Source organism: Oxyura jamaicensis, chromosome 1 (genome assembly GCF_011077185.1).
Source record: "Oxyura jamaicensis isolate SHBP4307 breed ruddy duck chromosome 1, BPBGC_Ojam_1.0, whole genome shotgun sequence".
Classification (NCBI taxonomy): Eukaryota; Metazoa; Chordata; class Aves; order Anseriformes; family Anatidae; genus Oxyura; species Oxyura jamaicensis.
The window spans coordinates 83,549,140-83,619,269 of record NC_048893.1 but is presented as its reverse complement, the minus strand read 5'-3'; the positions used below and the strand labels follow the sequence as shown (position 1 = coordinate 83,619,269).

Sequence of the window (70,130 nt, the reverse complement as noted above, 5' to 3'; positions counted from 1 at the left end):
ATCGTGTCGGGGCTGTGCCATACAGCATCCACCACCTTGCCAGGCAGAGCATGGTTCTCCATCAAAACTCTTGCAGAAAGCAGGTCTTCCTCCTTTCCCATGTGCAGTGGTCTGCCTCAAACAGGGCATCGTTTGCACAAGTGTTTCCCTGCAGCCTGCCTACCACGACCCAAGGATGGCACCGAGCAAACCGCTCCTTTGTCTGAAATATCTCCTCCGTGTTTTGTTTCACAGTCAGCGCGGCATCTCATTAAAGTGCTCAGCCTGGCAGCTGGGACCGTTTGTTATCGCGTGATATGAAGGCTCATAATCAGATTAAACCTCGGGATCGTATTGTGGAGGGAGAGATTAGGCTGGAGAATAAAGCACGAGTTTAATTTTGTGTGACAGTGCAGTCACCTCTCCTTGGGGTCGAGAGGAGCAGAGGAAGCCACTGCGGAGGGTCTGTGCCCCTGGCTCCTGGCTCAGTTCTCATCAGAAAGGTTTTAGGACCTGCTTTGAAGCACGGGGTGGCCCTGCAGCCACCAGCTCTTCACGGGGCTGGCTCGCTCTGCTTGTCGTCCCAAATGGGGACTGGCTCACATGGGGAGGAAATCCCAGGGGGTGTAGGTGGTGCACTGGCTACTTAATTCTTATCTCAGTGCTGGAGTTAAAGCCAATAAGGGGGCAAAATCTGTACAGTGAACTGCTTTTTCTCAGGGAAACTCTGGTCTCAGGGGAGGTGCAGGCACCCACATCATCACATGCATGTCCCATTATCACCAGTGAAACCAGCGGGTATCTACAAATACACCCACCTTCAAAAATCAGCTAAGCTGGCTCCTATCCCCAAAGAAGTAAACAGCCGTCAGAAAGTGGAGATAAAAACGCACACATACATTTTTTACAACTGTACCTAAGACAATTGTAAGCTCTGTTCCTGCACTCCCTGTAACTTGTCCTGGAGATGCACTTAATGAATAATACATTCTTTCATCAGCTTGATCTTTTGCTCAGATATTATGCCCTCTTCCTCCTCCTTTGTCTGCTCTCTGTTCCCTAGAGACTAAGTAGCTTAGGGCAGGAGCCTGGCATAGGAAGATCTTCATTTTCCTTGTGCTTCCTGAAACTTAACACAATACAAACCCGCAGAAGAGCCTCAGAGTAAGGGAGGAGATCCTGGTCCGAACAGCTGGAAAGCAGCCAGAGACCTTCCAGCCGCCCGAGACGATCGCTGTGCTGATGAGGGGAGCAGATGGAGGAGACACCAGCACTTCGCTCGGCACAAGAATTACCTACACGCAATCGCCAGCGGTGTCCCCTGCTTTCAGATGATGAAGTGCTGGCGTGCTGGGGGTGGTGGTGCCAGATGCTTGATGTATGGCTTCAGGGAGCGCGCATCCGACGTTAACAAAGAGAAGAAGATGGCAGCAGGCTGTCTTCCCCTCTCGGTGCCTGGCAGGAACTGAGAAAGGGCACTGGCACAATGGGAAGGCATAAATCTGCCTGTGACACTCTTTAACCTTGCAGCGGGATCGGAGGATGGGCGAGTGGGAGTCCTGGGTTGCCCCCTGGACCTCCACATTACACACAGTTTTTGGGCAAGCTCCTGGCCCCGGAAGGGGCTGGGGAAGCTGCTCTGTAGGCAGAGCCCTCCAGCCGTGCCTGGGGGCTTCTGTGCTCACCCCACTGCAAGGGTAGGACTGGAACAGAAGTGGAAATCCTGCTCCAGCTGGCTGGGACCACCTTGGCTCCAGCAGCGCTCTGAGCCAGTGCTGCACGGGCTGAAAGCAGCTACGAGGCCTCAGGAGCTCAACCCTGCATGGCACCACGTGCTCCCGACAGCATCCCTGCTGGAAAAAGAGGATGTTCTCAGCAAAGGCATCTCAGGTCTTGCTGCAGGTGATGATGGCATGCAATATGGATGTGATATACATTATTCAATGGACATAGCATTCCAGATGTAGGCTGTATTTTCCTGCATCCCTCTCTGTGCGTACGCAGGCCACATGTCCCAGGGGCAGAGCCCAGGCTCCCTTTGCCCATGCACCAAGCTGGAGGTGAAGCCACTGACCCCGTGAGCAGGGTGAAAAGCACACCGTGGCCGGGAGGAGGAGGCTGACCTGGCCGAAGGCTGGCCTCCTGTTACCCTGGGGACTTTCTCAGGTAACGTGGCCCTGCTCCCGGGCACTCTCTGTTCTTGTGCTCTCCCAGCATGGAGAAGCTGTAGCAAGCGGTCCGTTCATTCGCTAGTATTTACTATTTTCCAGGCAAAGTGAAGGGCTGTGTGCCTGTTTATACTACTTAACTTCTCTCTTTTACTTAGGAAGCCACAGAAAAGGCCACTCTTCATGTTCTCAGGCGGAATCTCTTTGAACCCTCACCCTGCAATCAAAATAAGAAAACAGAAAACAATGCTTCAGTAAATAGTCACTGTTTGCATCCAAAACACATGTAATTTATGAAAAATAAAAAATAAAAAATGCTAGCATTCAAAACCAGTATTTGCTAACTGAGCTCTTCATAACACATGATTAGTAGACAGGAGGGTACCCGGGTCTGTGTGTGTTTTTCTGAACAGGAAATATCTAAAAAAATACAAATTTTGGCAAAACTCCATATTTAAAATGCAGCCTAAAACACCACTGTGGGAGCAGCCTGGGAGAGCCCTGATGCCCATTTCTGTTGTACCCTGTGGCGTGGGCACTGCAGGCATGGCTTTTGGAGGGGCTGGTCTGGTACCCACGCGCTGCCCGTGCTAAGCTGGAAATTTCACACAAAACTCTGAGGTAGGAGCAGGTGCATCCCCTTCTCAGTTCACAGAGAGGCCGACCGGGTGTGTGAACAATAATGAAGGAAAACTGCAATATGTGCCAAACGCTGAGGCTTAATAGGCAGAAACCCTAATGTCAGCCCAGCAAGCGTCTTGTAATGCTGACAACAGGGCTACATGGGAACAAAACATCGGCTCTTGCCTACGTACACTGGACAACAGCTCAATCTAAAAATCACTCTGTAAGAGGCCACAAATCAGATGTAGCTTTTATTGATTTCTTTCCGTGGACTGCTCTTACAAGCTGGAAAACCCCCATAACAAAATCCTGGTCAGATAAAACGTAGGTGCCAGAGTCATATTTGAAATGCTTATGATGCAAGGTACACAGTGGTGTTTTGAGAGAAGATGACCATTAAAATCACTGTGAGTCTCTGTTTTCCTCCTTCCATTTGCCTTAAATTTGTTGACAGAACATCCCCCAAAGCATCCCCAACCCCTCCTAGACCCCCAGCCAGACCCCGTCAGGCAAGGTACGAACGCACTGTGAGCACCAGCCCACCTCTGAGAGCCTGCAAAGACTGGCTAGGACCCGAGGTGGGTTTGCTAAACATTTGCTAGGACATTTAAGCTGTAGTTTGTCCTGCCGAGCTTGGCCATTTGGCACAGGCTGTGCTGTGCATCGTTGGCTGGGGGAAAGGGAGGTGTGACTGTGGTGGTCTGTGTTGCTTGTGTCGCTGCATGGTGCAGAAGGGCAGCACGTGGCTCATCCGAGGTGACATGCAGAGGGTGGGAGAGGCAGACCCAGGCCCGGCTCTCCCAGCCCTCTGTCCTGCTGGCCTTGCTGCTTGCTAGGCCTGTGCTGAGCCAAGAAGCTATCCCTCAGCTTGTGACTGCTCCTCAGAAAGGCTGCCGCTGTTGTTTGTGACGCTGCTCTGCTCTTCTCCCTGCTGATATTTGATATTCTTAATGGATATGGGTTTCTTTTTTGCTTGCTTTGTTTGTTTAAATCCTGCTTGGTGTTTACAAATCTGTCTCTTGTCCAGTTGCAGGGCTCTGTCTGCACAACCCCTAGCATTTCTTGTGCGTTGGATGTAAATGTTTTTGTTGGTTTCTGGCTCTACATGCAAGTTGGTCACGAGGGGAGCATCATTTCTACTGCTGCCAGGCTCCCGCTGTCCTGAAAGCATGGTATTTCTCAGATGGACCAGAACGAGCCATATTAGCAGGAATTTTGTTTCTCCAACCTATGCAGACAGCTATACGAGCATCTGGACTGCCATCTATCTGCCCAGAAACACGGTGACAGTGCCCTCATGTTTAGTGCAAACCAGTGTTCACCTCCTGAAAAGTTCCTCATGCATTATAACGTCATGCAAAGCTGTGTGGTTTAGATTATTTTTTAGTCTGTTTTTTTTTTTTTTTTTTTTTTTTTTTTTTGCTTTCCTCACCTGCTGTGATCCAAGCCTGCATTTTCCTCTCTGTGAGCCCTGCCAGCATGAGCAAGCAGGCTCTCCCTCTGTGGCACACATATCTGGTGTCCCCTGCCCCCCTGCTGCCCGTGCACCTCCTCGGCCGAGAACAAGATGTACCAGCTGGGTGGTGTGCCCCAGCACCTGCCCTGCTCTGTTCTCTTCCTCAAAGCCTCAAGCCATCTCAAGCCAGCACCAAAATTGTCTTCCTGGTTTGTTTTATTTATTTTTTTTTTTCCCCTTTAAATGAGTGTGTTAGATTTATTGGGCAATGGAAACTTTCCGTTCCAAATGACTCAAGTTATGCTGGAAACTAAAATATTTCTCAGCAGCGTTTTACCCAGCTCCCCCCTGTTCCTTCTCTCCAGAAGAGCTTTCAAAGCTGCAGATGAGCAGGGGGAGGCACTTTCTGCTCCCCCCTCCTCAGAGCACGGTGCAGGCTCCAGCTTGCAGCCCCCCCTTGGCCAGCACGGGGTCTGGATGCAGCCAGACACTTCAGCCTCCGTCGGTCGTCCAAACTCCAGACTTTTTGGCTGGCTGGTGAGGCTTGCTGGCGCTGACTTGTCTGCTTTGTGCCTCCTTAATGCCATGTGCTCGTAACCAGATCCACGGGGTCCAAATTCCTCCCCGCACCCAGGAGGAAGCGATGATGCCCCAGCCCAGAGGAATCTCGGCGGTGAGGGTGGCTAGGGGGCACCCTGCACTGCTTGGCAGGGTGATCCTGCCCCCCCCCCCCAAGACCCCCAGGCTCAGCTGGCCCCACGCAGCACTCAGAACACTTTGGGGCCATGCTGTGTGAAGCCTCATCTGCCTCAGAGAGTGCGTCTATAAATGGAGTTATTCCAGGGTAGGGGAAAAGTGCTTGCTCTTCTTCTTCCACACATGGTGTTACTTAGGCAGAACAATTAACATTCAAACGCCACTTGCATCCAAATTAATTGCTGAGCCAGGGCAGGCCCTGTGTCAGCAAGTCAGCCCAGCCCTGGCTAAGTGACTTTTGGAGCCCACGTGCCCGGCAGCGCTCCCCAGGGCACAAAGAGCACAGAGGGCTGTCGGTGCGACTCCTCGGGCACAGCACCGGGGCTGCAGCAACCCCCGGGGCTTGGACGGCAGCCAGGAAAGGGGGAACACCTCTTGTGCCCCGTGAAACGTCTCCATGGCACAGCCAGGTGCTTACAGATGCAGGTACAGAGGCCACAGGGGATGCTCGTGGCCCCAACGTGGCGAGGATGGTCTGTGCAGCACCGGCGGCTGAGCCAGCCAAAGTGCTTGGCCTTGCACCGATGTGACGAAATGAGTCACGTCACCCCGCTTTTCCTGAGAACAAGAGGCGTTGCTGAGGCAGGGGAGGCTGACTCACCGCAGCCCCGGCAGGCGTATGCAAAGTGCAAGGAGCCATCTCGGCTCCGTCCCCGGTGGGAGCGTGGCTGCTGCCAAATCCGCCCGGGTGGGACCAGGAGCAGGGGCTGGAGCTGTGCTGCAGCAGCCACACGGCATCAAACCAGCGTGCCGCCCATGCTGCAGCGCGGCTGGAGGCTTGGCACTGATGGCCAGGCGCAAATAACCTCTCCCTGTCCTTCGGGGGGCTGGGTTTCCACTAAGGGAAATGTGGAACAGGAGACTCCTGGCTGAATTGCTGCTTTGCTGCAGCTCTGCAAGGTGATAGAGCAAGCCACACCTTTTATTTTCCTCCTTCCCATCTCCAGCAGCATTCATACCGTTTTCTGTGTTCCCCTCGGTTTGCACCCGCTGGGTTTTTTTTTGTGTTACCTACAGGGAAACTTGTAAATCGGGGTTATTCCCCTCCCTTCCCTCTCGATAGCAATAATTTCTGCAAACAAACGATGTGATTTACACTCTTTTGTACATTAAACCTCTATCAGCAGTCATAAATACATGTAAATCACTTCCATGTTTTTCATAATGAATATTACTTCTCCAAGCCCTGCACACAAAGGGACAGACCTTGCTGCTCACCTTCAGTATGACCGAAACCTGATGGTCCCTGTGCAGGTGCCTGTTGCTGTTGCTCCAGCCAAGCCCCAGATATCCCAGCCATATAATTACCAAAACCACCACATTTTCATTTAAAGTACAGCTGGGGGAGTAAGGAGGGGGGGTTGAAAAGATGAGCCTAGAAGCCTCACACCTCTGAAACTAAGCAGCAAACAAAACCCCTAAAAAAATCCTTTTTAAAAGTCATGTTTTTTTAGCCATCTTCCTGACACTTTGGAGCCACAAATATGATTTTTTATTATTATTATTTTTTTTTCTACAGAAGCTGAAGAGCTGGCAATAAAAAGGAAGCTGTTAAGCCACACATCAAGCAGTTCTGAAAATACAACCTGTGGCAAGGCAGCCGACACGGCTGGTGGTGCCGGGATGGCTGCGTACGCGGCACTTGGGGGGGGTTCTGTATTTAACAGGCTAATAGGGTGGTTTGGGCAGAAAATGAGACAAGCGAGTCTGTTAATTAGGAATAGAGAGCCTCAGTCCCTGCAGCTCTGGTACACATCACACTTTCCTCCAGCCCTTGGCTTCCTCTCCACCCTGATGATTTCATCTTTCTTGTTCCTCTTATATTGGATTACGAGGTCTTTGAACAAAGGCTTCATTGACCCAACGCAGCAGCGTGGTCAGCTGTAATGCACTTGCCTGCTCCCCAGGTCCCTAAAAGGGTTTCTCAGCGATCCCCACCAGGGGGGACAGCAGCTCTCGCGCCTGCTCGACGTTAATCTGCCCGCCTTTGGCCTCGGGGTGGTGTTTAATAGCAAAGGATCACCTGGCGCTGGTGTCAGCAACCAGAAGCTGACGTTTCTGTGAGGCTCCCACTGCCCAAATTTTCCCTGTACCCAGTGACTTTGCGATGCTCAGCCCGGGCAGCCTGTAGGAAGCCAAGGCATCTGACGTTAAAGGTTTCAAAATCGGTGAGTTTTGTAACTCGTGGCTCCGTGCGGGACTAAAAGAGCCATACCAAAACTTGGAAGAGCGAGCACTGCTGTGTTGTTTTAGGCTTGGTATTTGAAGCAGGAAGTGCCCGAGGTCTCATCGGGAAGCCAGTTTCCACAAATCCAGACCAATTTTGGCAAATTCAGGAGGCTTGGAAAGTGCAGATGGCTTTTATACTGATCCCAGTCACGTGGAAGCAGGAGGGTGGGAAGAAGTCTGGTTCCAAGGCATCTGAGGGTTTGCTCATTGCTTACAAAGAGCCCAAGTTTCACAGACAAAACGTTGCACGCTCTGCTGCGTGAGTCCCTCAGGTGCAGTGCCCGGCCATGGTGTGTCCCCATGGCCATGGTGTGTCCCCGTGGCTCAGTGTCAGCTACTGGACTTACTTAGGGGTCCCAAGGGGCACACGGGGTGCTGAGGCACCCCGTTTCAGAGGGAAAACATCCTCTTTTATCTTATTCTGGCATGACTAGTGGCAACATTGGGTCTCCTTCTTATAGTTTGGTGAGAGCCTGGCAAGGAGCATGTGGCATGGGGTGATGGGCATCAAAAATTATAGAGAGCTGTAGAGGTGGGATCAGGGACATAACCTGTTCCATTGGTCCCATGCTGGCAACAAAGTGTGTCCAGCTGATGCTGGGACCACGGCCACCTTCCCAGTAGGAGCACCATGCCCTCCTTCTGGCTGCAAAGCTCAACGTGACGGACTTTGGCAGCTGACATCAGATGGGTGATTGGGGTGTTGGGAACCCAGTGCCCCCATTTCCAGTGCAATCCCAGCAGTGTCTGAGTGTGTGGCCCAACATGGGGCAACCACAGGTTCCTGCTCCACAGTCTGTCTGCAAGGGAAATGGTGTGGAGAGTAGCAAGGGAAGAAGGAGAAAATCCACCTCCCTGTTCTGATGAGGCAGGGAAAGGCTGTCTGGGGCTCACCCAGCAAGGGCAAAGGCTGGACTGCGGATATTCTTGGAGAACAGGGTGGCTGGGGGTTATCTGCTCATCTCAGGCTCACTGTAGTGCTCCCAAAGGCTGCACCAGACTACCAAGAATAGTAATTCCCCTGGGGAAAAACATTCACCGCAGCTGCTTGTGCTCCTCCACAGCTGAAAAACTGTGCTGCAGCAACCAGAGGGGCGATTCTCCATCAGAGGCTCTGAATGCCAGCCACCTGTAAATCTCTCCGCCCCACCTACATCCTCAAGATACCTGCTCTCAGTAATTCAGCATGGCTGGATGTGTCCAGGAAAGGCTTGGCTCCTATCCCGGAGGACTTTGCCTCCCAGGCAGCAGGTAGAGCTGATGCTGCCCTTTTTCCCCAGGGATGGGCTCGCCCCAGCAGCCACCGGAGGAGAAGCACCACTGTCCCCACCCGAATCCTGCTTTGCCTTCAGCAAAGCCCAAGGGGCAGCCGCACCCCTCCATCCTCCTGCAGCTGGAGGCACTGAGCTGATTCATCTGCCATCGTCCCCCCTGTCCTACGGCTGCTGCGGCCATGCCAGCACGTGGAGTGAAAGGCTCTGTTGTTCCCGGCGATGGGCATCGCCGTGCCAGGTGTACGATGCCCTCATTAATGGAGGAATGCTTATCTCCTGACCCGTGATGAAGACCGCGGTGTGCCCTTGGTTGCGTCTCGGTCCACGCGCCAGGCTTTTGGCCCGAACACAGTCATCTGAGGATACGTGATTAGATAGCAAGAAACAAGGAGCGGGTACGGGCAATCACAGGTGAAGAAAGATCAGAAGTAGGCTGAAAATCCCAGCTGCCTCCCAGCTGATGCGTCCAGGCTGCAACATGCGTGGTGCTTCCCTGCTGTCACCAAACCCCACGGACACCGGGAGTGCTGTGGGATGGGGAGGGGGAAGCAGCCAACTGCCTTTAAATTAGCCCCCCAGCAAAGGAAAGGACCAAGCCCTGCTGCCTTCATTGCGGGTGGGCTCTGCGGGCTGGTCTGCAGGCACGCACAGCCTTGGTAGGGGAGGAGGAGGTGGTGGGCATCTAGGGGTACCCCAAGGGAGGCAGTGGGGCAGTTGGAAAGGTGCAGGAGATGGGGTGCCCTCCTGCAGGGATCATCAGGCGTGGAGCTTGCTCCCACGCGGGCATCTCAGCTGGGCTTGGCTGCAGTTGTGACTCCTGCTGCAGTAGTTTTCCACTGGGGGATGTGTGCGAGGCTGGATGTTTTCCAGAAAGAAAGACAGGAACATTGACATCTTCCAGGACCCCCCTGGCCATCAGCTGGTGGAGCTGACTCATTTTTATCTTGTTTCGAGGGCTGCGCCTGCCTTTTATTTTCCTCTCCCCCTGCATCTCCCCCGACACAGCCACTGCACGCACCAACACCGCCGGCATCACCAGCACCCCTGGCTGGCTCTGGCCACCGGCGTGGCACGTGGACATCCCCATCCCTCCTCCCAGCAACACCTCCAGAGCCTCCTCTAGCCCCTGGGGGCAAAAATATGGAGACAGGGGGTGAGGGGAAAGCGGGCAGCAGTGCTTGTCCCTAAAGGACGGGGCGAGCGGCCAGGAGAGCCTGCCCTCCTCCCGCCTCCTTGGCCGCATCCAGGCTGTGGACAGCCGCTGCTTTCAGCACCGAGACCCACCCAGGGCAGCCGCGCTCATTTATAGACAGCTTCCTGCCCTTGGCTGCCTTACAAAACCTTGCAGGGAAAACTACCGTGAAAGAAGGTTTTTGAGTGCTGACCTGCACAAGCCCAAAACCAACAGCCCAGAAACGTGGGCTCGTTAACGTCTCCTTGTGTAACAAGGAGAGAAACTAAAATCCTTCCTCGGTAGGGAAATTTCAGGGCTGTCTCCCGGTTGGAGTGGTTGTTTCGAGGCTGCTCCGGGCTCTTTCTATGGGCTTGACTAGACTGATCCTGCTCCTCTTGGCTCCTTGCTCACCCCGACCCATTTTTCCCCAAGCCCCAGACTCTGGCAAGAAGGTTTGTGGAGCCCCCTTGTCACAGGCACAGCTCCGGACTTAACGAGAGCCGCTGACGGCGGTGCTGCCCGCAGCTCCCCTCGGCACACGTCCTCGTCCCTTCCTGGCTCTGAGGATGGGAAACCAAATCCACGCCGCTCGCGCTGACCCACCAGGGTCTGCTTGTGGTCGCTTCCTGGAGACCTTGGCTTCATTCCTTGGGCCAGTGGAAGGCTTGTGGCGCGGGAGCCAAATCAGTGAATGGGAACATCCTCCCCGCGAGCTGCAGTGACATCCTGCTATTGTTGGCATCCCCCTTGGCAGGTTTGTTCAGCTGACATCTCAGTTGACATCTCCAGGCTTTCATCAGCGTGTCGGCATCACCGTAAGGCACAGGGGCTTCCTGACTCAGCACCCAAGGAAAGCCCTCTTCTCCTGTTTATGATCAGGCTGCGAAAGTAAAGGAAGTCGAAATGCTGCTCAGGAATCCACTCCAGGCTTTAATCACTACTGTCACTGCTAGAAGGCTTGGGGAATGCTGAAAAATAATCACCATCGCTGTGTAATAGGATGCAGATGTTCAGGTTGTAATCTATCCAGACACCATGACCTCCTGGCTACTGGAAGATGAGCCCTCGTCAAAACTCCGGAGCTGAAAAACATCGCTGCCACGAAGCCTCCAGGAAATGGGGAGCGGTTTTGAGCGTGGTTATTGGATGCACAGCGGCTGTGACAGGGATTTTGGCTGAGGCAGAGCGCATCTACCTGCTGATGGATGGGACAGCTGTGGTGCCATCCCTTGTGGTAGCTTCCTGAGCCTAGATGTGCCACCGCTTCATGGGGAGACTGGGCTGAACCACCCCAGATCACAGCCCACACCGACCCTGTTTGAAGACTCATGGGTCTGAAGGTTTGAAGGTTTGAATACTCATGGGTCTGAAGTGCACAATCCACGTCTGCCTGTGGTCAAATTAGTGCGGAGCCCTGCTTCAGGCTGTTACTCTCTGGCTGTCATCCCCGGCCAGGCAGGTGCATGGGGACACGGGGGACCTGAGCCCCACTGTGGCTGCTGGCCGTGGCTGTCACACCACCAGCAGCCCCACCACAGTGGCACGGGCACTCTCCCCGCACACACACGCCACCAGCACAGGCAGCTCCTGCAAATCCCAAAATAGCAGAGTTAGATAAATACAGAGAAAAGAGTTTACAAATTTCCAAGTGGGTGACAAACAGCACTGCTCGCTGATGAGGGGAGCTTTTTTTAACTTTTTTTTTTTTTTTTTCTGCCCGCAGATTCTTTCCCTGTGCAAAGCAGAAGATAGTTTACTTTTAAAGCAAAGTGGCCTGAAACTTGAAGGTTTTTTGACCAGCAGAGAGAAAAAGAAAGATTTTTTTTGTGGCTTGCAAGAGAGCGAACAGCTTGAGCCTCAAGTTTGCATTTTTTTTACAGACCCATGGCTTTCAGCCTGCTGAGAGCCTAAGCAAGTAGCTCTTTAGGAAGCACAGAGGAACAGAAGCACACATTATTAGTGGAGCAGAGGGCAGGTAACTGAGATGCCTGCTTTTTCTCCCAGCTTCCCTGAAATTTTCCCGCATAAGCTGAGCAAAGCACAGTGCCTTGACGCACCTGTGTGGACACAGATAATGGCAGTGCCCTCACTGGAGCCACTGGGGCAAGTCCACCTGCCATTAACTTTTGGCAGCCTCTGGAAAACCTCCACACGTGGTGAGCTTTTAAATCAGTGTGTTTTCGGTCACATCTGCTCCCTGCCCTGTACTTTCTTTGGAGGTTTCTCTTTGCCTTGCAGCGATGGATGCAGAAGGATTTGCATCTGTGCTGCTGGTGCTGGGTGAGGGTCTGCTGGGGCTGTGCCTGTCTTTGGGGGGACCCCAGGCGGGTGTAGCAGGGACAAACATTGGGCAGGGCAGGGGGATGATGGGGACCCCCTATTCAGGATGTGTCCCCCTCTGCCCAGGCTCCCAGAAGGATGCAGCTGAGTTTGGGGCAGTGGGTAATGAGATTGGAGCATCCCCAGGGACACCCAGAGCTGCCCCAATGCATGGAGCGTACCGGAGACCCTGCCGGTGCCCCTTTGAGAAAGGAGCATTGTTATCCCACGGAAATGACCTCTGGATTCCCAAAGCCTTTATTCGAAATGAAACAAAAACAACCCTGGCCGCTCTCGAGGCAGAAACAAATTAGCTGCTCCCAACAGAGCTCCCAGCTTGCTGCAGGCACCGTCTGCACGCCTCCCTTGGGCAAGACAGACAGTACGTGGTGTGGCCGCAGCTCCTGGCCAGTGCTGCTCCCACGCAGGTGGGGACAGCCAGGGGAGCAGCAGGTCTCCTCCCTCTGCTTGCATTTATTTTCCCCTCAGGAAAAAAATAAAAAATAAAAATAAAAAGACCTTAAAATGACCAGAAGAGAAGGAAAACAGTTGGGCTGGGTTCAAACTGCTGAACAGGAAGCAGAAAACCACTGCAAGTCTGAAGCATATTATTTGATATTTAAAAAAAAAAACTAAACAACATTGTCTCACTAGAGCTCTCCTCTTTCTGCTTTCTCTCCCGTTAGTTTCTGGCTTTTTTCAAGCACTTCTCTTTGCTGTCACCACTTGGAAAGGCTGCGTGAACTCTGTTTCATCTGTGTTTTGGTAGGGCAGCGAAAACAAACTGGGAAAAATATATAAATGGAAATCAGTTGATCTGGTCACTCTGCTTGCTTTGTAGAGCGCCTAGCTCTCTGTCTGGACCTTTATGTCTACAGAGAGCGAAGCACAAGGAGTTTCCCAGCCAGGCTTTGTGGTAGCAGCATGGTGTGTGCTCCTATTCCCTCCCCTGCTGTACAGCCCCTGCCAAGCAGGGCTCATGTTAAACACTTGTGACAGTTGCAGGGTAATTCTGAGCCTTTCCAAGCCAGAGACAAGGACTCTGTTTCCCAGCACACTCGAATTTTTCATTGGGGGCTGGATAATCACAGTGCAGAGGAGGATGCTAAAAGCAGGGCTGTGCTCAGGAGTCGCATATTCCCGTAGCATCCTTCATGCAGGAAAATCCCCAAATCCTGCCAAAGGGCATGCTGGTTATGCAGCCGTGACAGTGGGCACCAAGTGCCACCAGCCAGCTCATCCCTCAAACCTCCAGCAAAGCCTCGGGGTAAATCTCCACGGGTACCCCAGCACCTGCCCTCCACACTTTCGGCATCCCCAGGCCCTGTTCCCAGCCCCTCTGAGCAACCCCAAGCGGGGCCGTGGATGTGCCAGCCTGCTCCCAGGAGGACGGAGGCTTCATGCCGCAGGCAGACACGCCGTCTCCTCCGGCTAATTGCAGCCTTGTGCGGGGCTGGCATGTCCCAGGGAGGGAGCTGGCTCCCCACCAGCACTCCTCACCCCACGGGGGCTGTCAGCCAGACCTTCTCCAGATCCTGGCTGATCCTCTGGCGAGCCGGCTGGTGGAACAGGCTGCTTTCTCAGCCCTCTGCACACTTTGCAAAGCAGTGAGTGGCCATAAAGGAGGGACTCGTTTGGTTAAGTTCTGTCCTTCTCCTTCTGGTTTTGCCCAGGACTCTGTGGGTTTGCTACCGAGGGGACAACACGCTGCTTTGTCACTGAAGGTGGCAGGTCCCAAAGGTCTGAAGGTCTCCAGACGGCTGAGCTGGACACACAGGTTTGTTATTGCAGGCTTCCCAAGAGCGTCCCTCGGTGTCCACCTGCCTGTTGCACGACAACGACGGTCTGGTGACGGCTGAGTCACCGACACCCATCTCCCACATCTTCCTCTTTCCTCCCCACCTCCTGACGGCCATCGCGAGTGTTGTTTTGGAGGAGAAGGAAGCACACAGGCCTCTGCAAGCCAAGGGCTTGTCTGGGTTTCTCTGCATGCCCCGACTCCTTCTAAGCACGTGTGCACACGCATAAAGAACCCTCCCCTGTTTTCTTTTGGCTCTGGGAGAAAGAGGAAGGGCCAAAGCGACCGTCAGGCTGCAATCTGGTCACTTTGTGACATTTTGGCCAGACACAGCCAAACAGAAAAGCCTGGTTCCTCAGCTCCAGAAAGCCCTGGGTCTGGGACAAAAGCCCTGAAACAATGGCCCGGCTTCCCAGCAGCCGGGAACCGAAGGATACACGTGTGGAGGCCGTCAAGCATCAAGGATTAATGACAGCCAGAGGAAGCTGCTCGCCGGCTGCACCGCTGTGGGACTCGGCAACACAATAGCACGCGGGCTCCTCTGCTTTTTCTCAGGGCCTAGGTAAATAATCCCCTTCCATAGAAGCCCGATGGGTTCCCATAAGGCTGAACAGCGAAAGCCATTCCCAGGCTTATGGGCAGTAATCATTGTTTCCCAGGCCACGTAATTATTATTTTGACTGTAGGAAACCTTGGAGAGACAGAGCGCAGACACAGTGTTTTCCCGATCGGCTCGTGGGGAGCAAAAAGCTTAAAGCAAGCTGGCCCCGCAGCAGCGAGCACTGCAGAGAGGGGCAGAGCCCGGGACAGGACCCCTCTCCTAATATCTTGCATGGCTCACACAGATGAAAACATTGATGGGCATTCATTTGCAGGAGGACAGGAGCCCCAGCAGCTCCGGCAGATGTAGCTGGTGCAGAGAACCAGTTAGATCACGCTTCTCAGCTACAATGGGGTTAATTTGCATGGCTGAAGGAAAACCATACTGCGGGCAAAATCCTGCCCTGGCAGGTCAGAGCTTTTCTCCTGGCAGCGGGGTGGTGGCAGCCCCGGGCATCACCCCCTGTGAGATGGGGCGGCTCAGCCCACACGGACACACCAGCACACGGCGGTGCACATGCCGGCGAGCCCGTGCAAAGGAACAGGATGCGAGCGCTGCCATGAGCACGTGCCAGCACAGCGGGGCTGCCTGAGCCAAGCCCTGCCCTTGGGAGCAGGCACGGCATGGCACGGCACGGCATGCTCACCTGTGCGGTGAGGTATGCAGGCTGCACATTGCCCGGCTCCTTCCCCGGTGCTGGGTTAGCCCCTGCTCAGCCCGGGGGCCTCCTGAGTTTGCACCAGCTAGGGCAGAAGGCAGCGTAAAATGCAGTGAGCGTGTGGCTGGCTTGGCTTTGGAGACCAAGGGGTGATTCTTCCAACAAGTGCAGGGGTGACAGCATCTCTGTGGGTCTCCTGCCTGGTGGCTTTTCAGACTTGGTCAGGTCTGGGTTGTCTCATTTACCTGCAGTGCCTCAAAGGGCTGCAGCACTTGATGGCCAGCACCCCAGCTGAGGTCCCCGAGCCTGATATTTAGCAATGGCAGAATGTTCCTGCATGGCTCACATGGCTTGAAAAGCATCAGAAGTTGTGTATTGCTTTCCTGAGATGTGGCCAGGGTGCTCTTGGCCTGACACTGGCAGTGCCATCCCTTATTGTTCAGGTCCATCTGTGTTTCGTGGGAGAGATGGCTGGGGAGCACAACAGCCTGGAGGCAGACACTCACTCCAGTGGGTTTCTCCATCCACTCTCTGCCCGGCTCTCAGGACATGTCGGCGTTCGCCCGAGCGCTCGGAGCCTCCCACCTGTGTCTGCTTTCGCGTCCCCCCACCAAAAGGGTTTCACCTCCTCCACATTGTGTAACCGCTTCGCGGTGCCAGCGCCGATTCTGCCCGCTCAGGTTACACGGGAGGATTGCAAGAGCCGTCTGGAACCGAGGAGCTTCTGTTAAAGAGCACAGCCACCACCCCAAGAGGGTCTGCTTGTAGCAGCACGGCCACCAAATCCACCAGCGTAAAGCAAAAGCCAGGAGAGATTACTTTGGGCAGGTCTGAGGTGCAGGCAGTGGGGGCAGCGACTTGCCTGAGGTTGCACTCAGAGCTGCCTCCTGCAGCCTCCTCCCCTGCATTAGGACTAATGTGCTTTTGGCCGGGGGCCCGTTTCAAGGTAGTTCCTGATGGCTGTTTTTTTTTTGGAGCCGCTCTTCGGAGGGAAGAAACGTTGGCTTCTCCGCCTGCGGGTCTGACTAAACTCTTCGCTTGCTTAAAAACTCATTGTTGTGGGCGAGCACACGATTGCTCTGAAGCTTTTGGGAGCTGCAATTCCCTGGCCCTTGCAGCTCTACTAGCAACAGGGAGACAAGCTCAGGGGGCAGACCAAGGGGTCTGACTTGTGCCCATTGCCAGGGCGGTAACACTTCCAGTCAAACCTGGAAAAATGAATGCCTTTTCCCTGGATCCAGCTCTAGGGCAGTTGGATCATCATGGGCGTGATTCTGTCTCAAAAGGGAGTCCTCTCCAAATGTATTTTCTCCAGGGACTTTCTTGTCTTCTGTGAACCTTTCTCTGCAGACCGTGATGCTGTCATGGGAATGGGCAAAGCTGCAGGGCTGCTGGAGCAGAGCGCTGATAACCCACATGTTGTCATCCCTGCTGCACAGGGATGGAGGTGGGTGGTGCAGGAGACCTTCTGGAGAAGAAGGGCAAAGCAGGTTGCCTGGTGGACATACTGTGTCCCTGAACCCCATACTGCAGGCACAGCCCTTGGGAAGGTGTCACAGCCTGAGCAGTGGCAAAGCAACCTTTCCCCACTCATGCTCTGCTGTAGGACATCTCTCTGGACCACTCACCCATTGAACCTCCAGCTGAACCAGCCACAGGAGGGGTCACCCCACACCAGCTGACAAGGACCAGCTTTCTCAGTTTGGGGCAGACACCCATGATCTTCAGCTTCTGGCAGCCAAAGAGAAGCATGGAGGTGGTGCCACAGGGGAAAGGCACTGTCCATTTGATCTCTGATGGCCTTGTCCATGCCCCACCAAGGAGCCTGGCCACACCGAGCAGTCAGAAGCAGTGTGGGATCCTGGCTGCTCCCAGAACAACAACATCCCCGCTGCCTTCAGCTGCTGTCATGTTTAAGCCATTGTATCTGTTGACAACACGTTGTGGGGAGAGCTGAGGCACTTCCAAAAATCCAATGCTATAGCTCTTTGTCTGGTACCCGTGCGAGGCAGCACTGCGAATGTCTGTTCAGAGCCCTGAGTGGCAGCAGGGGTGGATGCTGGAGGCCAGGGGGATGAGAGGCAGAAGAGGGGGTGAGTGGAAAGATGGAGCTCGTGACCCAGACCTTCTTGTTTTCCTCTCTCTGACATTGCTCCCCTACTGTAGTATTTTTGTCGAGACAACCTGTTTATATTTCCTTTCTGTTCTGCTTCTCTCTTTGGGCTTGATAGAAGAAAAAAAAAAAAAAAAAGGAATGGATGCAATGGAAAAATGAAGTGAGAACAGAAATGCTCCTAGGTCACCCTCTTTTTCGTTTCCACTGCGCTTGCCAAGCACAGCCCATTTTGGTCTCTGCTAACAATGCTCCATGCTGCAGGACGGCATGCTCCAGCCCTCCGGCGCAGGAGCTGAAGCAGAACCTCCTGGGAGCCCCCAGGGACATAAAGCAGTGAGGAGTTTGTGCAACCACCACCAGGCTTTTACCGTGAGGCCAAAGCTGCCTGGCGTCACTGTCACCAGATGCATACGTCGGGACGCTTGCAAGGGTCACAAATGGCCGAGGAGGACGCCACATCCTGCATCTGAGCCAACCGCCGGCTCCATCCCTGAGTGCATGAGAAATGCCACGGCAGTGATGGCGAGCCCCTGGGGGTTTATAGACCAGCCTGTTGTTATTAATCAAAAATATATCTTTTTTTTTTTTCTCTGCCTGCCCGCAGTCCTCTCCTTTCTGAATGGTGTGCTTTTCAGTCTGTCCCAAAGAAGAGCTTCAAAGCAGAGATTGCTGCCTGGGAGAGTAATCTCAGGTGATACCTCATTCAGATGTCTGGTCCCTCATGCTCTTCCTGAGAGAAAGGTTTTGCTTGCTTTTAGAAAACACTGCAGGACCTGGTTCCTTTCACACTCCTCCCTTTAGCCCTGGCTATAGAGCAAATGGAGGATGTTTTCCTTTCCAAATATATATTTCCTTCTCAAATAAACTATGGGTCAGTCTGTTGGTTGGTTTTTGTTATTTGGGGGGGGCGGGGGCCCGTCTGTTGGGGGGGGTGGTTTTTTGGTTGTTTTTCATTTTGTTTTGTTTTGTGGAAGAAGCACGTTAGGGATCTCACAGGCTCTTAATAGCAGCCTTCAGTCCCTGGGCACTAGGAGGATTCATGTGATCACAGAACACAGAATAGCAGAGGGCCTCGGGATCAGCCAACCCATCCTCCCCTCCAAAGCAGGATTAACTCAACCTAACCCATGCCTCAAAGATGTTTCTTTGGCACATCCCTAGCAGCCCTGCAGTTCTCCAGCCCAGTCAGGAAGTGACTGGCTCAACTTATTGTTTAAAAGTGGTTTGTGCCATTGACCTGCCTCTTCACACTGTGTTTCAGGCTGGTGAGGTTGACTTTCCCGCAGTGGGAAAAGAGAGAGGGTTATTCCTTTCCCTTCTGCAGTGACCTTTCACATATTTGAAGCCTATTACTGTGGCTCCTCTCAGTCTCCTGCAGATTGGATGGGAACCCAAGTCATCTTTTCTAGACTTCCCATCACAGTAAGGAGGCTGTGATGGGAAAGAAGCTGGGCAATCTTTGTACAATCCTTCCACTGTCTGTGATGGGAGCAATAGAGAGGTAGGGGATAAATCCAGGACAGGTCAAAAGCCACCTCTGCTCCCAGAGCCTCGCTGGGAGCAATGCACGTGCATCAGCACCAAGACGCCTTTTTGCAAACTTTGATTTAGGGCCTGAAGCTGTGACTTTGCAAAACTCCCTTATCCTTGTGATTCACAGGATGACAGAGCTTTTGGATTCGGACTCCATTACCTGGTCTGCACCGTCCACCAGTATGAACCCTGTGATCTATTCTGCTCTGACTCTTACCTCCTACACCACCGAGTTTCCAGAGGCTCGGACTGACACTCCAACACCCTGTGCAGGTGGGCAAGTTCAGACACACCCAGGTGTTTGCAGGCAGGCCTTTGCTTCACCCATGGACAATTTTCATCTGGACAATTTGCCTCCATCCCCATCTGTTGCGGCTGCACACATGCAGCTCATGGCTTGTTCTCGCCTCCTCCTCCTTGGGCTGCCAAAGCCCCATCCCTCTTACAAATACCATAGCCCTGAAGCAGCCAGTTACAGTGCCCCTTATCATGTTACAGGAAAATCGATTCCTTTCAGCCACAGGGAACTAAAACTGCATTTAACTGTTTTCTGAATAGGTGTGCTCTTGAAGTGAGTGAAACAGCAGTGTTTGGTCCATGGCTTCTGCAGGACTGTGATATGGCAAACCTGGAATGATCCCTTCCACGTAGGTGAGGCCAAGCTTTGTTTACAGTGTGACATTGCTCCACATCTCACCTATTGCACTGCTGCACTTTCTATCTCTGGCGTTACTGTCCAACCCTCCCACATGTGAGGCTTTCCGTCATCCCATTAATATTGCAGATCCTCCTGAATGACACAGCAAGACAAAATCATGTCTGCAGATAATATTTGAAGAGCACTCCTTAGCCAGGCTGAAGGCTGGGGCATGCTTGAGGTGTTTGGCTGATGAAGCACAGGTAGCTTCATTTTAGCATGCTGACAAGGACCTTACACTGCAGCCTCGCCCTCTAAAGGTCTCCCTTTAACTGCAGTGCAGCATCACAACATCCTTTCATGCACACAGGCATGCCTAACGTGGCAAGCATACAGCCAGCTATGGCCTTGCACTTCTCCAGGTCCATGGCCTGCAATACCTACACATGCAAGGCATTCAAACAACCCCTCTCCTCCTCCATGATCCATGTTTTGGGGCATGTGTTGGACTCTGATCTGTTAAACTTATTTGTTCTTGGAGAAGCTCAAAGGGGAGGGAGGTTCTTGGTGGGTCACTGATACAGGTGGGGACCATAGCATGTCCTCAGCAGCCAGCTCAAAAGTGCCTCAGACACTGGCCAGAATGACAGCTCGGCTTCACCTCCATCCCCAGAGCAGCCGTTTCACTGGCCTTGGATCTGTGGTTGATCTCACAGGTCCCTGCTCATGTTGCATGGAAAATAAACATCCTGAAAGCCATCAGTGATTATGTGTTAATTCTGTTGAGGCTACAATGGGAAGTCCTTGCCCCGAGACCAGGGTTTTGCAGTGGAGATATGTGCTGACAGACACACTCTGTGCAACCTCCTATACCAGCCTGCTTCCTACCTGGGATCTGAACAGAGCCACATCTCTACTGCAGAAATGCAGTTGCAAATACAAGTTCTCCTGACGCATACAGACCCAGCACTCTCTGTCATTTGGCGTTCCCAGAATTATGATTTTGAAGTCCCTGGCAAAAATGATTTCTGAATTCACATTCTAGAAGGGCAGAAACCTTTTTGTTTTCATTATCCAGAAGAGCAGGAAAATATCTTTGATGGTGACCTACCCTTTAGCATACTGCTTTTGTTCACAGGGTTTCTTAAACTGAGAACCAGGTCTGATCCTTGCCTGTCTGCTCTGAATAGTACAAAAACTTTATATTATGTGGTTGTCAGAAAACCATGATGAGGCTTGTCCACTAGGGAAATTTTGCTGGCATAACTTCTTTGTGTGAATTATGCTGGCATAGCTAAACAGATGATAGATATGACCACATATTATATGTCATTCCTTAGCTAACAATACTGTGCAGAGAGCATGTTGTGGGCAATACGCTGTTTTGATGTCTCTGGCCCGCATAGACAGCGGCTTCCTGAGACTATAATCTGTTCTCAGGATTGCACAAGCATTATGGATTGCCTCCAGGCTTCCAGTTGGGGACTACTGTTGTGTGCAGGGGTACAGTAATAACTAAACTACATAATTGCTTCTGATGACATTCACCTCAGGGGCTTTAGGGCCAGGCCTTCCCTACATCTGGTATCAGTTAAGGCTGTGAAGAAGTGTGATCTTTTGCTTACTGAGCTGTGTCAGCAACTCCCTGCTGTATTCGACTTGGAGAAGTGGGGATAAACTACACTGGTAGTGTAAAGCCCGGAGTGTTTTGCTGTGCAATTACCAGTGAGCCACATTGAGAAGGGTTTTGTTAGTAAGGGACTTGCAAGAGAAAGAGCTTGGCCAGACAAGAGAGTTTCGGCTCTCACAGCCTGAAAGCAGCCCTCACCAAAGCACTGGCACAAGGAAAGGATGAGAGTTTGGGCGCCTGAATGGCAGCAGGGAACAGAGGCAGGTCCCAGTGCAACTGTGTCCTGCAAGCAGGACACTGGACATTGTCATCTCCAGAGCTGGGCAAGATAGACATACTACTACAGCTGAAATGCAAGCCATTTTATCTTTTGCTGCAAGGAACTAGCACCTTCCAGTCTTTTCTGATTAAAAAAGAGCAAATCTGGGATGGTGAAAGCCCTGGGTGTGCCTGGGGTTAGTGTTAGGCTACAGAGGAGCTTTGCTACACGTGGCAGCATTTGCCGGGCCAGGCTCCTGCTGCTCAGAGGGTCACAACCTCCTGCCCTCATTAATGCCAGGCTGGGTTCCCCCTGTTGCTCTCCTGCTGCCCGCAGTCGTGTGGCCACCAGCCAAGGCCTGCTGGGGAAAACCCAACCTTGTAGGTTAGATGTCAGCTGATCCTGACTGAACCATGGTGCTTGGGCCAGGGGGCATAAAGGAAAACAGCAGACATGGGGACAACTCAACCCTGGGGCTGCACCAGGGCATCTCTCATGCTGCAGAAGGGATTTGTGTCTAGGGACCCAAGAACCGTGCTGCTGCTGCTGGGGGGAATGGAGTTGGCTCTTGGAGCAGGAAGACTTGTTGTGGTCCCTCAACATCTTTTGAGGGTAAGGGGCCTCCTTGTTCCCAGAGAGGAGGGCTCCCTGCTGGTTTGGGAGGGCCAGCCCAGCAGAACTTGCTGTCCTAAGGTACTTCTGTAGTGCTTGTGCTGTGGTGGTGTTCTGAGGAGCAACAGCACTTGTGTTCCCAGGCAGCACGACAGAAGGCCAGACTGGCCCTGGTACTCCTTCCTATCCCCTACTCAGGTCCTCAGAATTGCTCATTGGCCTCCTTGGAGGCCTAGCAGCCCCACCGCCTACCCACAGGGACTCATGAGGGACACAGGCCACCTGAACGAAAGTGCAGTGTGCTGGGTTGGCCTTGGCTGGCTGTCAGGTGCACACCCAGGTGCTCTCAACAGGATATGGGAAGAAATAAGATGAATGTCTCCCCTTCCTCCTTCTTCCCCTGAGCTTTTATTGCAGAGCATGATACACGGTATGGTCATATGGTATGAAATATCTCTTTGGCAATTTGGGGTCAGCTGGCCCCATTGTGTCCTCTCCCAGCATCTCAGTCTCCCCCAGCTTACTGGCCTTTGTCAGGACAGGCAAGAGAGGGAAAGCCTTGACACCATGCAGGCATGGCTCTGGAGTAGCCAAGAGAGTTATCAGTGCTGTTTCTTTCTTTCTTCCTTGCTTCCTTGCTTCCTTTCTTCCTTTCTTCCTTCCTTTCTTCCTTTTTTGCTCACTCTGTTTTACCATCTCACTTGCACCTGTGTCTGCCTCTACAGTGACATCCATTTCTTAAATACTGTCATGTCAGCTCAGTCAAATATATAATGAACAATTCTCCGATGTCCTCAACAACCTCAGGAGAGATCCCAGATGGAGATGCACATTTCCCTCATGCATGCTACCAAGAACACCTGTAAATAAGCCATTATATATATTTGTGCACATACACACCCATTTGTTCCTACCACAAATACAGCGCAAACATGAATCTGAACCTCTGCACTATCAAGCTACTTAGCAACCTGAACTCTTAATATAAACTACCCTGGCTGCATCAGTGAGCAACACTTGTCACAAAAAACACATTATCTTCCCTTCTTGCTTCCCATCCAGACACTGTGGCAGTCCGGGAGTCACGTTAGGTCAAGAGATGTAGAAGTCTGAACTAGCTGCAGCTGCCTCAAACAGCTCTGCAAGAGTCTTTGTCTTTGTTCTGTTGTGATACTGCTTTAGCAGGCAATCATAACTGGTTTACGGCAGTGTGCACAGTGTCTGGGAAATCCACTGTTAGAACAGACACTCGGCTTTGTCCAGCGCCTGGGCACCTCATGCAGAATGGGGACTTTGTGTTGGCATGTAGAAGATAACCAATTCACATAGGAGGTTCATGAATATTCAGCTTGTGCTTAGGACTAGGGAGAGCAATCCCTAAAACAAAGAGGCAAATTCTTTTACCGTTCACTTGGGGAAAGGCAGTTCTCAGCCTACAGGCTTCAAGTAGCCTGTGCTCTCAGTCTGCCACAGCAGGACCAACTAATGACTAAGCTTCTGGATGAAGGGGAGTTTGGAGGTGAGTCCAAGAGTAAGGACCCAACCATTTTAGAGCTGAGACACACTGTTAAGGTATTGATGCTAACAACCTACTCCTCCAAAAATAGTTATGTTTGTTTCTATAGATTCAATATCCTTGCATGTGCTGCGAACTCTGAATTCTGTCACAATGAGAAACTGATGTGCAGAACTTTGCTACACCACAGTGACCTGTGTGCATACCTACAGTCTTCCAAACATACTTCTCCATACAAAGCACTTGCCAATGTTTTTTTTGTTTGTTTGGTTGGTTGTTTTTTTTTTGGCAATAATTTCCCAAGTGAAGTGAGCTAACCTGGTTAAAGCGCTCTTTGCAGTGTGACTGTATCTATGCATGGGTTGTTACTGCTCCGACAAAGTGCTGCCTTCTCTCCTCTTCCCTGCCCCCTTCTGAAGTGATTACACAGGTAAAACTCTTAAGTGCAGCCTTGTTTTCCTTGCCTTCACCCTCACAGAAAGCCTCTAGGCTCCTGTAGCTTTTCCGCGTTGTCCAACCAAAGCAGTAGAACAAGTTGGGTGACGAGTGTCTGACTGATTGCCACCCCAGGAGAAGACAAACAGTCTGGGCTGAGCAGGGCAAAGCAGGCACTTCTTGCACCAGACAAGGGCAGCATTGTGTGTGTGGATCTCTGGTCTGGTCCCAAGCAGGCTGTCCACCTTGGGATCTTGGGAGGAGGAAGAGGGATGAAGGACAGACGTGGCTCATGGGCAGCAGGACCTGGCGCAGCATAACTGCACGCTGCTTTCGCCCGGAGAGCTGATGGAGAGCTGATGTAGAGGGCTGTCGGGATTATTGTTGTGTTGGCATGGCAAAGGTGGGTGGGAGGAGGCAGGGAATGGGGGGAAGGGACTTGAAGTGGCTGCTGCCCCTTTGTCTTTCCACCTCCTCTGGTTTATCTGGTGCCCCGAGGAATTTACGAGCCCCCCTCCGCTGCGAAGGGCTGTTGTACTGCAAGTTGAAGTGTCTGCCAGCTGGGTGCTAGACCTCACCTCCTTCAGCCAGCTAGCTGGCCCTTTAGCAACCTCAAATGGCTTAATAAGCAAAAACAAACTTTGTCCCAGCAACAGATTTGGGCACTCTGATTATCTCGGTTTTACAAGCTGGGAAGCAGCGTCAATCCAGTCCAAATCTCTGCAGTGGTGCCGAGCGATGAATACAGCACAAGATTTCTCATACATTACTCCGAGGTTGCTAATGAACCCCTTTCTGTCTCCACACTCAGCTGGATATTTGCCCGACTTTGTGAGAAAAAGGGCATTAACTCTTTCAATTTGAAAAGGCAGAGAACAGGTAAAGCCAAGGAGGATGGGAGTGAGGCCAGCTGAAGTCAGCCAGAAAAAAAATCCCACCTCAGCACCAGAAGCTGTCATCTAGGTACTGCTTTTTGGGTAACACGGGAAAGGACCTTACAAGTGCTGCTTCTCACCTCATTGTTATAGTGTGTGGTGAAGGGGACAAGAGGTGTGGATTGAGACGACGTGGCCCTTGCAATCTGCAATTGGAAAACCAGGACTTCCAAAGCAGCTCTGACAATGCTGGTTTTTACAGTGAAGCCCCAGTGTCAGTGAGCACAAGGAGCAAGCTCATGTCCCATTACCCCATGTCCTATCACCAGATAGTGTCCACCCGCCCCTCTCCTCCATCACACAGGATGGGACCCAGCAGCACCAGGGGAACACCATCAGCAAACTATTCCTGAGCACTGTGCCTTTTTCTGGCTAACTGGATGCAGCTGAGAGGGGCTGGGAATCAGAGATAAGTACTGGCACCCAGGGACAGGTCTCTTCCTAGCCCTGCGGCATTGTCAGAGAAGCAGATGAATGTGAATTTCCCACCTCCAACTCAGAGGAGGGAGCTGAGTGCATGGGGACATGCCAGGCTGACCAGAGCCCCTCTGAGGCCACGGGTAGGTGCCAGCACAGCCTGGTGAAGCAGGCTGCAGCTCTTCCTTTCACACAGCAGCCTGAGGGCCCATCCTCTGGGTCTGGGCATGCAGGGTGCTGTCACAAGCTGCAGCAGGTAGCTACAGGACTGTTAACTCCCTGCTCCCCTTCCTGAGAAGTGGAAAAGGCCCTCCTCCTGGATGTGGGGTTCCAGAGACCAAGCTGATACCCGTGAGATCTGCCTTTCTTACAGCTGCTCTCCTACACGTGGTTTCTTAAACTCGGTGCCTGAGACAGGGATACATAAGCTGCAAACTTGTCGGGTTTGTGGTTTTTTTGTTTTGTTTTTTAATTCACAAAACATGAGAGGCCTGTCCTCTAGTAATCTCCATTACTGCTGTACTGACATCCTCTCAGTAGGATTTGCAACAGGATAGCCCATGGGCTACATGTTTCTTGGATCGATTTCAGCTTGCCTTCCCCGTGGCTCTGCTATGGCCTCTCTGGTTACCACCTGTAGCTGTGCTGAAACCCAAATCAGTAATAAACACTGTGCCTTATGCTGCTGGTGCCTGTGGGAGGGCAAGAAGGAGTGCCACCTGCAAACACTTCTCTGCCTCCACAGAAGAGCCCAGCAAGTCTGAGAGCTAGGACCTGCAACTCAATCCACAGGTGTGACCTCTGGTAAATCAAGCTGAGTATCCCAAGTTTCTAATTCCTCTGCATTATTAATGTCTGGTTCAGGAATTAACGTGGGTTGGGCTCTGCTCATGGACCTATGCACTCATCTCAAATGTGAGCTTATCCAAAGCTTGGAGATGGCTAGAGGCAGGATTTGGACTCTTTTATTATTATTATTTAAATATATATATATGATGTTATGATCCAGGGGCAAACATCCTCATGGACAGGTGGGCCCCATGTTTCAGTCTTGTATCTGTTCTCTCAACAGGGGAATTGTGTACTTAAGGTCAAGGGGAACTTTATGGTGGTGTTGGGATTCAGGCCAAGTTTATGTTAACTCAGATTCTTTAATCTGAAATAACCCAGAGAAGGAATCAAAACTCTGGAGAGAAAGCAAGCTAGACAGAGGGCTTAGAAAGCATGACTTCCAATGAACGTGTTAGATCAGCAGATCAGCATGAGCTAACCAGTGAGGCAATCAGGTACCTTTAGCTTTGGAAGATGAAGGCTTTAGGGAAATGCATCACCTACTTAGTATCCCCTGCATCTGGCTCCAAGAGGCTGGTGATCAAAGCCCCGCTGTACTGCTGTGGGAGAAGGCACGGAGGTAGGCACTCTTGTATATGGGTATGTGGTCCAGAGAAGAACAATGGTTTTCCACTTAAGATGTAGCTGGAGTTCCCTAGACTCTGTGATGAATGCTCACCAATTAGCACATGGTATTTTAGGCTTCAGTATGGTGGGAAGCAGGGTAATACCTGTGCTGTTAAGCTCGCAGATTGGTGGCCTTCCCAGTTCAGCTGTAAATCCTACCCTTTGGATCAACTTTAACCTTTTCTTTCTGATTTAGGGCAGAAGTCTATTCTCATAGTTAAACTGGTGTAAAACTCTTGCAAGAGTAAGATCTCAGCTGCCCAGTGCTCAGCACTTAGATGCAGTACTTCAGTACTTGGGTTACCTTTTTATTACACTACAATCTTTCTTTAAGGTATTCCCCTTTATAGTGGCAATGACCCAGTTCATACTCATTAACCTGGGTAGACTGGCAGCAAGGATCTTGGCTTTCCTGCCCCAGCCACATCAAACAAACAAAAATCATGCATCACCAGAGGCACAGGTACTATTTGCCAGCAGGAGCCATAGGTGAGAGCTGCATCCAGCTGCACAGATGTTTTTTGTCCCAGCCTTCCCTGAGTAGTACATTTGCTCTTGTGTCTACAAGAGACTTGTAATCTGCTGCACTCATCCAGAGCAGAGGGAATGGGGCTCCACATGGCATGACAGCAGGGCAGAAATTTGAAAAGATAACTATGGGAGGTGGAGCACCCACTTTTGCCCTGAGGTCCTGAAGATGTACAGATGCGTGGGTGCTGCTACCTTTTCACTGCACTCCAGTTTGCTACAGTGGCTTCATGTCACCCTGCTTTGGTGTCCCGTCATGCACTAGCTTGTTCTGCTGTGTTTTTTTTTTTTTTTTTTTTTTTTCTCATCCCCTTAGAAGCTGATTTCAGGATTGCCAGGTGGTGACAGCCCATGAAAGCATCTGTGTTTTGTTATAGGAGACTCTAGAAGCAGTGCTAGGATCTGTCAGGTTCCTGGTGCAATGCTGCCTGTGTTGACAACATGGACAAAAAGTATTTCCAAAACTCAAAGGCAGAGTGGACTCTTTTGGAAGAGCAGTAAACAAATCTCCCCTCCTCCTTCACCCAAACAAGTCTCTTTCCTTTGTCTTCTCAAAGAGGGTTTTGTCCTTCTATCACTCCATTCTCAGTCACCTGGGAGAGGCAGAAAGCCAACGCAACAGATTCATCTTCTTAGGGTGGAAGCTCTCCCCAAAGCCTCGGCATATTCATGAAATCCAACACCTCAGAGAACCACCCACCTAGCTCATGTGAAAACCATTTCTTGAAAGATCATATAAAACAGCCTGTTGTGCAACGCTCAGAACATCAAATAACCCCCTTATTTATAGTATATACACTTGCAACAATAAACCTCCCTTTTGAACTTGATTGACCAATATAGATTAAAAGGCTTTTTCCTGTTAATCAACATCTGAATTTGTTGTTTAAGCATTCAGCATGCTTTGGTTTGACGAGAGCTGGTCTCGTGACTTCCCATAGGACTAGCTGATGAGGTTTGCAAAACCTTCTGCTTCCTCCGCTGTGGTTCTGTGGAAGGAGAGGTACCGCTCCAGTTTAGTAACGCCGGCGTTTTGCTCACCACACTCCGCTTGCACCAGGAAGCCTTTGAGACAGCTGCATTTTAAGTTTGCAAGTACAACTGGAAAATGTCACCCCAAAAATGAAGGAAGAGGAAAGGGCCACCACAACTGATCTGCTTAGGCTGAGCTGAGCCAGGAGGGGAATTCTGCCCCACCTCCCAGTTATGTCGGCAGGCATGACCATTATGCCTCCTTCCTCACCCTGCTTACTCCCCACACGCTTATTTCAGCTTGAGAGCAGCCAACCCCCTCCACTTCTTCCTCAGTCTTTTCTGAGTCTCCTCTTCATTGCCAGTGACTTCCTCAGGGCAAGGAAATAGTTTATTTTACATGTCTGTACAATGCCTAGAGAATCATTTGCATGTTTTTTATGGGCGGTCCGTGCCCTTGCCTGGAGATGCATGAAAAGAGGGCTGAATGGGCGTGACGTGCATTTAGCTCTCCAGAACATACCTCGGGGAAGCAGTCTGGTGAGCTTGGCAATGCCCTTGGAGAGGTTTGTGTGCGCACTGTAAGGGTAATAAGCTGAGAAGAATGAGACAAGGCTGGTGTTTGTTATTCCTGTCTTCCTACTCACCGGGGCATAAATAACAGAGGAAGCTCTCACTGTTTATGTAGGAACTGGAAGCAAAGCAAAGTTTGCTCATCTTCCCATTGGGACAGCTTGGAGAAGACTCACTTTTAAGCTGTTCTCATCACTAGCTCTTTGCACAATCTATATGGATATATAGATTTATTTTTATTTATTTTTTTAACCTCAGCACGGTCTTATTCTTAAAATTTCCAAGTGTAAGTATTCCAAAAGAGCTATCCTAGCAAACCTTCTTTGTGGGAGTACTGCTTTTACTCTCTCAGAAGAATTTTGTTGGTTTAGCTGATCTTGATAAATGAAAAAAAAAAAAAAGGACCACATATTGGCAAAAACACTTATAAGTGGATTCAACAGTATTTGCATTAAGGTTTTTGCCATTACGGAAATTTCAACTTATCTGCCAAAAAAAAAAAAAAAAAAAAAAAAAACAAGAAAAGTGCCTTAACAATAATTGGTATTCTGGCACCAAAAAAAGACTTTTACTGACTTATCTTACAATGAATTTTCCCAGGTATTTACTAAACTCATGATTAGCCTCTCCCCACAAAGTACTTTCAATGTAACTACAGACCAGGCTTGAAACAGCTAGCCCATCCAGCTCTCCTCCTGAACAGTGATACGCTGAACAGGAACTGAACTCTTACACTGAGCCAAAATAAAATCCTCAGACTTTTTAAAACTGGGAGAATTTGGCTCTGGAAATGCTGTGACTGGTGATTTTTTGCTTTTATCTGCAAGAGAAGAGACTGATGGATTTGAGCATTAGATCAGAACATCTTGAGGCTTAAGGGTGGATCTCAATTATACAGCTCAGGTCTATCACAAACCATAATGGGCTCTCTGCATTGTTTCTTGAGGACGTGTCCGTGCAGACAATAGCTCTGTGCCGGCAAGCTGAAGTCTTAACCTATCTAAACACTACATAATCAAAAAAAACAAACCACAGTGGGGAATAGGGAGCTGGGCTGCTGGTAAGGAATGTACCTGGCAGATACCTGTGGGCCTTGAGAGAGCGATGTCATTCAAGGAGCAAAGAACTTTCTCCCGGGATGTGTGCTTTCTCCTCTGGGCTGCTCCCCTGATCCACAGTCTCCACTGTAATTGCATCTTGGAGTGCTAGATGTACATGCTACAGCCCAAGGGAACGCTGCTGTTTTCAGCAGCCTGGGAGAAAGAACAAAGAGGGCAACAGGAAAGCACCCAGAGCAGAGCCCAGCAGGAGATAACCTCGCTCCATCAGGGAAAAATCCAAAAGTACAAGTCAGCAGATTTACCATAATTTCCAGTGCTGCTAAACCAGCATTATGGACTAGTAAAAGTATGTGTTGCATGCATGTAAAGCTGCATTTGCCCAAAAGCAGATGCTCCCAGAAATACATTAAAAGGAACCATCGGTATCCTGGTGAACTTTAGCTTGCCAAAAAGTTCAGATTTTTGAATTGGGTCAAAGTTAGTGGAGAAACATGAGGATTTCCATGTGATTCCTCTCACCCTGGTTCAGGGGCTGGTGTTGGTGGAACCAATTGCTCTTTGGAGAGGTTGGTTGCTCTCTAGTGAGCATAGCAATAATATAGATCCAACCCTTGCTTCCCTGTGATGTCTCTCTTTTTTCCCTCCCTCCCTCTTGCACAATGTAGATAATGGCATGATGGGGTTCTGCATGTGGGACCTCTTTTTCCTAATCTGGATGTTGTCACTCAGGCAGAGCCTCTGCCCAGCTCTTATCTCAGGCAGCCAGAAGTGTGACGGCCACACAATATCCTGCCTGGTACGATGGGGTGGAGGTGGGCATCTCCTGATAGGCAAGAAAGGACGTGGAGCAGTAATCTCCCCAGAACCTTTCTTGGTGGCTGCCTCTGCCCTCGCAACCAGGACTGTGGGATTTGCACGCCTGGATGAAACAACACGGGTCCCTGCCCCTTTTGATTCAGGGCCACTGCTGCTCTGCGTTAAGTTTTGGAAGGATGGTGAGCTGCCTGCTGCCCTGGCCAGGGGCTGGGCTCACACAGGGGGGACAACATCCAGACAGCCTCCCCTGGGTATGTCATGCATCAGCGCCCAGTCAAACCTTTTCTTTGCAAGGTTTGCTGAAGTTAGGAGAGGGAGTTAGGCTGGGCTCTCTGTGACAAAGGACTGAATGGATTTCTAAGTACCTACTTTAAAGAGTTGCTGTACTTCAATGGGCAGAGGAACCATACTCAAGATCTTGATGACTTCCAAGTCTGCATTTTCTTGCATTCTGAACACACATATACAAAATTATTTTTTGTGTGTTTGAAAGTCAGCAACCATGTTAGCCATGTCTGTCATCTGAGTTCTCTCTCTCTCTCATCAATTCTCTTACTGTAATTAATTTTCTTATTTTTTCCTGTAGGGTAAAATTACAGAGTGTTGACAGGCAGCTCTTCTGTCCCAGAACAAGTGATCAGTGCTAAAAGGTTGGTTTTAAAATTGTCTTACAGATGAGAAGGACTCATAAACTTAAAATGAAAGCCTACAGCTGGTCAGCATTTTGCTTACCCATATCTATCCGAGTTGCTCTGGGAACACAAGTTACCTTTGGGCTATCACCCATCTGCACAGAACAATTTTGCTGCTGAGTATGCTTTTCTTATTAAGGGCAACTGCTCATCTCAGGGCTATAATGATCCTGATGTACTCCCGAGATGAACTGCAACCCACTGTTCTGGCAGTTCTCTTGTCTTATTTCCCTGCCACAAGAGCTGGAATGAATTGTGCTTGTTGTCGGAGCTTATTTCTGTTGGCTTTCCACTTAAGGCAGTGGAGGATTTTATGGAGATATCTTGTCTGTTTCAAAACCTTTTTATAATCCTCATATTTCCCACTGGTTACACTGCCCTGAAATCGCTCCACATATAAACACCAATCGTGTGTATGTGCTTCGTATTTCCCAGGGCACAAAACTCACTGCGTAAATGCGGTTTAGGAGAACTACTGTGGGGCTGCACCTCCTGGCCACTGGCTTACCTGGCTGTGGCTGGTATAGCTGACATCCTTGCTCTTTCCAAGACATCTTGCACACCCCCAGCAAAGGAGACAATTTTTTTGCATGCAAACTGCATGAGTCAGGAGTACTGCTGAGCATCAGGGATCTGGACCATCCTCAGACTGTCCCAAATGCAGTGGGACTGGAGTTTTTCCTAGTCTTGTCACTTCTGCAGGACCCCAGGAGCACCTTGAATTCCTATCCCTGTGCCTCAGTCCAGTAATGGCGACATGAGCACTTCCTTACCATCTGCAGTTGTGCAGAATGCTTTTCCAAACAGCTGTGAATCATATGGGTATGATAAGCTCTGGGATCTGTATAGGGGCTATACATTATTACCAACAAATCTGGGGACTCTTGGCTTCCAAGCTGTAGTGGCAATGCCAGTTTAAGGCAATGCTGCCTTGTGCTGGCACTGCTGTTTGTGTAGACCTGTTGTGAGAGCCGATCCCAAAGAAAAACTCCCAAAAAGTTTTCAGACAACGAAAGAGAGGAGCTACTAGACCGTCCGCTCTGTAGCGTTTGTCTTAGCAGATTATCTGGTTTTGTAACTTTTTGCTAAAACCTTCATGGGGACTGGATTACCCCAAAAGTGAACTTGCACAGTGCTTGACTCCCTTTCAGACCCCAGCACTTTCAATCTTTTCTCTATAAGCCTGAGGCTGTATAGAAGAATTTCATTGGTTCAGGGAAACTTATTTCAGTGCCATCCCTAACCAACAACTAGTTCACTCCTGACGCTCAAGCACTCCCACGCCAGTTCGATAAATACCAACTGAAAATGTGTCTGGTGGAAGATCTGGAGAGAGTCTGGGCCTTAAGATGAGGGTCCTAATCCATAACCTATTACTGTGCACAGCAATTGCCAAGAGAGACCACACAGTGAGGTAAGGTTGCAGCATGCTCTCTGCTTCCTTGCATAAAGTGCCTGATTTAATGAGAATCAAGTCCCTGATTCAGCAAAGCACTTAAGTGTTTTGATGAACCAGGGCCAGACTGAACATCTTGTGCAGAACTCAGTTGTCTAGTGAAAAAATATCAAATATTTTATTGATGGATGCAGACTTAAATGAAATTTAAAGACGCGGCTATTTAGGGCTGTAGGTGCCCAAACTCATATTGTTCATTTTTTATTGTATTAAAGTAATCATCTCTACGGGAACAGAACCAGCCACCTCCAGAAAATCCATCCTCATTGTGCTGGGAAGAATATTCTCAGTCTTCCCCAAGTGCCCTGTCAATTAGATGGCTTATGTAGCTAGCCTAGAAACTCAGCACATTCAGGCTATTTCAACAAGTTTCAGCCATGTCCTCTCTTTTACTGCCAAGAACACCCAGCTTTAGGGGCCCTATTGGGTGTGTAACGTGGGGGAGTGAGGCACGGCACCTGTAGGCCAGATCAGGTATCAGATGGTATGATCAAGACAGTGAGCTCCATCAGAGCACCACCAGGCAGGTCTCAGGATCCTGCTGTCATCCTTGCTTGGCACTCAGTCAACAGGCAAGGCGGTGAGCTCTGTACAGACCTTGGTCTCCAGGGGTAGCTAAGGCGCAGCCATAGCCAGGTCCCAGCCAGGAGGATCTCCATCAGCTTGCTTTCCTCTCCTTAACGCCTCCCAGTGTCCTACAAGAGAGTGCTTTCAATCTCAGAACATTAATTTTGTAAAAAGAAGCATTAAGGTGGCATGCAAGTGCCAAAGCGAAGACCGTTACAGATAGTAACATTAAAATGTAGAACTGCAATTTCTGATGTAGTAACAAGTGAGCTGCCTTTGAATTGGCACCATCTCCTCCTCCTTATGCGACTCCATCCAATCCTTCCCGCGGTCTCAGGGATCGCACTGGCTGTGTCATGTTCAGCAAATGGTCCAGGATTTCACAGAACTCAGGGCCAAGCATTTAATTCTTGATCAGATTTGACTTAATGCTTGTAAACTGAGCATACAAAGTAAAGGATAGGTATTAATGGGGCAAACCTTTTGGGGAACAAAATGGAGTGGATAAAATGAATTTGGCAGAGATCAGAACAATGAGGCCTTGGTCTACAGAAGCTTGCTCCCTCTTATTTGTCAGGCAGCATTTCACCTGAAACGCTGAATGCAGCAGCCTGTTGTAACTGAGGACTGCACCACAGAGTGTGTGCAGACGGGTGGAAAGACCAGAGGCTGGACTTTGGCACATCCTGACCTCGTGGTGTTTCTCTTTGAAAATGTCACATTTTCCTAATGCAAATTTCTAAAAGGAAGTTATCAAATGGGAAGGGAAAAAAAAAGAAAAAAAAAAAAGAAAAGAGCACATTAAGACATTTGTAGCTCTATCATATGCTCTTCCAATTATGCCCACAGAGCCACTAATGCTCAAAAATTTGCAGAGAAGCAGTGAGTTAGGTGGCACTTGGTTTATCTGCTTTGGAACCGCAAAGTGCACAGAAGACCGTGGACAGATATAAAGTGTGGTTCCAGGGAGTCTGGGGATTACAAAGCTGCTTTATCTCCCAGATAGCTAACTGGCAAAGAAGGGTGAATTAAAAACAGTGTCAGTAACTAAAAATGGAATGATAGATTATGGTGTGGATTTTTTTAATTATAAAAAAGGAATCACTAGGAGGTTATAGCTTTAAATGGCTCTAGAACTCCTAGATCCCAAGTTTTAAATCATTTTATTTGTGGATTCCTAAACATTTCTTTTTTCTGGAGAAGTGCAAATCCTTGAATGGCATATTTGAATGTACTGTCAATGGGTTTGCTTTTCTTGCTCTCCCAGCATCCCCCTACTAGTCATCTTTGGGGTGTTGTGAACCAGCATTAAAAGCCCTTCATCGAGCAATTAGATAGGACACCAGCTCTCCTAAATTCCAGACTTTGACCTGATTTGTTGCATGACTATGGCAAGCCTCCGCCACCTCCTCAGTAAAGCAGAAAACAAAAACAAAACAACTCCACCACACTTTCAACTTACTATTGAGAAAGGCTGAGCAACTAAGTTCCCACCTACGGAAGTACCAAGTGCCTAGGAATTTTATGTAAGCGTAACACTGAGGCACTCAAAATGACTGGAATGTTTGATATTTCTGCCCTTTGCCTCCGCAACCCACGATGCTGTGGCTCTGAATGAAGGTAGTACCATTCCTGTGCAATGGCGAAGGATGGAAGCCTGACTTTCAAAGGGACTTTAAGAACTCTTGGTCATGTTTTTGCAAACAGCATTTGAATGACTTAGTTGAAAGGCTTCAGAAAAATGCAAAGCACTGTCAAAAATGCAAAATGTTGAATCCATCAGCCAGAGGGAGGGAAAAAAGCACATGAAGAAACTTAGCCAAGCCTGACTGGCTGTAGTGGATCTTGATCTTTGCTCACCCTATAGTTAGATATTGTTTTCTTGTTTTAATAGAGTCACAGCCTTATCTCTTAAAGTGATCTCATTAAAGGCAGGAGATGAGCCAGCAGGGGGTGTAAGACCTGTAATTACAGTTGGACTGTCGAGAGAAATAGTTACATACAATCACCTGGGGTTCTCCGTGTCCCCTATTAAGTGAATCCTCTTTGATTGCCTTTCTAAACTGCATTTATATAGACATCTCATGGAGGAACATAGCTCACTTTATCTGCATTGCTGCTGTTTTTATTGCCTACGTTAGTGTGCTGTACGCAACTCCATTCTCTGGAGAGAATGGATTATTATTATTATTTTGCTAAGTGGGAACTGCCGGAGCTGTGACAGTTGGACTTGATGATCTTGAAGGTCTTTTTGAACCTTGATGATGCTCTGGTTCTTCTCTGATGTGAAGGACGTTGTACTGCCCACAGGCAAACTACCCCAGTGTGCACGTATTACTTGCCACTGAAGCAGCAGCTGTGGTTTCCAAGGTGAAGGCCGAAGCACGGCTCTAGTTACAACATGTGAAAAATGCTAATGGACACAGCAGATCTCACAAAAAGAAAAACGAGGTGGGAGATGACACTCTTTCCTGTTCCAGGTAGTATCCATTACTGGTATATAACATCCTAGCTTTCCCAGCAAATGTAGCCCTAAGCTACAGCAGTTGCAAATGGATAAAGGTTTGCTTCTCTATGTCAAGCTACATGCAGTTTGCTACCAAAAGCAGGAATATGCCTGAGCAGAAGCTGTTGTCCCTAACAGCAAGGGCAAAGGGCCGTCAGAGCCTTGAACATTTACCTGGAATCTGCTAAAACTTTTCTGCCTGGTTTCCCTTTGACTCCATTTTCCCATCCCTAAAATGGACTTAATAAAACTCCCTGCTGTAAAGCAACCTCGGGTTCTCAAATTAAAAAATACTGCAGAAAGACGGCGTGATGGACAAGCTATTAGTAACAGCAGCCAGCATCAGGCATTCATAAACTGCCCTGCGCTATCTACTTAAGGCCCACCCTTTTCATTTTATCCATTGTTTCCTCCCCCTGGAATCTGACTGCCGTTCAGCATCCCACAACTGCACCCCACCAAGGAGGGAGGGAAAAACAGCCTCTTGCCTCAAATCTTCAAAAAGGATTCATGATTACTCACAGGAAGAACTGAGAGGGACATGCAAGGCAAAGAGCAGGATTTTTCAGGCACTGAAAACTGACTTGGACCTAATCCACCGGCAGGAGAGAAGTTCCCTGTATGTTATCTCTGTTTTTCCTAGTCACCGTGCCAAGGTATCAAAAAAAAAGTTTGTAATTGCTTGTAGATACTGAAAACAGAGTTCGCTTGATTTTTCTTAATCTCTCTGGTACCTATTATGGGAGGAGAACACAAGTACACTACCCTCTGTGCCTGGTCTTACATAATACAATTTCCTTTGATCCATATGGATTTGCCCTCTGTTTAACTCACTGCCAGCAAGAGAGCATTTTTCTCCTGGAAGAGACGCTAGGTGTAAGTTTACAGCATCACAGTTGAACCCTCTGGTTTTAAGTCAGGAAGAAATGGCAACACGTCAACTATCTCAAAGCAAAAGAAGGGTGAAATTCATAGTGTTCCAGCTCAGCTATATTGATAGTGTAACAGCTGTTTCACATCAAGGGGCAGAATGGCTTAGAAGTTGTCTGGAGATCTTTGACTGTCCTATTGATGATGCTTTACAATCACATTGAAGGAAACTGAAGCTTGATACAGTAAACTGCTGTAAAGGATTGAAAATGAAGGGAATTGGTAATTTCAGAGCCTGAAATTTCTACCCAGTTCCTAATTCCTAGCCGTTTTCCTTCTCTCCAGCCACAGGCAAGCGCTATTGCTTTCATGGGAAAGAAAACCTCAAAGATGTGTAATGGGAACTAAATGGAAGTTCTGCCTTGAGGTCAGGATGGCACAGCTTGGGAGGGAGACTGCTGCTCAGGTACCGTGGGTTTTATAGGTAAACTGAAAGATCCAGTCTCCAAGTCTGTCAGATCTATGCCAGATCCAATAAAGACCATTAGTGGGATAAAACAGAGCTTACAAAGCAGACTAAAAACATGGCTCTGAAACACTTTCCTCCCATCTACAATCGCATCTGAGCTCATCACAGGTTTTTACTTTAAAGTTCACTATGTTGAGTCCCAGAAGTGCCTCGGTACAGAACAGGCCAAGCCATTTCTAAGTCCAGCTGGAATCCCAGGATGGATCAATGTTCATTTGCCTGCCCATGCACCACATCCATCAGAAGCTCCAAAAGCAAGTCCAGGACACAGTGACAGCACCAAGCTCCACCACTGGTGCGGTGCCTCGCACCAGCCTTTAAAACAGTCATCTGCCATGGTTGTAGTGCATCCCTTCCTGTTAAATACATGGGCCCGTGGGCCAACAGTTTGATCAGAAAGCTCTTGTCCAGGACTTTTAACAGCCTGAGTTCAGTTCTCTTCTCCTGCTGAGGGGAGCTTCAATCCCCCACTTACCCAGAAAGAACTGTACTTACCTAAATGTAAGTTTCCATACTTACCTTCTTCCATACTTACTTATCTAAATTTAAGTTTTCCTCTTCCACAACAGTGATCCCAACGCCCTCACAGGTAGAATTCCATGTGTTTGGGGCCCTCAGCAAGTGCAGACTCCTGCAGGGAGCAGGCTACCAAAACACTTCCTTGGTGTCTCTCCCTGGGCATTTCCAGGTTCTGATGGTTCTTCTAAGCTGTCAAGAATGTGAAAGAGCAGGAATTGATTATCTTTGCCAGAGTGTAAAGAGAGAAGTAAAGAGCAAATGAACAGAGCTACAGCTCCTGCATCTGTCTTTACCATGTTTTCAAGTGTAAACTAACTATGGATATCATCACATCGTTAGGTGCTCTGAGCAGCAGAAGGCATGGAAACACACCCCACAACTCTTCACTGTGGTCCCGGCCCCCGTTTGCAGTAATCACAAAGCTTTAAAGTCGCGGTTTTGACCAGTATTTACGCATCTCCTAGCACAGACAACGAGCTTTAACCTCGGGAGGTATGAAACACTTTGGGCACCACGTCTACCCAGCGCAGCACGCCGCCACCGAGGGCAGCAGCAGGGTCAGGCGGGGACCCGGGGAGCCACCCAGCCCCTCACGGCAGGGTCTCCCGGTCCCTCGGGGCTCCCCATGGCCGCCTTTGAGGGGACACGGCCCCGCGGGCGGCCCCTCACGGGGCAGCGGCGCGCCCCGACCCGACATGGCGGCGGCGGCAGCGGGGGCCGGCGCAGCGCCCCCCGGCGGCCTCGCCCCGGGCCGGCAGGGCCAAGCAGGAGCCCCCGGCCCTCCCCGGGTCTCCGCTCCCCTCGGCGAGGCCGAGGCGAGCCCGGAGACACCCCAAGAACCGGTGTGCGGGCACGGCTCCCACCCAAAGCCTGCCCCCGTCCCCCGTGGCTCCCCGCCCGCAAGGGGCGGCGCGGCGGGCGGGGCGGGGCGGTGCAGCCGGGGCTCTTTATCCGGCGGGAAGCCGGCGGAATTTTGGAGTTGCGGCTGGAGCAGCGGTGCCGGAGGCGGACGAACGACGACGACGACGACGAGGGGACAGCGGGGAGAGAGAGCGAGCAGCCGCTGAAGGAGCACGGTGGTGGCGGCCGGGCGCTGCCGTCGCTCCGCACCTGCCGGGCCGCGCTGAGCCCCGCTCCTCGCCGCCTGCCGCGTGGTCCGCACGCCGCCGCCCCGCACCATGGGCAAGGGGGTGAGCGGCAGGGCTGGGGGACACCGCTGCTGCTCCGGGGAGGGGGCTTCGGGGGGAGAGAGGGGGTCTGTCGGCCGGGGGTGCGGGCTGCGCGGCCGCCGCTCGCCCCCCGCTTTGTCCGCGCTGTGCCGGGAGGCGGGGGGGCGGCCATGTCGTGTGCGGTGGGGTTGCCGCCGGAGGGCGGCGCCGGGGCCGCCCCGACACATCTCGGTGCCGGGCTGCCGCCCGCTCCGGGGAGGGAGAAGAGGGGAAGGATCGGGGAACCAGGGAGGGACGGCTGGAGGCGGCTCCCCAGCGGCGCCGCCGCCCCCGGAGGGCTGCGAGGAGCCTGGGCGGCGCTGGAAATGGCCGCGGAGGGAGCGCCAGGCGCCCCTGCGAGGCGCGGGGCTCAGCCCGGTGCCTGGCCCCCCGGCGCCCGGGGGGGGGGGGTGTCCCCGGGCCGGTGCGGGAGGAGGCAGCGGTTATCTGCTGCCCTTCTGGAGCCGAGCCGGGCAGCGCGGCTGCTCCCGTGGCTCCTGGCCTCCGCGGGAGTACTTTAGACTTGTTGAGACAGCAGGCCCCCGCGGGGCTGCGTGGCCGGGGGGTGTGAGAGGATAAAGGGCTGCTTATTAGCGCTACTTTGCTTATTAGTAGCCGCGAGGGCAGATAAGGCTTGATGGCATAAGGAAGGTGATCATTCATGACTTTATCATGTCTATGCTGCTAATTGGGCTGATAAAAGCCTCCCAGCATGCTGTGCAGCAGTTTCTGTGCGCTCACAAGGCGCTGTGTCAGCCCGGCTTCCTTCCAGCCTTCAGTCTGCAGCGAGAAGTCCTTAATCCAGATTATATCTCTTAACTAAACGCATTTGAAGGCTCTTGAAAACAGAAGTGGGAACTTGAAGTTGGATGTTACGGTCAAATGCCCGGCTGGGGAGCAGAAACAAAATGTTCCCAGCCATCTCTGCTTCCACGTGGAAGGCAGAGCTGTGAGGTGCCCGGAGGTGCAGAGGTGGCGGCCCTGTCCCCGCCTGCTGCCTACAGGTGGTGTGTGCTTCCACGGTGCTGCTCAAACACTACCCAACTCCACAGCGTCCTTGTCAATATGGTACAACCAGTGGTGTTGACACAACAGCATGAGTAGGAGACGTGGAGGAACACGGCTGAAAGGATGGTTGTTTGGAGAAGGGTTTGAGGAGCACGTAGGGAGAGTGTGGAGGGGTTGCTCTGTTGCCTTGATGTGAAGTCCTGTTGTAGTCAGATAACCCTGCACGTTTCATTTCAGGCTAGTGGGCAACAGGTAATACGTACAATAATCTTATCTAAAATAATATATTTTGGGGGGGAGAGGGGCGGGAGGCATTGACGTAGTCTTCTGGATGCTTTAAATCCTCAAAGAAACCTTTTAACTCTGTGTGTGACAGCGGTGCCACAGGCGCTGGGGGCTCAAGCCATCTTGGCTTCACTAATGGCAGTTAAGTGCTTTCCAATATAGAAGGCTAGCTCTAATATATATAGCTAGCTCATTTTCACTTCAAATTATGTGGGTTGTGTTTGCATAGTAAACAATTGGCTTGGAACCGAAGCACCAGCATGCTACCGGGATGTCTGAGGCAGCCACACACTGTTGCATTATTCCTGAAGTCACAAGATTCTCTCATTGAGCAGGGAGAACATGCAGTAATTAGGACCCTCGGAAAAAATAGGGATGTGAAAGAGCAAGGTTGTGGAAAAAAAGGGCAGGGTGTGACTGCACAGCTCAACAGCGTGCGCTTGCCCTGGCTTGGGGCACCCAAAAAGGAAACCTCCTTCCCATGGGAGCCTGGCCTTGAAGAGAAAGTAAGAACGTGTGTGTGTGTGTGAGAACAAGCTCCCTGTGTGTGGCGGCTGTGAAGAGCAGCTGAGTGGAGCGGCTGTTTTACTTTAGATGGCAATGGGAGGGCCGTGAGCTGCCTGGCTATGTGCATTATCAGGGGAGGAGGGCAGGATTTCATCTCCGTCTGCAGACTCTGTCCTCATTACGCTTGCAGGGTGGATGGCCATTACTGCGTGCTTGGAGTTGCTTCTGAGGATCGATACTAATGCCTGAACCCTGGGTTAAATTTTCATGTCAGGAACTAGGAAGGTATATTGTGTAATAGACCAGCTGAGGGGAAATTATGCAAATCAAAGCAATCATCTGGTGCAATTAAGAAATCTCAATGTTACTGTACCTACATCTTTCACTCCCACTTCTTACTGATATGCTTAGAGGATATTCCTCTGGCCAAATAAAAGCCTGGGCCTAGTCAATGCACCCTTCCTCAAAGCAGTGTGACAGGATAAAAAAGTTTCTGACAGGTTGTATGGGCCTGTGGGTTGCCATCCCACAGCCCAGTGGGGTCCTGACACACTGAAAGCTGCACAGTCATGCTTCACCAAGCCCTTCCCAAGGGGTTGCTGAAGGTACCAGCTCCTCTGGTCTTGATGTGTGCGTCAGACAGCACAGACGTTGTCTTTGATTGTAGAGATGCACTAATATGCCCCACAAAGACCTGCAGGAGATGGCACTCCTACAGTTTATAATGATACAGCATTGAAAAACGCTGGTTTTTAAAAAGCCAATTCTGCACTTGGGTCTTCAGTCAGGTCCACGAGAAGAAATGTTTGTCCCAGGATGTGGAGAAGCCTTGAGGAATGTGGATAATCCCCTTTCAACCTTGAGGATGAAAACCCTTTCAAGTTTTAGTCCTCTTGACATGCGGGGAAGGCTTGTCCTCCCATAGTTAGGGAGGCAGCTGTCTGCTTGCTGAATCTCAGTAAGGACAGCTCATAATGAGCAGTTGCTGGCTGTCAAGTAAGAACTGCTTTGTCCTGTCCTAGATGCCGAGAGCCTGCTCAGCTGAGGCCAGCAGTTGGGCTCTTGATGAAAGATGGGAGGTTGAACACTGCTTTTTGGGAAGCAGTGAGAAGGATCCTGGGAAGGCATTCATGTCCCTTGCTTAGTATTGCACAGGGTCATGGAGCAACATTTCCAGTCCAGTAGGAATGGTCACTATCATGACTCATCTGGTTAATATATTTACTGAAGGTTGTCCCACGAGACAGCAAGACAGTAACTTTTCTGTTTTCTCTGCACAGTTGATTGTAATGACATAAGTACTAGAACAGACCGGGACTCGAGAGACTGCTTAATTTGTTTTGGCTTATTCTTGACACTGCTTGTTGGATTAGGCAATGTTAGAATAGGATACTTCAGAACTTGTCTGCTGATTTGCACCCCTCCCATTTCCTGGTCAATCATGGCTTGTGTTTAAAACATCAGCCATGAATGGCTCAATTAGTCCAGAGAGGAAAAGCATAAGTTGCCTCAAAGACAATAGGGTTTTCTGGGGGATGTGTAAGAAGTCTTACACCGGTGTCTACAAATGTTCTGCCTAAGCCAATGGAGAAAAAAACTTGGAAGGAAAAAGTGTTTTTTTGTGTTTTGTTTTGTTTTTTTTTTTCTCTCTGTGGCACTTCTGATGAGTCAGAAGAGTTCCTCAGCTAAGCGAAGTAACAGATGTGACATTTCTGATGAGACAGACCTTCCTTTGTGTCCAGGCCTTGTGCTCACATCTTGATAAGATGTGGGTCAGGACTACCGTATGCTTTCTCTTATGTCTGGCAGGAGAAGGAAGGGAGAGCAGGGAGATCTTCCAGTGCTGAGGGGCAGGATGGACACCTTGTCCCAGGGCAAGCCTTTGTTGAGCTGATCAGGTTCCTCTGCCAGCACAGAGGCAGCCACCCTGAGGGCAGAGAACAAGTGCTTTGATCTGTGCCTCAAGGTCACATCTGAATGACAGAGCAGGAAGCTCGAGAGCTGAGACGGATACTACTGGCCCACCTTTTCTATAAGGGTGGGATACAGTAGTAAGCAACAGAAGGGAAGGTACTGTGCCTCTTCTTTTTTCCTTAAACTGAGAAGCTAGCAAGTACTTGGGTTCTTACAGAAACAAGTAACTCTGTCTGCTTTTTGTCCTGCCTGCAGCTGATGCTGGGCTCCTTTGTTGATTTTTTTTCTTTTTCCTAAGCGAATCATGCGTGAACAAGAGCGGCGAGCCTTTTTGTGTTGGCCCCCTTGCAGGTTGTCTTTACAGCTGCAAGAGCTAAAGCTTCTTATGTTCTTGAGCTATATTCACTGCTGCCCCAGTGGGCTAAGTCACTGTACTTGTTGTGGAAGTTTCCAAGAACCAGGGGGGTTTTACATCACCTCCAAGAGCTTGCCATGCTTTTCTGGTGGGGATGGGGTGAAGCCAGAGGTGCTGGCATGCCAGTCAGGGCACCGGCTTCTTCACCTTCATTAGAAGTCACTTATTTAAAGCAGTAATCAGGAAGCATGTGGGGGACTGTTTTGGACTTCTCTGCCAGAGATCTAGCAGTGGTTGAAGTTCGTTCCTCCAGAGACTGAAGGAAAGGGAGAAGCTTCATGGTGACGGAATTGCCCCATGGCAAATTCTTATGATGCTGGAATGCGAGGACTGTGCTGTTTGAAGTTCTGTGGCTTTTGCTTTTTTTTGAAATAGTGCAATGGGAGTTTAGGTGCAGGGAAGAGAATGTCAAGAATGCTGACAATCTGCAGTTGTGTGTCCTATCCCTGGCTGGGAGGTGGCAAACAGCTAGGCTCTGCTCCACTTCTTTAAAACCGTTTCCACTGCACAGCTCTGCAGCTGCATGCAGGCACACAGGGGATGCATAGCCCACCTTTACTGACCAGGGTAAGGAGGGGTTCCTCTGTACGTGTGAAATGTGTGAATATGTCTGCAGCATGATGCGCCCAAAGCTTTCTTAGAACAATATAAATCCTTGTCTAGATGTGCCCGATGGGTTTTGTAGGGAAGCTGTGATTTTTTTTTTGATTTTTTTTTTTAGTGTAGTTTCACTTTTAGTTTGGTTTTCTACTTCTCTTGCGGTAAGTAATAATAAAAATAAGTTTCCTGTGCTTGCTGCTGAACGGGATGATTCTTGGATTCCTGTGAGTGGCCTGGACACAGAAACTATTGTTAGGATCCAATTTGTGAGTTGAGGCACTCGTGCAAAGAGCAAGGCAGCGCCTTTGAAACCTCTTCTTAATCTTGTTACCGGTTTGACTGAGGTGTTGCTGGCGGCTGTTTCATCTCAAAGTACTTCACGGAGATCTTACTGGGTGAAAATGTCATCGCATAAAACTTGGCAGGATGTCGTAGGCCCTGCACGGTAGGGAAGGGGGGAGGAAAGCAGCTATTGGAGGCTTGTGAGAGTTGAGAAACCTATGGAGTACTTGAAGGAGGAACTGCTCTGTGAGGCCGTGCTGTTGCCTGGCTTCGGTACCTTGCAGGCTGTCCAAGTTTCTTGTAGTTTTTTTGGTCTCAAGTGATGCTTGTATTTGCTGCTTCATGCTTTCTTTGTCCTTAGATGCTCACTTGCCCCCTCGTGACAAGATCTGAGTCTCTACGTGATTTAATGTAAAATTAACCGTGTGTAAAGGGAATAAAAATCCATCTGAATGAAGAGGCTTTAAGCAAATCATCTACTCTCTGAAGCTTAAGCAGGACTGAGCACGGATCAGGGCTGTGAAAGTGAACTACTCTGTATGCCGTTCTTACTGGACAGACTTCCATAAATTGAAAGCAGATTTCCGTTGTGTAACAGCTCAGCTAGAGTGCCAAACTGAGAATGAAAGTGTTTGGAACTTATCCCCAAAATTTGAGTTAGATACCACCTCTTAGTTATCTTCAGTTGATAGGCTGCTCCTTGCCAGAGGATGTGGAGGACTGAGCAGGGGGAGGAGGAGTTAATGCCTTGAAGGGAACATACGTATGCACTCAGGAATTGGTTTCTTCTGCTCTTCATCACTTTCTGCCTGAGCTGGGGCTCGCACACCAAGGCTGACTGCGTAGCGTGTAGCTCGCTCTCTTCCCAGCCAGACTTGTAAAATGTCTGGCTCTAGGCTGTGATGCTGTTGAGCAGACTTAGCTGCTCACTAACTCTTTTCTTTATTAAGTGGTGTAACTTTTTTTTTTTTAAATAATAATTATTATTGTCTGCCTGGCAGATTTGTGTATATGGCTCATATCTACTGCTGAAGAAGCTGAGTGTAGGTGTTTCTTAACAGTACTGTGTTTTCTCTTGTAGGCTGGAAGAGACAAGTATGAGCCTACTGCTACATCCGAACATGGCGCAAAGAAGAAAAAGGGGGCAAAGGTGGAGAGGGACATGGATGAGCTTAAAAAGGAAGTCTCAATGGTAAGAGTTGTAAGGCGTGGAAAGAGCAGCTTTAAGAACGTTCACAAAGCCTTATGCCTCGCATGGCTTCTTGTAGAAAAAAGTGCCGGTGAGCTGACAGCATGGAGGGCATAGATTTCCCTTCTCGTCCCCTCTGCCTCCAAGCTAGACATCTTGTGGGCACTTCAGCATCAAGATGGCCATGCAGTAGGCCCTGAAAACATCACTTCTTAAAAGCATTTGACACAGGACCCAGGTCTCTGCCTGGGTTACATGCAGCAAAGCGTAGCTGCTTCTCCTCACCCAGGCGAGCGTTGTCTGGATAGCAGCAGCACTTCTTTGTGCTGTCATGTGGGTGAGACTGCTGTTTTCATTCCAGCTGAGGAGTGGAATCTGTGCAACTCCATTTACTGTTGGCCTCAGCTCAGACTGACCTCAGTATTAGTGTTCCTTAATCATGTTTGAGGATGTGAGGAGTGTCTGCCATCCCCATCTGTGAATGGTGGATGACGCTGTACATATGCATGAGTATCACGTGGCCTAGATCTGCTCTCCTTGAAGTTCACACAGGCTTTATTTCTGTGCTGTGTATAGAGACTGAGTTCACATTTTTTTTTTTTTTTTTTTTTTTTTGGCCCTGTTTGTTAGGGAGAGGGACTGCTAAAACTTGCTCAAAGATCAGGTTTTGCGTTTGGTAGCAATGCTAGCTTAAGGCATCTGTTCTTTCCAGTGCCACTGTTCAAGTGAGATGCTGCTGTGTATTTTTTTTAAAGCTGAAAATAACCTGGAGGTGAAACAGAGCCTCTTTGGGGAAAAAACATTACTTAAGCTGGCAGCATTACTTAAACACGTGAAATTACACAGCTAATCTTGTATACACCTTCCTTTCCAATCCCCCTGCCTCCCACAACCAGAAGAAAAAGGCTTCACAAAATTTGTTGTGAGCAGAGACTGTACTGAGATGTACCCAGATATCCAGCAGAATGCTGAAGAGGAGACTGCTTTGAGTTCCCAAATAAGATAGGAAGATTCTAGCTTATCTTCTCTGTGACAAGAATCTCAGTCTCACTGAGGTGTTACAGATGGGAAAGCTGGTGATGGGGTGAAATGAGTTTGTGCTGACCAATCTGCAGGTACTGTGGTCACCCCTCATCGATTTCTTGTCTTTCAGGATGACCACAAGCTCAGCCTTGATGAACTTCATCGTAAATACGGAACAGACTTGAGTCGGGTAAGTAGACTTTGTTTTCCCTCCCTCTTTGCTCTGATTGGAAAAGGAGCGGCCTCGGCTCAGAGCACTTCACAAAGGGAGATCTGGGTGGTCTGTTTCTTTTCCTTTTTTTTTGTTTAATCTCTGTTCTTCCAGTTAAGTTTCCCAGGCTTTGAGAGAACTGTTGAGCTCACAAATACTCCGCTTCGTCCTCCCACTGTACAGCCTGCATGCAATGCTTTAGTGACTTTGTTCTCTAACAAAGTCACTGTTATCTGCCTCTGAATTGTTCCAAGGTCAAATTGATTCTTGGACTTTTTTTTCTTCCTTAGGAACTTATAATAGAGGCACATGTTTGTTATATTGCAGATGTAGTCTAGTACATGCCAGAGACTTGGTGATGGTTAGTAGTAGTTAAAAACTCTACCCTTTCATAATAACAGGTGTGCAAATGTTCTGGCTAACCTCAAAGGCTAGTGCAGAAGCACTGCAGGGATTCTGCTGTGCACCTTTGCTCTTGTTTGCTTTTAAGGTGTTTTTTTTTTTTTTTGCAAGATTGCATACAGCAACAAGTCTGCTCTGTCTCTGTTACAGAAGACTTGCATACTTCTGTCAAAGACCTTGGCTTCTAAAAGCTGAACTTCCTGGAAAGACAATCTCAAGTGTCGTCATCTTTATAGTCCCCAGCTTTCACTTGTTCCATAATTTGATAGGATGGATTGCACTGGGCTGTTCATTGGTGATCAAAGTCTGCTGCTGTAGCACTCTTCCCTTGCCTGCCTTCTGTGTTGCAGCCATATGATGTGCAGGCTCCTCAAGTAGCATCCAATATCCTGTAGCTCCTCTTCTAGCATGCAGCTTTCACATCCTGAGCTTCTGTTGCAGAGCGCTGGCAGCTGTGGAGGTTTCCATTATCTGTTAGCATCTCCTTATTGCTGTGGCAGGCCTCTACCTGCATTCTCAAGCAGAAGATGAACAAATTCAAAACTACTTTCCCCAGCCAGTCTTGCCACAATGGTTCTAAACGTAACTTCTCTTCTAGGGTTTGACTACTGCGCGTGCAGCTGAGATTTTGGCTCGAGATGGCCCAAATACCCTCACGCCCCCACCCACCACTCCTGAATGGGTGAAGTTCTGTCGGCAGCTCTTTGGAGGATTCTCACTCCTGTTGTGGATTGGTGCTATTCTGTGTTTTCTGGCTTACGGCATACAAAGTGTGATGGAGGAGGAGCCCAACAAAGATAACGTAAGTAAAAAATGTCTGTTTTACCTCAAAGGCAGGCTGAGCAGCTTGTTTGGCTTAAAGCATATCGGCTTCCTCTAAGCATTCAGTCCAGAAGCTTTTCCCATAAGTACGGGAAATTCAGTGGGTGAGCTTAACATGTTTTGGAGTGCTTCCACGTAATGAAACGGACAGCCGACTTCCTTCATGTTGTGTTAACAACAGTAGCTTGTGGACAGCCTTTGTGTACAAAATGTACGGAGACTGCAATTACCTCCACGCTTTGTAATGGGGCATTTAAATACCAAGCAATTTATCTGGACAAGCTGGAAGCCTTTCAGGCAGGTCACGCTCTCAATCACTTTCTCTGCTCCTTGTAGCTGTACCTAGGTATTGTGTTGGCAGCTGTGGTTATCATTACTGGCTGTTTCTCATATTACCAAGAAGCAAAAAGTTCCAAGATCATGGAGTCCTTCAAGAACATGGTGCCTCAGGTATGGAATACCTCATTTCCTTGATCTGCCGCACTTGCTCAGAGTTATTAACTGTTTTAAACATGAGCTTCAATCACAAAATGCCTTGCGGTGAATGCCGTGTGTTGGCTTTTAGCAGGCAAGATGTCTCTTGTGCCAAGCTGTTAGTGTGGGTTTCTTGCTAGTGATGTTGAGGGGAATGCTAGTTCCTCTTTCTGTTCCAAGTAATTGTGCTAATAATCCAGGGCAGTTCCTGGCACCCTGTGAGTTCCACCAGCTTATTAAAATCCATAACTTTCTTGGTAGTGTAGGAAATTCTGTATCTGGTGTGACAAATGAGCACTAAAACTCAGAGGACATGGACAGTCTGGATCATACCTAACCATCTTACTGTCACCTTGGCAACAAGGAATTCAAGTAGTGAGAAAACAAGAATAGTTATCTTCCTTAAATGTATCTGAGATAAACACGTTGGCATAAGCAGAAAGCTCCTTAGATGCAAGAGACTACTATTTTAAGATGCTTGGATATTTTGAGGACCTTTAGGAGTTGCTTTTGACGTAAGTTGTTTCTTTACTGTCTTTCAGCAAGCTCTTGTAGTCAGAAATGGTGAGAAGATGAGCATAAATGCTGAAGGTGTTGTAGTTGGAGATCTAGTGGAGGTGAAAGGAGGAGACAGAATTCCAGCTGACCTTCGGATCATATCTGCACATGGTTGCAAGGTAAGCAGCGACAGGCTGTCTGAAAGCTTCATAATGGAGGATGATGAATTAGTCTGGTTTCTAAGAATTTCTTCTATGTTGTGAATGGGTCGAGTGGTGGAGTAAAAGAGGAAGGTGGGGGGAGCACCTGGTGTTTTATCATCTGTTGCTGCTGAATCATCTGTCTGGCTGTGTATGAAGTAGTACTCTTGTCCATGCAGGTGGATAACTCCTCACTGACTGGCGAGTCAGAGCCTCAGACCAGGTCTCCAGATTTCTCCAATGAGAACCCACTGGAAACCAGGAACATTGCCTTCTTTTCCACCAACTGTGTGGAAGGTATGTGACTCTTCCTAGTTTGTTAAAGTATTAACAATGCTAGGGAGTGAACTCCATAGGTACATACAGTGTGGCCAGTCACACAAATCTTATGTAGCCCTTGTCTCCATTTATTTCTGGAGACTAAAAAAGCTGTGGTGGGAGGCCTTGGGCCATTGGATTGCCTACCTGCATTATTTTGGATGAAGCTTTCTAAACTGTAGGACAGGCTGAACAAGCTCAGTTTAGAGTATTGGGAAGGGGGATTGTCTTCTAAAGCCTGCCTTTCTTCTAGGCACTGCCCGTGGCATCGTTATCAGGACTGGGGACCGCACTGTGATGGGCCGCATTGCCAGTCTGGCATCTGGACTGGAAGGGGGAAAGACTCCCATTGCCATGGAGATTGAGCACTTCATCCACCTCATCACTGGCGTGGCTGTGTTCCTGGGTGTCAGCTTCTTCATCCTCTCGCTTATCCTTGAATACACGTGGCTGGAGGCTGTAATCTTCCTTATAGGAATCATTGTTGCCAATGTTCCTGAGGGACTGCTTGCAACAGTCACGGTGAGTGAAGCTGGAAGAAGAGGTTGAGTTAAAGCATTAACTGTATGGTTCTTTAGGAAGTGGAGTGCTTTGTGCTCAGCATGTATTTGCAGAGGTGAACATAAAGTTCTGTAGGTTGTGTGTGTGGTGAGTGCATAGGGTTAGGTTTTATAAATTTAGCGTATGACCAGTTGCCTGAATCAGTCTCTGGTTCTGCAGCTGTTTATCTGATGAAGGTGGGTCTCTTGAATTAGACCTGCACAGAGGCTTGGTATTGTAGAATGAAGTAAGGCTAGGAGTCCTGAATTTGGCTTCTCTTCCTTATTGTGTGTTTAAGTGTTGATTTGTTTTTCCATATTCACGCACACCAGTCCCCATTCCTGAAGGGCTGCCAGACCATCCAGCAAGTCTTGGTGGTGTTCCTGTTTTTGATCTAGGAGCTGGCAGAGGTTCTTGTAAGCTTGGTTTCCCGCATAGATAGAGGAGAATCTAGGTGTTCTTAACTGTGTAGAGAGTGGTGGTGGACAAGGTCTAGAAACTTCTGTGCAGCGTTAGGCTGCAGAGCAGCCACTGAAGCAGGAAATGAACGTTTGGAAGCTTGGACCCCACATAGCTTCTGGCAAGAAGGTAGTTGGATCTGCTTGCTTCCTGTAAGAGTAAGTTGCTGCACTATCTCCAGGGCTATTTTGGGCTTTCTTCTACATGGCCTGCCTCTACCTATTTTGAAAGTCCCCCTGATTAGGGAACTGTAATGTTAAATGTTAGTTAACACTAAAATGCTAGTCCAGGGCGTGTTATCTCCTTCCTAATGCACTGAGAAGCAGGAGGCTGAAACCTTAAGTCATTTTCTGGAGAAAACTGTTGCTTAAGCATAGTAGCTGGGCCTAAGCACTGCAGTTGATGCTCACCCTGCTGGTGTGCAATAGGAATCACCGCAGGGTGTGTAAGCTTGTCATTCCGTGCCCACAGTGAGTGGGGTAACACTGTATTAGTGCACAAGCATATCTAACCGTCGTATTCCTTGTCTCCAGGTATGTCTGACACTAACAGCCAAGCGTATGGCTCGCAAGAACTGCTTGGTGAAGAACCTGGAAGCTGTGGAAACTCTGGGATCCACGTCCACCATCTGCTCTGACAAAACAGGCACTCTGACACAGAATCGCATGACAGTTGCGCACATGTGGTTTGACAATCAGATCCATGAGGCTGACACCACAGAGAACCAGAGTGGTAAGGCCATCTCTTTGTGCTGAAGGCATCTCTTTTTTTAAAAAAGGCTTTTGTGTAAGAGCCTGTGTTTCTAGCTCTTCAGTGCAAGTGAAGTTCATGGTGCAGGGACTCCTATCGTGTTGTGCTAAAAGGCTTGTGGTGACTTACAGAAAGCTTTGCACTACACCACAGTTCTGTTTAATCCATAAGTGGATTACCTAAATCCATAAACAGGAAAGAATCCCTTGGCTGCCTTTGCATCAAACCAGTCCGTTGGAACTTTAACCTCTTGAACATTCAGGTCCTTACTTCCACAAAAAGGACGGACATTTGCTATTCAGTACTTTGCAGTACCTGATTACTTCTGCCAAAATATATCCCAAATTGCCTCATCCTAAGTTGTGTGTGCAGCTTTAAAAGTGGACAGAAGAGATGTTGACACTGATAATGAATTCCTTGAGACTAGATACGGACTGAAATGCCCCATGTTGAAGTAGACAGCTGCTCTTGGATGGGGGTTTTCCCAGAACATCCTGGTTGTGGTAGCAATGAATGAAGTGTCTGTAAGAGTTGAGCAGGAAGTTTCTTCCAGATACTGATAAGAATCTGAAATCTCTGCATGCTGTGCTATTGAGAGGTTCTTAACTTCCAGAGCTATGTTTATTAAGTACAACCAAATCCAGGAGTTTCTAGCTGTCATCTACCTTGTGAAAGGTTGTGCTTGCAACAAGTTACTGGCATAACCTTGCTCCAATGGTGCTGCTGTTCTCTGCCCTGCTCCCCCAACCACTACAAAACATTGTTCTTGTCCGAACCACTTAAAGCTGCTTTATTGTTCTTAGTCTTTAACGCTAGTGCAAAGTAACAAGCTATAAATAAAGTGTTATTTGGAAGCACTTAGTTCTGGCTTGGCAATGGTTGGCTTGGCTGCCGTAGAAATAAACACAGAAGATTCCTCTTTGTGGAAAGTACATCAGCTTATCAGTTAACTGTTCACTTCATCTCCCTTGAAGCCATCTTAAGAGGCAGCATGGGAGAAGTATTATCTCTCTATGTACTCAAGCATTGTTTCTTTGGGGGGTGTTTCATGGGGTGATGGATAAAGTGAGACAGCCTGGAAGTGGCACCCAGTATCCTTTACTTACCCACTCTGAAAGGATGTTGCTTGTCCAGTTTTCCTTGGCTGTGCCAGCCTGGTCTCTGCTGCTATTGAATGCATCAGTTACTTGGTGGCAGAGGTGGGTTTTTGTGCTATCACTGTTTCACCATGAGGTCTTAAAATAATCAGCTGCTCATCAGGTACCTGGGGAAGGGGGTGGGGAAATGAAGGAGCTGTAGTGTGCTAACAGGCTCTAGGTGAGTCTCCTACTCATGAGGTACAGGCACTGTTAAGTCTATGGGGTATTGTGTTTGTGTTTTTTTGGTGGTGGTGTTTTTTTTTTTTTTTGACATACTTCCTCTGCTTTCAGGTGCTTCCTTTGACAAGAGTTCAGCTACTTGGACTGCTTTGTCCAGAGTTGCAGGTCTCTGCAACCGTGCTGTGTTCCAGGCCAATCAGGAAAATGTACCAATTCTGAAGGTGAGTTCCCAAAAGAAACACTTGCATTGCTCCTTCCCCACCACTCCCATAATGGCGGTGAGATTAAATTTCATTAGGATTTAAGGAACTCTGAAATAGAGACATCTGTAACTCTTGATCTTATCTGTGGTCTAGTGCCCTTGTAGGAGATTAGCTGTGGGCGGAGGAAATAGGACAGGGAAGATGCTTTCCACAGCAGGTTCTTTGCCATCCACTGTTATCTTTGGCTTGTCTTGGGGGGTGATCAAATACATTGGAAAGGACTAGGGAAGGCCAGAAACTTTTTCTAGGCAGCTTCCCATGTCCGACTGTTCCAAGAATTGCTGTTTCTGTAATGTATATACTTAAAAGCCACAAACACCCAGTTCTGGGAGCCAGCGTAAGTGGACACTAGAGTTGCGGGAGCAGCAGCCGTGGGACTGTTTGTCTTTGGCCATTCTGTTCTCACTGGCAAGTCTTAGCTTTTTAAGTTTTTGCTGGTTCAGCACGGGTGCAAATGCTGACATAACATCAACATGGATTCTTGATTCTGAACTGTGACCAAGCCAGGGTCAAATTAATTGTACAATGCTCTCAATCTGTCAAATGTTAGTCATATTATGTCATAAACTTCTTCCCAAGCATATTCTCATACTGTGGTGATGGAAATAATAGAACAATTTATTTTTCCATAGCAGTCCTGACCGTAACTTCTGGTCATTTTTTTTTTATATGTAAGATAGAGCTGGACTTCTTCCAGTCTAAGAAAGACTGAGCAGGGAATAGTTTTAGAGAAGTTTCTAGGTACCAAAATAGTAGTGTAAAAATAGAAGAAAAATATTCATGGACAAAGGAGACAGAAGGGCAAGAAATAGTTTAAATTACAGCAAAGGAAACTCAGGCGGGACATAGAGCACACACAGATCTCCAAGGCTGAGAACTCACCTGCAGTCTCTGTCAGCACTAACTTTACTCTGGGGAATGGGAAAGGGAATAAATTAAACTTTCTCATCCAGATGCTTCTTAAGGTGATCTTGTCTTGGGGTGGGAGAGGACATGCAGGTATCTATCTCTGTGCATATCATTGGTTTTCATCTTGCATTTGCTGTTCTTGGCAAACTCCTTATGGTAGGTGACTGAGAAATCCCTCATACCAGTTTTTAAGTTCACCATTTTCCTCTTTCTGAATTCACCTGCTTAGCTGACTCTCTCTACCATTTAAAAGGGCTTGGCTTTGGTATCAGGAGATTGCTGTTCTCTCAGACAAAAGGCCTAGCATTCTGAAATGCAGCTCTTTGTCAGGACTGGATGATGGAAATATTCTTTACTGCTCTCATGTTAGGTAGAACCTGGGACTGGGCTGAGTTGAATGCACTTTTTTTTGACATCTGATCTTGTGGTGAGTTCACTGGAACATGCTCTTTGATAGCTGTCTTTTTTCCTCAGAGAGCAGTGGCAGGAGATGCCTCTGAATCAGCACTTCTGAAATGCATTGAATTGTGCTGCGGTTCTGTCAAGGAGATGAGGGAGAGGTATCCCAAAGTGGTGGAAATACCTTTTAATTCTACCAATAAGTACCAGGTAAGCATGTTTCTTGTTTCTCTCTTGAGGGGGAGACACTGTGTGAAGTACTTACGTAAATTTGCATGAAGACTACTTCAAAACTTGTTTTGACGCCAGAACCGTGTCTAGCCTTTACTGCTTGTAGACTGCTTGAGTCTATATAAGGCTAGTGAAAAATACTTAGTTACACTGTGTAAGAGCTGCTGGAGCTACCTTGACAAAAATGCATCAGTTTCTGAAAGATGAGACTGTTTCCCACCTGTGCAGCAATAGTGCACAGAGAAGAGAACTCAGAGCTGGGAGTATAAATGAGCTGCAGGGAAAGGATCTCAGAGGTGAAGCTTGGATACAAAAGGCCTGTGCCACATTCTGTAGTTTTATGGTAATGTTAAAGAATACATAGTAAAACACATTAGGAGGAAATTCTTCACTGTAAGGGTAGTGAGACACTGGCACAGGTTGCCAGGGTAGCTGTGGATGTCCCATCCCTGAAGGTGTTCAAGGCCAGGCTGGGTGGGGCCTTGGCCAACCTGATCTAGTGGGTGGCATCCCTGCCTATGACAGGGGTTGGAGTTAGATGATCTTTAAGGTCCCTTCCAATGGCTTTAAGGTCCCTTTAAGGTCCCTACCCAATGGCTTGGGTAAGCTATTCTATGAAAACCTTAGTTTGAGGACCTCCTTAAAGTCTGTGTGAATGAGAAGTAGAGCAGAATGTCACCAATAATCCTAAGCTACCCTAGTCACCAAAAACTTAAGCGATGGTGATGTGCTGGCAAGTCTGCAAGTAAATGTCTAAAACACTAATTTCTTCCATCCTAGCTGTCTATCCACAAGAATGCAAATCCTTCAGAATCCCGTTACTTGCTGGTGATGAAGGGCGCTCCAGAGAGGATCTTGGATCGATGCAGCTCCATTCTTCTTCATGGCAAAGAGCAACCACTGGATGAGGAAATGAAAGATGCTTTTCAGAATGCCTACCTTGAGCTGGGAGGCCTTGGGGAGAGAGTGTTGGGTAAGGAAAAACAACCTTAATAATAAGCAAAGGCTTGTCCCTTGTGCTGTGGTGCAGATTCCCCATAGATTAGATGGAGTGTTGGTTATACTGCAGGAATGAAGTGTGCTGTGTCAAGGTCACTTCAGTGATGCATGTAGGAACAGTCCTGCCTTTAGCTCTTAACCTACAGGGCAGGCTGTGGGGTCTTGTCCTGCCCAGCAGCTGGGTTGCCTGGATCAAAGTGAAGCAAAGTATTAGAGACCTTCAATCTCCATGGGGTCACATCATATTAGATTTGCTCTGCTACATGTGAACCAAGCTGTGTTTGGCACCTAGCAACAGCTATTAGTTATCAGAATAGGAGTGAGACTCCTGTTTCAATAGCTCTGGCTGAACCTATGACGTTGCCCTGCTATTGCATAGCTGTTTGCAGAAGCAATAAACGTTCACGCTCTCTGCCTCTTTGATGTGTAGGAACAGAATAAACGTGGGTTTTGATGTGTTGCAGGATTCTGTCACTTGGCTCTGCCTGATGACCAATTCCCCGAAGGCTTCCAGTTTGACACGGATGAAGTGAACTTTCCTGTGGACAAACTCTGCTTTGTAGGATTGATGTCTATGATTGACCCTCCTCGTGCTGCTGTGCCAGATGCTGTTGGCAAATGCAGAAGCGCTGGGATTAAGGTAGCTACTTTCTGGGCACCTCTGGATATGAAGGGCTTCCCATGTTGTGTGTGAGGCTATAATGTGGGTGAAAGGAAGTATTGGTCAAGATCTAACCAGTGCTGCTTCAGGCTTCATTTCCTAGTTCAATTGAAGTGGTTATATGTGACTGAAAAATTAGCTGGACTCCAGACTTGTAGGACATGGCCAGACACTGCAGTGGTGTTTGTTCCAAAACGTGATTTGGTTCAGGTATCATCATGTATGTCCCACAGTACTGACTGCAGTCAGAGAACAAAAAGCACAAATTGGAGGATGAACTGGAGATGTGACTCGGGGCTACCATTTTTGTCTTCCCTCCACCTCAATCCCTTGCAAATGCACAACAGGCTATACTACCTGCACCTTAGGCTTGCTCTGTACTGGGACTTGATAATGAAACAAAAGCCACGTGGCTCTTCTGTCTCAAGGGATCCTGTCTGATGGGCAGTGCTGCTCTGCAGCATAAGCAAGGCTTTCATGGCGGTCTGTTTGCATTCCAGGTTATCATGGTTACTGGAGACCATCCGATCACAGCCAAAGCCATTGCCAAGGGTGTCGGCATCATCTCTGAGGGCAATGAAACAGTAGAAGATATTGCTGCTCGACTCAACATTCCTGTCAGCCAAGTAAACCCTAGGTACTGACTGGTGGGGAACACTAAAGCTCTTCAAAGAACTAAGTATTTGCCTCTCTCCTTGCCTTGGATAATCTGTCGGCATTTCTCCCCAGACATGAAAAGCTTGGCTTAGGCTTAGCTGAGCCTGTTGTGGCTCTTCCATGATGTATCATGAGCTATGTGAAGAATACATAAAGCTGCCTTGAATGTGCCTGTAGTTAAAAGTAAGCCCTATCTAGAGAACTTCAGCAGTTCCTTCCTTTCTCTGCCCTATAACTGCATATCTTGATGGTCTGCCCCCCAGCTGAGGGAAACAACCAACCAGCAGGCTGGGTGGAGTCTCTTGTGATTGGGGGGGTGTAATGTTTTTTTTCCCCTGGAGCTGAGTTTTTCCTCTCCACTGAGTTCACAAGCACTACGTGCTGACCCAACATACTGGGCAGGTAAGAGTAGCTAGGTAGTGGCATGGGAGAAGAAGGTTTAGGGACTGTTTTGAGCAGTGCTGCTGCAGAGCCCAAAACCATGCATTCCTGTGATTTCAGATCTTTAAATAGAGGTTAAATCTAGCTTTGCCCCCAAACATATATTTTAGTCAAGCTTCTTTGCTAAGTTAACTTAGAGGTTCATAGGAAAACTCTGCTAAAAGAAAGATCAGTTTGTTGGCCAACTTACTTTGGATTGTGGCTACAAAAAGTCAAGTTGGTTTAACTGTTTTACTCTGCTGAGAGAAGAGTTGAAACACCACATGTAAACTTGATTGTTCAGCATCCAGTTCTGTTCCTCTTGCTTGCAGGCTCAGTTCTGGGTCTGACTGCAGGTAGGCAAAGGGAGCAGGACTTGAGCTGGGTAGAGGAATTGCTGGTCAGTAATTGTGAGTGGGATAAATGTGAAGATGGAATTCTCTCCCTTTATGGGGTTAAAGTTCGTCTTCACAGCCTAGTGCAGAACTGAGGCGTCCTAAGAAAATGTGCTTTGGCATAAGTGGGCTGTTTGCAGAATGGCTGGGCTGTCTGCATTGCTTAGCTTGACCCAGCCTGTGTTTGGCCTGGAGGGTAGCCATGTAGTTTATGAACTGTGAATAGAGACGCCCTGTGGGATGAATTGTTAGGGGAAGACAAGTATTGTGGCTGAATTCTTCTCCCTTTTATTGAGGGTAACTTCACAGCCTAGCAATGCAGGCTGGGGATCACTGGGCTGTGTGACCGAGCATATCAACAGCTGGCTGTAAGGGTGGGGAAGGAATTTCCCTGTCTAAACTGTGTGATGTCACCAGTTGCACGGATAATCCCCTAGACCTATAAGGGATGGTATGCTGGGTTAGCGAGGTGGTATTTTGCCGTAGTATGCAGGGTACCAAACCAGTCTAAATATAACACGCGCTTTTGTTGTTGAAGAGAGTAAAATAGGCTGAACTGGCATAGCACGAGCTCTCTGAAAAGCCAAGTGTAGATCAACAGTCTGTTGGAAAAAGGGTCGTCTGCAGAGGACGAGAGCATCTTTTGTGATGTTAGAAGCTAACTGCCTGAGCCAGGGGTTTCTCTCTTGCAGGGAGACCGAGAGCTGTGGAAACAATTTGTGTATGCCTTGATGCCTTTTGAAAAAGCAGTAAAAAGAATTAGGCTGCTCGTGGGGCTTTGTCTGTTGCTTGGCACTGCCTTGTCTTCTTCCTTGTGTTGATCATCTGACTTTAAACTTGGAGCATTAGATTAAATGCATAAACTTCTGTGCGGAGGCTGCTTGGGTTGGTGCTTAGTCACCCACAGCAAGGGTTGATCTTTACCCAGAGTACTGAATAGCTGTAGCTTTATGGGGCAAATACAACTAATAGCAGAAATCTAACTTATGAAGTAAAATGTTCTTGTCTCTTGGTTGCAGGGATGCTAAGGCTTGCGTTGTTCATGGCACGGATTTGAAAGATATGACTAGTGAGCAACTGGATGACATCCTAATGCATCATACAGAAATTGTCTTTGCCAGGACATCTCCTCAGCAGAAGCTTATCATTGTGGAAGGCTGTCAGCGACAGGTAAAAAGACAGGAGACCAAGGATTTTTATCAGGGCAATCCCTAGATATGCAAATAAACTGTCAGGCAGCATTGCCTTCTGAAGTAGCAGGGCTAAGTTTTCTCAGTGCCCTCACATAATGGGACTTCAGTCTATCAGCAGCCACTGGGCTACTGATGTCAGGCTAATTCCTAGTACCTATGTGTACAGGTCTTACAGGTGGATTACATTTAATTCTTAAATGTTCTGGAGGTGCTTGGGGAGGGGGAGGGTTCAACATGGCTGTAATTCTTCCTCCATCTTTGGAGGGAGCAGCATGACTTCCTGATAAGCCAAGCCTGATCAGAACCTAGAAAGGGGTAATGGGAAGATAACAGAAACCATCTCTGTCCGAAACACCGTATTAATGTTTGTCTTCTTTGCCCTGCGTCTCTTCATGACTAGGGTGCCATTGTAGCAGTCACAGGTGATGGTGTGAACGATTCCCCAGCCCTGAAGAAGGCAGACATCGGTGTTGCTATGGGTATTTCAGGCTCAGATGTCTCCAAGCAGGCAGCTGACATGATTCTGCTGGATGATAACTTTGCCTCTATTGTCACTGGCGTTGAAGAAGGTGAGATTACTGCATCTAAAAGCATGTGGGCACACGTTAGCAACGTTACTGATTTCCCTATGATATAAGAAGTCCTTGGAGGGATCTCCATTCTGGAAGCTTGTTGCCATGACAAATATTTTCAAGGAGGGAGAGGGACTTGCCTTCTTCCTTGAATCTTTTGCCTTTCCCTGGGACCAGCACTACCCTTTGGGACAGCTAACAGCAGTTGGGTAACAAAAGCTCTGCCCTTTTGCCTATCACTTTGGCCGTATGGTCATCTCTACCTACTGAATATGATGTGTTTTGCTTTCTGGAGAATACCTCTCAAAGAAGAGCAGAAGAGGGAGGGTACCTCCCGGGGCTCTTGTTCGACCTCCAGCAAGCAGGGCTTGGTATCATACTGCTGTACGCAGTTAACCTTGCAGGCAAGGATTGTGGTGAAAAGAAAATTCTACTTTTGTACAGGTGATGCAATGCTTGATGCACACAGCCCTTGTTGCCTTGTATAGCACCCTTCCATGCAGGAGAACTCTTCAATTTATTGCACTAGCACTTTGCCATTCCTTCTTACTAATGAAGATGCCTGCGAGCTGCTTCTGCTGATAAGCAAGGGTTGTGCTCTTCTCTTCCTTGCCCCAGGGCGTCTGATCTTCGATAACCTGAAGAAGTCCATTGCTTACACCTTGACCAGTAACATTCCTGAAATCACACCTTTCCTGATCTTCATCGTTGCGAACATCCCCCTTCCACTGGGAACAGTTACCATCCTCTGCATTGACTTGGGCACTGACATGGTGAATGTCTTTTCTTTTTATCTCAGAAAGAATCATGGATGTTTTTAGGTACCCTAAAAAAATATGTAGAAAGAAATAGTTTTTCTTGAGTGCTTTGATTTAAATAAGTGACCACTTGATAGAACCTAATCCCTATTTGTTGGCTCTCCCAAGTCTGAGCATCCTTTAGTTCCGTGTAAAGACATACTGGGGAGGGTGGAGGTCATTACCCAAATACTACATCGAGGGTTTTGAGGCAGTGCTGTTTCTCAGGCTGAAAGTATGAGGCGGGGAGGCTATGTACAGTGAAAAACAGAAGTGGTTCTAACGGCAATCCTACCACCTTCAAAGGTCCCTGCTATCTCCCTGGCATACGAACAAGCAGAGAGTGACATTATGAAGAGGCAGCCCAGAAATCCCCAAACAGACAAGCTGGTGAATGAAAGGCTGATCAGCATGGCCTATGGGCAGATCGGTAAGCTGGTCTGGTTGCTCTGGTGCTGTATTGGACTCCATGGTAGCGGGGCGTTATACATGAGTCTGTGACTGTTCTGTTTATTTTGGTAAGGTTAAAATTTGGGCTATATAAACCAGAACCTTTAGGCTTTTGAGAACTTCCCGTGATCCTGCCCCTACGGCACATAGCGGTGGCTTGTGCAGCTTGATCCATTGAATCGCTTTCACAGTAATTTTGTTTAATTGCATAGCACTGTAAAGGAGCTGGCTGACAACCAGCTCTCCTCTGGTTCAGACTTGTTCGGCAAGAACATAGATCCCATTGTTAGTTTAATTAGAAGTAAAGGATTCTCTCCAGCATATCCCTAAACACACAGCATTAGGAGCCTTGATTAAAGGCAGCTACAGAGACGTGCCTGGTTCACAGGATGGGAGCTCGTGCTTAATTGCAGCAGACCTTGGGAACCTTCTTGACTGTATTTTGCAAAGATTGGGGGGTGGGTGAGGCTTAATGAGAATACAAAGGGAGTTTTATCTGCTGTCCTTGAGTACCATGCATTTCACAGCACAGAGCAAAACAGAAGTAACTGTGTACAAAGTTGGGAGCAGAAACTGCTCAGCAGAAGGTCTGCAAGTGAGTTTGTTAGCGTGAACTACTTCCACAGCTGCTGTTCTGGGAGACTGAGCCCAACAGGGAGCAATTTTTTGAGGTGCCTGAGGCCTCCAGTAAACTGCTTTCTGTTAATTGCACTCTGCAGTAGCTTAATCAGTTTTATTCCCTTTTCTTACCTGTTCAGGTATGATCCAGGCCCTTGGAGGTTTCTTCACCTATTTTGTAATCATGGCAGAGAATGGGTTCTGGCCCTCTGGATTGCTAGGAATCCGAGTCCAGTGGGATGACCGATGGATTAACGATGTTGAAGACAGCTACGGACAGCAGTGGGTATGTTTTGAGGCACAGCTTAGAGGGTGCCGGACAAAAAAGTAACACATCTGCTGGATGTGGTGCTCACACCAGAGAGCAAAAGCAATGTACCTGCACAAATGTTCTCTACTTTGTCCGTTTCCTAGACGTATGAACAGAGGAAGATAGTGGAGTTCACTTGCCATACAGCCTTCTTTGTCAGCATTGTGGTTGTGCAGTGGGCAGACTTGATCATTTGTAAGACCCGAAGGAATTCTGTCTTCCAGCAGGGAATGAAGTAAGTAGGGCCATCTGTGGAGGATTTGGGGTGGGACCCCAGCGCATGGCATTCCAGTTCATCATCCTAGCTGTGCCTGGGCATAAGTCATAAACAGTCTGCCTTGCTGGTGGATAAAGGCACTAGGTGTCTTTCCTCTACCTGCTGCAGTCTGTCTGCGCTGAGACAAAGTGGAGTGCTGACTTGTGCTGACACTGTCTGTAGAAGCTAGCTCACCTCTAATGACAGTGGCAGGGAGGTATTCCAGCACAACGGCTTTGTGCGGTGACAGAGCAGCTGAGGTCTTGAGCTGGTGACCTGAACCCCAGCTGCCTTACAAACTTGTGATGAAGGCAACTGCTGGTTGGTGCAGTTGTGAAATACTCACTCTAGAGACGTAACAGGACCGTTCTGACAGCTATGCCAGCAGCTTGGATTGCCTGACAGTCCCTACCTGATGGACTTCTGGGCTAGCCCAGAATGTCTGTCTCCAGTCACTACCATCTGGTAACGAGGGTGGGTTCTAGGATATCATCCACAAGAGCATTTTGAGCCTGACTGTTTTCTTTCCTGTTTCTATTAGGAACAAGATCTTAATATTTGGTCTCTTTGAGGAGACTGCTCTGGCTGCTTTCCTTTCCTACTGTCCTGGGATGGATGTTGCTCTAAGGATGTATCCCCTCAAGTAAGTTGTACCACATGTTTTGCACAGCAGGCTAGCCACAGAACAAGAGTGCTTGAGTGGGGAGTTAGATAAGAGCAACTACTCTTGCACTTGTGTGGGGGTATTTTTATGGGTAGGGGACTGTGCCTCCAAATAAAACAAGCTGAATTGCCATAAAATATAGCCCAGCTATCTCTTCTTTACTAAAGAGTTGGGATGACATCTTGTGCCTTTTCCTACCTTCCAAAGAATTAGCACAAAATCTTGTAAGAGGCTACTGCATAGATCAGTTGGTGCATGCTAATATTCCTAATGGCTGAGAGAGTGCCAGCATAAGTATTGCCCAACGGCATTGCAACATTTCATAGCAGGATTTAGTCTCAAACTTAACTGTCACTTAACTTCCATGAAATCCTCATGACAAAAAATAAACACACACACACAAAAAACCACCACTCCTGCTATGTTTTGTGTTCCACTCAGAAGTGTTGTTTGGAGTTAAGTGCTGAAGTGTTAGAATTTCCTGACAAAAAGCTGGCATCTGCCCAGTGCCTGCAGCAACTGGATGTTAGCACATGTAAGTCATAAGGGAAAGCAGTGCAGTTTGAATGAGCAAGACTGTGGGTACAAAGGTTATGGGCACTTAGAGGAAATGTTGCTGGATTAATAGGTGGGGAGGTGCTGGTACAGAGACGAACAAAGGTGCTATGACACACCTTGTGTTGGAATTAATATCCAAAAGTGGATTAACCTATTGCAGTAAAAAGGTGGTAATTCTTGGCTTGGAGCATTCTCATTGAACCACAGCCTCGTGGGAGTGGGTGCACTGGCAAGCTGGGGCTAGCCAGCCTTCAATATCTGTACTCTGTGCTGTCAAATTAGAGCTCTTCTAGGCAAAGAGCATCTCCTCTGCCTATGTTCTCATTGTCTCCTCTCCCAAACAGGCCCACGTGGTGGTTCTGCGCCTTCCCATACTCCCTCCTTATATTCCTCTACGATGAAATCAGAAAGCTCATTATCAGACGCAACCCTGGTGGTAAGAATGTGTTGCTAATTTGTTTCCTTCCTTACCTCCTCATGCTGCTGAGGTGTGCTTGGGGACCCCCAGTGCTGAGCACCATGTGGGGGTGTGTTTTGCTGCATTTTCTCTTCTTCGACAACTTGAGCCACTTAAGCTGCAGTGAGCTGCAAGGCAGTTCTTCCCTCCACCTCGGAGGCTTGGTGGCATGTTCCTCTCATCAACAGTGCAGTTGGTTCAAATTAAGGACTCTGTCCTTCTCCCTGTCTTCTCCCAAAGAATATGAAAGCATTATTAATACTCTTCCACTTAATTCTGTGCATTTAATGCTTGGGAAATTCTAAAAAGTCAGAAGAAGGCCTGAAAGCTGCAGCACCCCAATGACCTGGCAAGACTTTATGTGACTAGGTCCCTTTCTAGCACATGTATGGCTGTGCAAGTTTTTCAGGGCCTGAAAGAAGCTGTCTGAATTAGTCTTAAAGCTGTAAAGTTCACTTCTCCTTCCTCTTACCTTCTAGGTTGGGTGGAAAAAGAGACCTACTACTAAAAAGCGCCTGTAGAACATTCCATGCACAGCCCATGCCACCTCTCCACCATCTCCCCTGTGTGCATGTACTTCATCTTTGCAAGCGCAGAACTGTGCCTGGGCAGGAATGAGCTGAAACTGAAGGAAGCATGAAGAAACATGGACTGGAGGAGGAAGCAAGGGGGAAGAATGGGGGGAAGTGTCAGACCATCAGTCCATGGGGATGAGAGATTGAGTAGCTTTATGTGCCTTTGTTTTTTGTAAAAGGAAACAGAAGATTTTATATGTGGATTTTTACAAATAAAGATGGATTCTAAGAGGATGCCCCCATATGGTGTTAGGCAGCTGTTTTTCTCAAGGCAAAAACCTGTTCAGGATGTGGCGCTGACAGCGTAGGTTTCCAGCCTGTGGCTTCCCCTTCTTGTAGCTGGATTCAACAGCGCCTGCGGTTTAAGAGCCATGGTGCCTTCCACTGTGTAGTTCAGTGCTGAACAGGACAACCTGCTAGCAAACACTTGCATTGCAACACCTTAAGCCCAGGAAGCTTCCTGGCCTCTTAACTATGTATCTTGGCTGCTTTCTGGAAGAGTCTTCTGCCATGCAAATGTAACATCAGGTGCAGAGAAGAAGTGGCGTCTGCTCTGGCCTCTTTCCACAGGCTGTGACTTGTGGGCTGGGCTCAGAATGAGAACAGGCTTCCACTGACTGGCACTTGAACCCAAACCCTTGTCTTCCCCCAGCACTGACAGTGTGGTTTTCCTGCTTGCTTTGCCAAGCAAGGGCTCATGTTTCCTAGCATCCTTTTTGTATGCACGCTGAGAGTGTGTGCTGCCCCTAAACCAGTGGCAGCAGGGGGGCAGGCATTATGCCTCAGTGGAGTGAGGGTGATTAAGTCCATCTTGCAAAGGTTTCCACTTCCCTCTCTTAATTTAAGCTTGTTCTTGGAGCTCTCTATGTTGCTTTTTCCAGAGTAGAGTGAGAATGAGGAAATCACGTCACACTACCTCATCTCCATTTCTTAACACCACCCTTGTCTCATCACTGAGGGTGGGCAAAATAGCAGGTGGCAACGCCTCTCCCTTCGGCCACATCATGAATGATTTAAATAACTCATTACTGTTTTATGGCAATGCTCGTCTGGGCTCTGAGCTGGCTCCAGGCTCAAGGGGGTCATGCTGCTTCACTCTGGATTTCCAGCTGTTTTCTATGTTATGATTTATGGTTTAATGTCTGTATGGTTGACTGTTGAGAGCTCACTGGGAGAGCTGATGTTTCACATGTGGACAGTCGTCATCTCAAAGTCCTAACTTCATGTTCCTTGTGCTGTTGTTCTTAAGCCCCCTGAAGGTTCTTCAGGCCTTTAGTCCTATCCCTGAACTGCTAGTCTGTGCACCTCTTGTGTATGTGTCTGTCTGCAAAGTGTTCCTCTAAACCATATTACAGAAAGCATCTGCAGTTAAAACTCTCATGTTGTCATCCATCCTTCCATGTTTTTTTTGAATGTTATTTTAAAGCAATCACTTCTATCATCTCCTATACGCTATAGGCTTGTGAACAGCTTTAGCAGTACAACAGGGAACTACAGCTGTAGAAAGTGAGAAGCTGGGGTAGAACTTTGTACCTTAGCTGAGATGCTCGAATGTAGAACCCCTGATTGGAGATTATTAACAAAAAAAAAAAAAAAAAAAAAAGTCCTCAATTTGTGTGAGTGGCCATGCCAACAGCTGAATCCATGCAATTGTGCTGATACTAGGTGGGAAGGGGGAGATGAGGAGTTGCACTGAAGGAGGAAGGTGGGATGAGTTTTACTGGCTCTGATGATGATGGGGTAGTGATGCAGAAATGACGCTTGCTCCACCCAGACGTGACACTTGCTTGAACTTTTTGATTAGCGCCTGAGCCTTCCTCAGAGAGTCCCACTGAGTTGCAAAATCAGCTTTGCTGATGCTGTCAGAAAACAAAAATAAGGAACCTGTTCTTCCTCCCCCTAGCAGTTCAACTTTAAACAGCCTTAGCAGCAGGCCTCTCAGTAGAACAAAAAATGTAGGCTGGGGGGGCAACTGAAGGTCCAACTGCTTGATCAGAGCAGCCCTGTCGAATCTGTGTCCTGCAGGAACGCTTCCTGGCTACACCTGCTGCTTCAGCCTAATATCTCACCTGGACACTACCAGTCCAGGGGCCCTCTTGCATTTCCTGCTGCCGTTGGCCAGCCTAGTTGTGATGTCCTGAAAGAGAACTGCTCTGAAGCTGAGCCTAGAGCAACCAGTGGCTAATGTTAAAGGAAAGCTTTACCCCACTTTGGCTGTTGGGACATTCCCCATACCAGTCTGGCTGAGAGAGAGAGGAAGGGGCAAAGGAAGCTCTGATACTTTGGGAAGGGAGCAGGTAACCAGGATCAGTGTGGTCATGAAGGCAACGCAAGATGTTTTATATAGCCTCTGGGTATCTGTCAATATTTACAAGCTGAGCAATGCCCATTAATTAGAGGCTAAAATTATTAAATGGCAACAAAGGTGGTGTAGGCTAAAAACATAACAGGTTTTTATAATGGGTGGCCTCTACACACTCCTCATACCACTTTGGAGAGCTGGCCTTGGGAGCTCCTGAAACTGCACAAACAAGGCCAGGCTCAAACCCTTCCCTCCATGGTAAGAAAGGAAGAGTATCTCAATGCAGGTTCCTTCCAGCAGTTTTCCCCATGCTGAGACCACCCTAATAGCAATATTTGTTCCATGCGTGTTTACAGAGTCAGCATCAGCTGCTTGGGACTGCGTAGCCACTACCAAGCCAAAGGCAGAGGCCCAGTGCTGCTGTGCACCAAGCAGAGCAGCAGCTGAGTGACAGTGTCTGGCATAAGATCTGCAAAATCAACACTAGCTTGTCCCCTGTGATTTTCTGCTCTAAGGGCTTCATGCAGTTGGGAAGTGCAGCTTATGGTGCCAGGTTCCTAAACCCTTCAGAAAGGTTTCCTGGTCAGGGTCGGTTTAGGCAGAGACTGAAACAAAGACCATGATGGTGATTTCACGCTGTGGATGGTGGATTTCCAGGCTTTTGTCAATCTGATGTCTAAATGGTGTTGCTCTTGAAGAAGAGTGTGCTGACTTCTCATGTGCTGAATCCATGCTGGTTCCTTCAGTACAGCCACAGAGGGCCCAAGGCCCAGGCCCACCTTTGTGGAGACACCTCACGACATGGTGGGTCCACCATGCACGGGCCATCAGCTAGGCTTATGGTCATGGAGGTGACAAGCCTGGGCTGTGTCACAGAGGACTGGGCACAGCTCAGAGCACAGCTTAGAGCACTCCTGCTGCTGGGCTTGGAGTCCCAGCTGGGAGGGTATTTTGTGTCACGGTGTCCCGACCGGAGGGTATTTCCACTCGCTTGGTCACTCCTGCCCCATGCAGAGGTGGGTGGGTGGTGAGACGGGGCTTTGATTCAGCATGACCCCATGACAGAGGGACTCAGCAACCTCCTCTGGGATGTCTTCAGGAGTGACGGTGGTGACCGGGCCATCTGTCCCTGACAAAGCCACTGCCTCGCAGCCCACCTGACTTTTTTGGGAGGCCAGCTCAGCCACCCCATTGCACAGAGAAGCACAGGGCCAGCCGCGTTTGTGGCAAGGGCACGCTCCACCTTAGCGGGCAGGAGAGAGGTGAAAAAGCCCAACGGGAAACCACCTGAATTTGCTGCACGGGTGCCAGGCGCAGAGCTTTAATCACTGCCCCACGGGCTTGGCAGGCAGGCCAAGCACAAGCAGCAGGCGTCTTGCATAAACAGTAGGAGGGAGAAGCTGGAGCTGACCTTGGCTTCAGTGAGAGGCTCCTTCCCCGGCTAGCAAGGCTTTGAGGGCAGCCCTTTCTGCAGGAGGTGGTGTGAGCAGCGATGGGGGGCTCCCAAATGCACAGGGGCAGGGGGGCAAAGCCACTGAATCCCTTCTCTCAGTGGAGATGGTCACACACTGCCCTGCGGGGTCCTCTGCAGCCCCTGGGAGGGCGGCTGGGCTGGGTGGCGGGCTGCAGGACGGCTGGGGATTAGCTGGCACAAGGACGGGTTTGAATAACAGGAAGGTTGTGTCTGCTGTGATTATACACCGCCAGACCTTGAGTGTCTGCCGGCAGCCGGCTCGGCGTCGTCACACCGCCGGCGTAGTTTCTTCTGCGGTTTTGTCGCCGTGCCGGGGGCCGGGGGTGTGTGAGAGGCCCTGGAGACAGCCGAGTTTTTGTTCTGCCCCTTTTCATACAACTTATCGGCTCCCGGGCTCCCTTTTGTTTCCTGCCCAGGAACTGGGAGCTTTCCAAAACAGGCTGCTGTGTGTTGTCTCTTCCACAGTGCCTTTTCAGAGGAGCAAGGGCTCTTTTAGGGACCAGTCTGGACACCAGCTCCAACCTCTGAAGGGATCGGACCTATCCTCATCCTAGTGAGCACGAAGGTGTTGGAGCAAACGTCTGCTTGGCAAACCTTGCTTTCAGGAGGTCTGAACTGCCAACAGCCACTGCTGGCATGTCCCGTGGAGCCGTGCTCCTCCATCACAGCTCCAGGAAAACCTCTTTAAGCTCGGGTCAGGGAGGAGGGGTGGCGTTCACCACAGCTTCTCCTTAGTGCGATGAACGCTTGCCACACAGCTGAGTGTCGTCCACCCCCCGTACCCCCCCCCCCCAACTCTTCCTCCACCCTCAGAGGGCAGGGTGGCAGTTCCTGGCGGTGACAGTTTCTCCTTTAACTTAACGAGCAAGATTTTGCATGAGATGCCTGTGACCCACCCCTCCCCACCAGCGAAAGGACCTGAAAGAGCAACGGAGGCCGAGATGGGTGCAGAAGGGCTCCCAGAAGGCAAAGTTCACAGGGTACAGAAGGACAGCAGAGGCGTGTGCCCGGCCCACACACCTCCTCTGCCTGGGGCCCCAAGGCAGCAGGGTGAAGGGCCAGGCAGGACCAGAAAGCACCAGGACAGGGCTCAGCCAGACCTGACACCAGGCAGCTCCACAGCTGTCTCCCTCCCCTGCCTCCATGGCCTGAAGACATGAGGAGGGGTTAAAAACACACCCCCCTCCAATGTATTTGGCCTCGAACCATCCGATCAGCCAAAACACCAAGCAGATTAACCCCAATTAGGTGGAAATGTGTAAGCAAACAGTAAAGCGGAGTGATTAGCTGAGGGCCTTTTGGATAGGCTCCCCAGGAGCCTGGCATTGAGCACACCCCCCAGGGACCATGGAGGCCCAGTAGCTCCCCGCTCGCAGCTTCACACTTCATCAGCTCCCGGGCAGTGCGCGTGCTTGGGGCCCCTTCTGTGCTCTCCTGCAGCTGCAGTCCTCAGATCAGATCCTATCTGACCTTGCTTCAGACGTTGCTCTCTTCCTCCCCTCTTCTTCTCATCATTTCCAGCCCCCGCAGCCCTCCTCCATCTCTCTCTGCCTTACTGCACGTGCCTCCCCAGGAGCTTCTGGGTTTGCTGGTGAAGAGCATGGTGAAGGGTCTGTATTTATGCGAAAATTTACTTCTTTCCTTATCCCTTTCATCACACTCATCCTTCCTCCTCCTTCTTTCACCTGGTTGTCCCAAACACAGCAACATCATCACCTGTGTGAACCTTGGAACCCTCAGAAGGCTGGAAAGCAAATATGGGGAGTTTGCCCAGCTCTAATAACAGCAGCAATAGCTTCTCACATTTCTATGGTTCCTTTCACTTTAAAAGGCCCCAAATTTCCTGCAGGGTACACATAAAATCTCCCTCAGCCTCTGGGAGGCTTGTGCTGCTGTCAGGCAAGCAGCCAGTTCAAACAGTCAGGAGGGAAGACTGGATCAGGGAGGCAGATACCGAAAACCTCCTCTCGAGCGAAATGCCATGGGAACTTTCCTACTACAGCTGGAAAAAGCCCTGCTTCCTCAGCAGCACGAGACTCAGGTCCCTGCGCCATGGAAAGTCGGTGTCACCCCGCCGGAGGCGTGCCTGGCTGGCACCCCGAGGTGCGGCGTGCTCGCCAAGCTGGGTGATGCACATGAGGCACAAAGGCAAGGTGGAGAGGGAGGGATCCTTTGGAAACCATCAGCCACCAGGCATGGGAAACCTCTCGCCACGCAGACCGGCTCGGCTCCTCCCCGCGGTGCTGCACAGAGGTTGAATGGCCAGCAGAATAGCAACACGGGAGGGGGGGTGTAAATGTTAAAAGGAAAAAAAAAAAAAAAGGGATTCTTGACAGTGTGTCATCCATATGGGCTTGAACCCACAGCTGACTGAAATCACGGTTAAAAATAGACATCGGCTGTAAGGGCTGAGAGCAAGCCGTAGGGGAGTGAGTCCCAAGGTGAATTATGAAATCTAACACGCGTTCTCTCTGTAACAAGTTTGTTTTCTTTTGAGGGTTATTTACCTTGGTCTTCATACCTGCCAGACACAGTATGCTGCTCTCGGATTTCACAGCTAGGCGGACCTGGGCTAGATCAGGAGCCAGCAAGGAGCAGACAGAGTGTCATTACGGAGGATGCAGAGCTCCTCACGGAGCTCCTCAGCTGGAGCACCAGCCAAAGGAGTTTATCCATATAAAAGGTGGTGATGATACGGTCATTTTATGTCCATCCAAAGTCTGCGTTACCCAGCCATATAAATCTGATCTGGCTGAGGTGCCACGCTTCTGTCAAACTGGCCATTCATGAGCACGGTGTGGTGTTTGTGCTGGCTTTGTCCCAGGTACAGGACAGGCAGCATCTGATCCAGAAAAAAAACAAAATAAAAAAAT

The 70,130-nt window shown here is 49.1% G+C and overlaps 1 protein-coding gene and 1 long non-coding RNA gene across 3 annotated transcripts; one reads left to right on the top strand and one right to left on the bottom strand.

Annotated features, from left to right (window-relative positions):
- Window positions 1–38,610: 38,610 nt before the first annotated feature.
- ATP1A1 (ATPase Na+/K+ transporting subunit alpha 1) lies at window positions 38,611–64,861 on the top strand. Of its 2 annotated transcripts, XM_035314779.1 has the most exons (23): window positions 38,617–38,863; window positions 44,974–45,084; window positions 46,235–46,294; window positions 47,316–47,519; window positions 47,876–47,989; window positions 48,556–48,690; window positions 48,891–49,008; window positions 49,283–49,551; window positions 50,562–50,760; window positions 52,209–52,318; window positions 53,744–53,878; window positions 54,680–54,872; window positions 55,363–55,538; window positions 56,060–56,196; window positions 58,051–58,201; window positions 58,625–58,793; window positions 59,415–59,569; window positions 59,900–60,023; window positions 60,802–60,947; window positions 61,076–61,206; window positions 61,769–61,870; window positions 62,794–62,885; window positions 63,386–64,861. In XM_035314779.1, the coding sequence occupies exons 1-23, from the start codon at window positions 38,852–38,854 to the stop codon at window positions 63,412–63,414; spliced, it is 3,072 nt and encodes a 1,023-aa protein (XP_035170670.1). In that variant the 5' UTR covers window positions 38,617–38,851; the 3' UTR covers window positions 63,415–64,861. The 2 variants fall into 2 exon arrangements, with proteins under 2 accessions (XP_035170671.1, XP_035170670.1); XM_035314780.1 differs by lacking the exons at window positions 59,415–59,569; window positions 59,900–60,023; window positions 60,802–60,947; ... (2 more) ...; window positions 62,794–62,885; window positions 63,386–64,861 and adding exons at window positions 58,980–59,053; window positions 59,096–59,299 and having other exon boundaries at window positions 38,611–38,863; window positions 58,625–58,817.
- LOC118160237 lies at window positions 44,721–62,301 on the bottom strand. The gene is made up of 3 exons (XR_004747373.1): window positions 62,289–62,301; window positions 49,652–49,659; window positions 44,721–44,850 (listed from the first exon to the last, which is right to left on the bottom strand). It is a non-coding gene; the product is annotated as an uncharacterized LOC118160237 (long non-coding RNA).
- Window positions 64,862–70,130: the final 5,269 nt, after the last annotated feature.

Coding starts and splice junctions, on each gene's coding strand:
- ATP1A1 (XM_035314779.1), top strand. Junction 54,873..55,362: donor CCTTGGGGAGAGAGTGTTGG/GTAAGGAAAAAC, acceptor GATGTGTTGCAG/GATTCTGTCACTTGGCTCTG. Junction 61,207..61,768: donor GTCTTCCAGCAGGGAATGAA/GTAAGTAGGGCC, acceptor TGTTTCTATTAG/GAACAAGATCTTAATATTTG.